Raw genomic sequence first — 72,089 nt, 5'->3', positions numbered from 1 at the left:
TCTAATAATCAGCTTTTGCTTTTTCGACATCTGCGCTTAGCTTGTTGCTTACTATTCTAAACTTTCCTAGCACGGTCTATGCCTCATGACTTCATTAGCTTATATACTTCATTACAGGCTTTAATTGGCGTTTATAAATCCCATGATATTTCAGGACTATTTGGACTTTCTACAGATCTTAAAATCTTCGCGTGGAAATGACAGGTCCAATAAATTTAACAAAAAGGTACAGAAAGTGTGTATGATTTATTTTAGTAATTTTAATTCACTACCGCATTGAAATTTTATCTTCAAAACCAGGGATGGAAATTCTCAAAAGAATTGTCATTAATCTTCCTACGCGTTGTAACTATATAAGAGGCTAACTTTGTATATCCTGGACATTCAATGACGCAAAATATTGGTAGGTGGTCACTTAAATTGCACGGTAAGAGGCCCGCAGCATCGCTATGATATTTGTGAATGCTGAGATCAATTAGCGTTTCAGTTTCCGACGTTACTTAAGTTGGGAAGTGACTTATAATGTTGCATTCATATGACTCAAGAATATTAAGAAATTCGAGGTTGCCTCTAACTGGCGATTTCATGTCAATAATAAAGTAGCCTAATAAAACAATATAAAGATTAAGCGAATTTACATGCTCCAGATGATCCTCAACAAACCTAAGCAACTTTGTCAGTGTCCGGGCTGTGGGTCACTGACTAAGTTATGAATTTACAAAGTAAGGACCAACCACCACCAGGGAACATTTGACAAGAGAATCATAATCAAAATTGGCGTTCAAGAATTCATACAAAACTTAGTAATTTAGGTTATCACGAAAATAAAGGGATACGGCCCAATTCCTTATAACCGAACGTTCTGAGATATAAAAAAATTTATCAAGGCTTATTTCATCAAAATTTGCTTTACTATGGTAAAAAAATGTTGTGTTGCTTTACTTGAAAGAGACACTGAAGTCAGTAAGCTGAAATTTAAAATAGAATGACCGCTAATATCCGGTAGGTAGGTTATGGAAGAGGCAAGGTTAAAGCCAGAAGAGAGAATGAGTTCAGTAGAGTTGCCGTAGAAGCTGTGATCAAAGTGACCAAAGTTGCTTCAGCAAAAAATTAAAAAAAATTAAAAATTCGATCAAATACTGCAGAAGTCGGAGGTGATTGAATAATTACGAGTAGCATTCGGAAATTCACGAGAACAGTCAATAAGGTACAGGTTAAAATCGCCGAGTATAAACGTGGGTGCAGGATGAAACCTAGTTGTAGTTGTGCATAACCCATCATGCATGTCCGAGCAAAAATAAATGGTGGCATTAGGTGTACGATAACAGGCGCATAGATCAATATTTATACGTGTAGAGTTGAAATGCACACAAACCAGTTCAAGTGAGCTGGCATTATCTACATGAGAAAGTTAATGTTTTTCATTTACTGCGTTTAGAATACCACCCCAATGCCTATCAACTCGGTCACACAGATAAAACTTATAACTCTTAACACAGTAAAAAAAATACATTGTTGCGAGCAACACATATTGTACTGTACATTATATCCTAAATTGTGCGAAATATTTAAAGTCCGGTTAAATAAAAACTTTTTCGTGTTTGTTGGTTGGTAGTTTTCACAATCTCGCGTTGTCGATAGCTGCTATTTTTGATCGGAAGAATTGTCTAGATCGTGTTGTTTCATGCTGGTCAGCAAGAAAATCTGAGGCTGATATGCGAGTCGTTTTCGCACTCGATGTCCCAGCTGGTGACGACCGAGGTAGCCCCGCCCAAGCGAACTATGTACATTAAACTTCTCCTTAATGGATCAGACACTCACTACTTGCGGTTGTAGAATCACTACCACAGGCAAATAAGCAACTGTGAAGTTTTTTTGGAGCCACGGTCGCGAGGATTTCGAAATGCAGAAGAGCCTTCACGATCCTTTTTTTTTAAAGTGTTACTTCCAATAGAAACAATACAAAACACAAGATGGCGAATTAATAGTTGCGTTGTTTTGTTAGCACAGAGTGCTATATTGGGCGAAAACCAACCAATAATAAAATTTAACGAGAGTAAGACATGGGTGAGTAGACAGCTTATGCAAACAAGGCACCGGGCGTTGAATCTACAAAAAAAAGTTTTTTAGGCAATTTTGTTTCTGTAAAGTCGGAAAAAGATGAAATAAAAATACTTATAATATTAATATTACCGATAAGTCTTTACTCTTACGTACACATTTTTACAGTTCATGATCTGGTGCACAAAATGCGAACTAAAACACACCACTATATCGAATATTAAAATACATATCGCAATAAATATCTTAACAATAGGTAAGAGAAACAGAAAAGCCATACAAAAGACGCCGTACAATTGGAGACATCCACCTTTGCACATTAAACATAAACTGGTAAGAAAATATTAAATTGTCAAGGTGGGCCTATTTAAATGCTAATTGAATGAGCTTAAAAACGACAAATATATACAGTGTGTTTTGTTTTACATCGAACATATTTTTGTTAAAGTAGTCGAGAGCTAGACGACTGCCGTCTTCAGCATGTATTTATCATGGTGTAATACGCCTCGAAATAATGTATTCGGTTGAAAGTTACACCACGTCCTGTCCAGTTCTTCCTTCGTTTTCGTCGATGTTCTTTTTGCGTATTACATCATGATGCAAAATCAACAAGTCCAACTAGCCATCCGTATTTATTTATGAGGCCCGGCGGACATTAAATGAGCGGATAATTTGAAGTTAAGTTGACTAATTAACTTAAATATGCTAATTAACTTTATAATGATTGATCTTCGGGGTCATGTTGCTATTCAAGTATTCACGGCGATTTATATTAAAGGCCCGAAAAATTTAACAAAAATTACTTAAAGGGAATTACTTTAAGTTAAAGGTACTTAAAAGTAATTACTTCGAGTTTTCTTCTAACTTGTTTTATACATAGCGCACTGGAAAGGGCACCTCAAGCCTGGCCGAAAATGATGAGTGGAAGAGGGACGTTGTCGTTCAAATTATGTAGTCGCTATCTCGGCAACGTGTCCTAATGCCCGAGTACCCCTAAAACGACAAATAGAAAAAAAAAAAACGAGAGCGACAAGCCTCAAACACATGCAGCATTCTCGCAATGAAACCTTTGGCAGGCGTTTAGTCGTTCGGTGCTCGTGAAGTAAGCACAAGTGATTGCAAGCTTGCCAAAGATACCCTCGCGTGGATGATGCCCGTGTTTGATCATAGCCTCCTTAATTCTACAGAACCTGTCAAATCACGAAATACTCTGGTTTGAGGCTTGTCGCTGTCGTTTGTTTCTGTTTGTCGCTCTAGTGGGACTCGAGCATTGATGGGTGGGCCGACGACAAAAATGACGACGCGATTGAAGTGACTACGTCATTGCTCTAAGCGTCCTTGTCGGCTGGGCTTACGGCGCTGTCTTAGAAAATTTTAAAGCGGGCGAAATAACGGGAACATTAATATATGATCACAATAACATATCTCAGAAACCATTACGAATTTCTCGAATTCTTTGAACTGGTATGGAGTCCAACCGTAAGTAATTAATGCCAATACTGCAGTTGCAACGTTACCCCAATAACCAATATTACAAAAAGTTAATAAATAGATTTTGGTTAATTAGTTAACTTGTCCTGACGATTATCCCCTCATTTAAATTCCGCCAACAACGATAGATATATAATAGATATATACTGAAAATAGCACTTGACTAGCTCTCATTCCTTTTTTAAAAGATTCAGTTCGAGTTAAAATTTCGCATCCTGTATGGCTATAAAAAGTTATGTGGCGCCTGAAATTTAGGTTGCGGCTCGGCGAGCACCTGCGCACAAGGACGAAGTTTCAATGTCAAGTAGACAATTCCTTCAACAAAACGCACCGAACAATAAAGATAGGAAGACACAATAAGTTGGTGGTGACTCCTTCAAAGCTGTCTTCAGCTTGTTATTGACAGGTTTACAAAGATGCCCTTCGCATGTGTTTCTTTATTGACCTTGAGCTATTTCGAGCATGGGTTATAGAGCATCCTGTGCACGGAATAACTGCTCAGTTTCAGATATAGATTGGTTTTCGCAGCACCAAACAACACCAGCAATAACAGTTTCAGCGGGAGCTTCTCCCAGACTAAAGTGGCAACAAAAGGGTCTGTAAAGAATAAACAAACAACAATCTAGTAGATACATTGGCTATTTTTGTCAAGTAAATTTAGTGCCTAACATGCCGAATCTACTTTAATTTTTATTTTGAATAATCTCAAATTTGTGTAATATCTACGGCGACATATGTACACAATTTGTCTCGAGCCGTTTATTTCGTGCAATATTAGTAGTTCTTTTCTTTTTCCAAAATTCTAAGCCGCGACGCTTTGCTGTTATACTCAACAAAAACGAAGTAAACAAAAGAAAGAAAAAGAACAAGCGATGAACTTTGGTTGTTTAATTGGAGTTATAACAAATAGGTGGTCCATACACATTCTCTGACACCTCCACTCAGTTACGATCAGCACCAAGCGAACAAAGAAGTGTGATATTGCATGTGGACGTAGTCTGCCGCAATGAACATTGATGAATCTAACAAACCTATCATCCAAAAAGAGTGCGTAACTTAACCAACTAGAATAATAATAATCGTGCTTTGCGTATGTTTTTTAGTATTTGTATGACAGCCGCAATTCATTCTCACTGGGCGCCTGGTGCCTCAGCTGTTGATGAGAAATTTAGCCAGTGCAGTACAACAGGGTAACTTAAGGTTTTTAAACGTGCATCACGCAGTAGTGATGCACGACCGCACGACCGCACGCCGGCACGATGCTCATCCCGATCGGAACAGACAGGGGTTGAGATTGAACCCAAGATCGGCGGTTCTGCAGCGCGAGCTTTTTCTTCACGCGTTCCAAGCTGCGATCCGTTTTAACCAACAAAGTAGAGGGGCTTAGAGCTATAAATTGTCAGCGAAAAGTGATTCCCAGCCGGCCGTCGCCATATTGCACATTTTTGACCACAAGATACGCGACCTTATGATTTTACGCCTAGATGTTAGGAAAGTACCGCGCACAGATAATTGTGTATTGATATTTAATAACAGTACTGACGAGATAAATTATGTTTCATTTGTTTTAAGTCCAAAATGTGCTTTTACGACAAAAACATGGGCAATGGCTCCGATAGGTGCGGTCGGCCGCAATGCTGTATTTTGGGTTTTTATCGGAGTTTGGCACTGATCTCTAGGACTGACAGTATTAAACATAGTTTATCATGTTTTTTTACAGCTATCGCAATACAAATATCGGCTCAGTTTTGCGTAAAAGCCTCAGGATTTAGTACAGTCACGGGTCTAGTGGTTAAAATTCCACAATTCATGTAGGCAGCAAGGGGGGGGGGGGGGGGGACGGTCACTTTTGCCTTGTGAACGGGATACCACTTATCACACTGGTTAAAATAATCGGCCACCCACCCAACCCCCATAATCAAATCTAAATAGAACGGTTCCAATAAAAAAGGTACATGGTGGCAATTTTGTTTTCTAAGCGCCAGACGACTGTTTTTTAAAGCGCAGCTCTTAGGCGCCCGTTTCGGCTCAAGCCGGATACGGTGCGCCTAAGAGCTGGACAGCTACTGGTCGCAAAGGGATCCGTAGTGAAGTCCGTATTCCGTCGGGCATCACCTCTAGTTCAGATTCCCGAGCCGACGAAGCACCTTGTAGGGTCCGAAGTACAGTTTTAACAGCTTCTCGCTGAGACCGCGGCGGAAAATCATTATCCACACACATACCCTTTCTTCGGGTTCGAAGTGGACGTCGCGGTAACGAAGCCTGTACCGGCCAGCGTCGATACGTTGTTGGTCCTGAAGTCCGAGTCCGGTGAGCTGCCGAGCCTTCATTGTTCGTTGGGCGTCACCGGTTCCGTCGTCTGTTGGGTCGTGTGGTTCCAATGTGCCGTGCATCGTTGTTACATTCCTGACTTGCACCAGATAGGATAAACCCATTCCGGTGGTTTTTTGAGCTGCAGTGTTGAGCAAACGCGATGTACGGCAACACTTCGACCCATGTCGTGTGTTCAACCTCGACGTACATAGCGATCATTAGGCGATGGTCTTGTTCAGGCGCTCCGTCAATTCGTTGGTCTGTGGATGCCGTGGTTCAACGATGTTCGGTGTGACTCAGACGAAGTATTTCCTAAGTCACCTGCACTATGATGGATGACTTCCAATCTGTAATGATTACTTAGGAGACGCTGTCTGCTTTTGTGTGCTATCTATACTCGGCCGATTGAGTCACGGCAGTACACTTTCCAAAGACGTTGCCATGCCGACAATTATCACGTTCATTCAGGCTTAGGAATAGCCAGAATTGAAAGACTATCTAAAAAATGCGGCGAGGTCATTGCTCATGCTTTGCGATTAAAGTGAGATAATGCAAAGCAAAAGCATCCTGCACAATTCGCTGCTGGCTTACGCGCACGATATTGCAGCTCAACAACATATTAGGTTTAAAGCGGGCGGCGCTCACTCACCGGGGCACCGCTATGTCTCCTTGCATCCATACCGACCCAGTCATGTAATTTCAAAAATCTCTCTCCTAGGTACTGCGGCTAACTTTAGCCGGGGTTAGCGCTTCGAGTAAACGGGTCCTGCTCTCTAAGTTTCGTAGGTATTATCAGCAGCCATGACGAGTTGTCGTCTCTGAAGCTCTTCTGGCAAAGTACACCTTGCCGAATGGCGAAGGTCGGCAAGGCTCTGGAGAAGACGCGGAGTATAGCGCCCTCTTGTCCTTCGAAGTGCTCAATTACCGCGCGGAGCTCAGGATCATCTCGTTAAAGTCGTGCTATGTAGTCGGTGTTCGCTGCGCCTAAGAAGCGCTCGTCATCATCGTCCTTGCTGCTGCCGGAAAAATGTCGACAGGGGGTAAGGACAGTCAGCCGGCGTCGCTGTTCTTGCGGCCTCACTTGCAGACCGCAGTCATGTTGAAATCTTGTTGTCGGAGACTCCATCGCGCGAGGCTTCCTGTAGGGTTCTCAAATTCGCGAGCCAGCAGAGCGAGTGGTCTGCTGTGACTACGCGGAACGGGCTCCCGTACCAGTACGGGCGAACTTCATGATTGCCCAGACGACCGCAATAAATTATTTGTATGTCGTAGAGTAAATTCTCTGCGCCTTGGACAGTATCTGACTTGTTTAGATTATGACTGGCTGTGTGCCTTCTTTCGCTTGAACCAGGTTTGTAAGCGGTGCGGAAATCTTTGCGAACTCCCGAACGAAGCGCCGATAGTAGGCACATAGTCCAATTAACCTTCTCACGGCCTTCTTGTCTGTCGGTGGTGAAAACGCTGCGACGGCGCGAGTCCTCTCTGGGTCTGGACGAACGCCTTCATTACTAACCGCGTAACCTAGGAAATTCAGTTTGTCATAGGCGAACCGACCCTTTCACGGCTTGAGGTTGAGTCCGGCGGTCTGTATGGCTTCCAGAACAGCTTGGAATCGTCGCAAGTACTCGTGGAAGCCGCTTGAAAACACTACGACGTCGTCAAGGTATACGAGACAGGTTTGCCATTTCAGTCCTGCCAGTGCGGTGTCCATGACATGATGGAAAGATCTTGGTGACGTGCATAGCCCTAGGGGACTCACCTTGAACATGTAGAGTTCATCCGCGTGACGAAAGCTGTCTTCTCTCAGTCTTTTTTTGTCGACTTCGTTCTGCCAGTAGCCGCTCTTCAGGTTCAACAATTAAAAGTACCGAGAGTGGCACAGCCGGTCTAGCGTGTCGTATATGCGGAAGGGTGGATAAACATCTTTCTTCGCCACCGCGATCAGGTGCCTGTACTCCACACAGAACTTAAGCGTTCCGTTTCGTACTACTTGAGAGGACCATGGACTGCTTGAAGGCTCGATTATGTCTTCGTTCAGAATTTTTTTGCCTTTGCTCCTGAATTTACTCTCCTTCTTTTATGGAGACTTTGTACGGTGATCGATGCACGGGAAGCATGTCGTCCTCGGTAACAATTCGGTGCTCCGCAACTGCGGCCTGACGCATTAATGACGACGTCACAAAGCAGTCACTGTACTCGGCAAGGAGATTAATTAGCTGCCGTCGTTTCGGGCCCAGAAGCCTAGGGTCAAATTCCAGCTGCGCTGGCGACGTAGTGTCTTTCTGAGGTGGTGAGGATCCTTTAGTCATCACGGTGGTGTCTTCGGAGTTCTGAAGTTCTTTGATGTGGCCCATAGCGGCACCTTTCGGGAGGTGTTGCGTTTCTTGTCGGAAGTTTGTCACGAGGACCACAGTGCGTCCATCATGAAGTTCAGTTACCCCCGTTGCGACGCCAGTTCCTATTCTCAGGAGCAATTGAATGTGGCCTTCCAGAACAACTTAGCCGCAAGTAACTGCATCGTTCACGACGGGTAGGACCACGTTTGATCCCGGCGGCTGGTTAAAGGGATCAACAACGACTTGGGGGCGACTGACATAGTTTTGGGGTTTCTCTCAAGACGAAACAGATGTTTGTAGCGCCAATCTGTTTTCTCTAAGATCGATGACGGTGCCGCATTCACACAGAAAGTCCATGCCGAGAATGACGACTTTGGTACAGTCTTGTAGAACGAAACATTTCACGAGACACGTCTCGCCGTGAATCTCGACTCGGGCCAGCGCACCTTCCGACGTTCATAATGAGGTGTCGTCCGGCGGTTCAAATTTAATGTCCCCCAAGTCCCTCGTAACATTTCTAAGGCAGCGAGAGAGCCTCCCACTCAACACTGGGTAGTCTGCTCCGGTACCCACGAGGGCCGATGCGTCGTGACCGTCGGCAACAACTTTTAGATTGTTGGACATCCATTGCAGGACCGTCGTTTCGATGTGTGGCGTCAGGAGAGTGGGAGCGCTCCGGCGATTTTGGAGGCTCTTTACTTCAGTCGCCTTCTGCAGCGCCACCTCCAGGCGTTGCCGCACTTAATTTTTTCTACAACGCAGTGGGGACAAGCTTTCTTGGAGGGACAGACGAAGGGGAGATGCCGGACGTAGTGTGGATGGTGAGCGGGATCCTCGTGAAGAACTTTGCACAAAAGATGGTGGACGGTGCAGGTACTCTTCGTTGTCCCTTGGTCGTTCACCATACCTCGAGCTCGGGGCGCCTGCCGCGAAACCTCGAAGACCAATTTCACGGAATTTGCATCTTCGATTTTTGTGCCCAGCTTTATCTTAGTGGAAGTACACAGGTCGCCGATCAGCCGTTTGCGAGTCGAGAGTATTCTTTGGCCCAACTGGTTCATAGCACACGTACATTCGATCTTCCTGGCGTCTGGGGTAGTTCGGAGTTAGGGCTTCTCGTCGAAGCGGCGCTTGGTATAAAGGGGCAGCAGGCGGCAACCCTAGGGCTACTGTGGCGTATCGCATCGATGGCTCTTCGGGTGGGGCCACGAGGACGGGAACCTCTGGCTGGACGGTTCGCTGGGTTTCCTCTCTCTACTTCGGCGATGGAAAGTTAGATCAAACGTGTGGCAGCGGGCAGCAGCTTCTTCAGCTCTTCTTAGACGACTTCACGGATGATTTCGTGGTAGCCGGGGATGCTAGAGCCGATGTCGTACACCGATAACAAAGAAGCAGCGACGCCCCAGCGCCCACGATTGTGCCTGGCTCTTGTAAGGAGGGCACGTTCCATGTTCGACGCCTCCGTGATGAACCCGCCGACTGTTGTCCGCGTATTGCGGATGAGACCACCAAATATCTCGCTATTCACACACCTGATGAGGTGGTGCAGCTTCTTTTCGGAAGCCTCAGGGTCGGCATGGGCGCTCGGGCGGAGGACATCTTCCACAAAGCTGGTGATGCTTTCATTTGGCATTCGGTCGTTGTTCAAAGAAGATCTTCGGCCCTCTCGCGTCGGTGTTGGCTGGCAAACGTCTTCTTTAGTTCTTGCTTACACACCTCCCACGAAGTTAAAGAAGCCTCGTGGTTCTCCAAACGATGCCTCGCAGTTCCTTTCAGCGAGAACTAAAATTTTTTTCTTTATTAGGTTTTCGCACAAAGGCACTAGTTTAAAAACAAAGATACCAAGGAAGAGACTAATATATGAATGTGGAGAGGCAGGTCCGCCAGCTGGATGAGGGACGGGCTGAATAAAAAAAAACAAATTAACTCGCGAGTTTAGTACTGGTTGTTTCGTATTCGTGGAAACCCAACTTTCAGGGAAATTCGCAGGCTAAAAATGCCTCCACACTGACGTAAATATTACTCGAGAAACATTACGATTGTGCGACTCAAGCCCCGTAGGAAATTTGTTTAATTATGGGCCCTGCTAAAGTACCTACAAGCTTCATTTAACAGAACTGGCTTAGGAAATCAGCTTTTTTTTACGTGGGCATTTGCTTACGGGGTCCACAAGATACAATATTAGTGACAGGCCCGCAAAATTAAGCCTGAAATTTGAGAAGGAATGGCAAAGTTCAGGCGAGCTGGTGCGTATCAATCATTATGTTCAAACCCTGAGATTGGGAAGCAAACTTGAAGATAAATCATAAGATTTGCCGTCCGTAAAATTGGCTAGATAAAATTAAAGAGCGCAGGAGAAGTACCTCAAAATGTTTGGCTAAAGTCTAACGCAAGGTGCCACAGCGGGGACATGTAATAAAACCTGTTTTGCTGTCCTTTTTTTTTAACTTCCCCGTCTCAGGGTTTACGAGTATGTTTGTTTCGTGTCTTTAATACGCTACAAATTAGAGAGTCTTCTTCCTTTCACTTTAAAATGAAATAAACAAGCACAATAATAAACAAGTCACACAATAAAGGTAGCTGATATTTAGTTTATGATGGTGTGAACTCGAAAATGTCGAGGCAATTGAGGTCCTTTTCTTGTTGGCCCGCGGTGTTATGCGGGTCAATGGTCGCTGAGGTCTTCCCTTGCGCCTAGTCGGAGGAGTGCAACGAAGGCCTCGTGGTGGTTCAATGCGAACCGCTAATTTACACTATATCTACCCGTATATTTATGTTAGGAACAATGTACACATCGGGAATTTATATACAAAGTAGGGGACTTCTGGTTGATCTGTAACGGGGCCAAGATACCAGTCGAAAATTGCCTTCTCTCCCGGGCACGGGCTTTTGAGGGTACGGACCTCCTTGCCCTCGGGCTGTAGTCTCCCAATTAGTTTAAAACTTTCCGAAGGCGCGTGGTTTTTAAAGACGAAAAGTTTTCATTGACATTTCAAGTCCGCAATGGACACCGGCTGACATCTGTGATAAAGGCTGGATCATCCTTACAGTCGAGTTTACGCAGAATAGAGCTTTGCACACTTTCGAAAGCGTGTGCCAACGCAAAGGAAAGCACCAACTTTTTTCTTGCCGTAAACAATATCTTAATACTGTAATTGCTGCGTTTAACAGTAAGACATCTTTTCTTGTAAAATGGCACGGACAATGGGAAATTACACACCTTCTTAGTAAAGCACCTCCTTTGGTCTTTTTCTGTGGCCAACTTTGTTGGTGCATGGTAACTTTTTATTTGGGCCTTGGTGCACACAATTGTGACGTGATACTGTTTATTTAAGGGACGACATTTTGACTGCCGTCATATCGGAATTGACAAGGGTGTGATCCGTAATCGCAACCTTATGAAAGATAATAAAATATAACTCTGGAAGGTAGAACGGTAATCCAATGTAGAATAGGAGATGGTCCTGCTTTAAACAGAAGAAAGTTCGTATATATATGCAAGCACATTAGGAGATAAAACCGAACTTTAAGCCCGGCATAATTGGCGTTTCCTTGTCTATCTCTCCACGAACCCACCTTACAAGAGATTGCGTAGCAAAGACGAAAACGAACACGTGGAGACTCTTCCCACTCACCCAGGACATCAACGGCGATGCTGTCGGCGTATAATTCGAACCGACCCTTTACCGGGAACTTTCGGACTTCGAACCACAAGATGGTGACGTCATACACGTGACTGCTGTCAATACCTTTTATACGAGAACATGTGCTCGTTTCATTAATACATCCGGTAAATGTTTCCAATACAATTGATGAACCACCTCGTGCTTTGGTTTTTTTCATCGAGTCTTGTACTACACCCATGCATGCCCCGACACATATATCCACGTACAGCGTAAAAAGTTGCTTGGGATTCGTTTTTTTTTTTTGCGTTCTTATGTAGGGTAATACTGCAATCTCATTGCTGCAGAGCGATAATGAGATGAACGAATCCTTCGAGCCTTGCACTTTTATGCTCTCTGGGACTTTGTTCTCATGGATGCGACCATAGCGCTTCGAATTTAGATTTGACCACTAGAGAAGAATTTGGTAAGGGTGACGGGTCCCCTCGCGATTCAATGCGCTTCGGACGCGTCGATGAATACGTGACTATACATGGCTTTCACATTACGTTATCGCTCCAACCTGGTGGCCATGTATACTTGTTCCCACCAAGAAAACAACCAAGACGGGGCAAAATGAATGCTGCAGAACGTACACGCTCAGAATCAAGGTCAGCCTGGTGTCCGCTGCCAAGTGTAGAAGCACCAATCTCATTAAGCTCAAAGGGGTCGTACATTTGTTCAGATCTCCATTTCTTTTCTGCCTGAAAGAGCGCTAGTCAGAGTATATTGTCGACCTTGTCCTTCCGGAGTTCTTCGCACGTCACGAAGAAAATATTGGACTCGTCTCAAGGGTCGTAGCCGGATAAGAGGTGATAGAAGTAATCAACAAAGCCAAACTTGGAGCGAAGGATTGCGTCTAAAAAGTCGCCGCGCGTCCCATTCTCAAATGCCAAGCAAATGCCTGTCCCACCAGATGATAACACGACACGGAAACATCACAGGGTTTGCGGGCGAGATGAACATATTTGGCTTCCTGGCTAAGACAAAAACTGCTCATTTGGAGATCCGTCACTGCTCTTCCTGCAAGAAATCGCGCCTTCTCGAACAACTCAACGAACGTCTTCAGTGGCTGTTCTTTGTTGACAATAAGCTCTATCATGTGTTGCACCTAATGCGAGCCGGATCTCGGAAAGGTAACCTGCTTGTACGACTGGATCGATTGTTTAGAGTGGAGTCACTAGTATAAAGGTTTGAATCAGAATACAATTTCACAGTTTTACGGCAATGCAAAGTTTAAGCGCGAAGCTACCTCGTGAACAACATAAGCTGAGACACCTGAGCCGGACGTTTTATGCTTCTGCGGCATCCAAAAGCTCTATTATCTCTCAATCTGTCCAATAGTCCGAAGTATGGCAGTATCTCCTCTTTGCATTTTATTTTTAGTTCAGACCATTATTGCAAACAAAAATGGCAGGTGCGTAGAAGAAGCATGAAGGACTGTTGCATCTAATACTATCAGCAATAGTACACCTTAAAGTGAGTTTGAATACTTATGGAGTAGTCATATTCATGGAGCGTGGCAATACAGACCTTCACGGCTTGGGCTATTTCCTTCAGGCAGCAATCATGCCCAACTTTCTTGGACATGAACGCCTTGGTGCATGCAGTAAAATTAAAATGTCATCTAAATGACAACAAGCATTGCAATGTTGCCCTGGAATATTTAGAAGGAAAGTCATAGAATGTCAATCAGCAGAAATTGAACGTTTGGACGCGCTTAGTTTTATTCCACGGCGCTCCGATTTTTTTTTTTTTTTTTTGCGTTGCATTTAGCAGGTCCCATTCACAAACTGATCACTTTTCTTCTTTTTCACAAATGATCGTAATGTTCCGCAGGACTGTAATGGCTTTGGTATCAAAAAATGCAAATCAATTAGAATGTTGATTTTTTTTTTTTACTTTTTAAACCACGGATTGTCCCAGAAGTTGGTTATGTTTGAGACATAATGCGTATTTCCACGCCTAGCGTCACTATCACACGACCTCTGCGGACATATTAAGGTTACTGTCAATACGCAGTTAGAACTGCGGTATTTCTAGCCGCGACTTTTTGATATCTGTCCGTACGACGGCTAAAGTTTTGACTTTATAAAGTGAATGCGCAATAAACAAGCGACGCACTTCAACCAGCTCTATTTTCGCCTTGTTGTGGCCGCCAGCGCTATTGTTCTGCGATCGCTTTCAGAGCGATCGCCGCACAGCGAAATTCGTTTTTTGTTTGCAGCATTGGCTCTTCGTAGAGTTCGGCCTTGAGGCATTGTTGTACGAAAAGGTTAACACTTGTAGTGCATGCTCAAGTCTCGGATTCACCAAGGCAGCAAAGACGGCTGTCTCCCCTGTCTCAATGGATTTTCAAAACAATCGGAGGGGGAAGCCACCCTTTCCAGTTAATATAATACCACAAAGTTTCGCATGTCCAGGCGTTCTAACTACGCAAAAGCTGCCGCGCCAAGGCCATTGAATTCACGCAAAGAAAAATGCATTCTCTAGTGAACTATTTGCAGAGATGGTACTTGAGAGCAGGCTGTTTTCGAATGTGGGGTTTACTGTCAGCAAGGGCACTCTCCTTCATGCAACGGGCAAATTGAAAGCGTAACATTTCATGGAATCCCAAGACTTGCTAAAGGGAAACGGTGGCCGCGTGTGTTAGCGTACACCAGCTCAGAGAAGGTGGAGCGAAAGCTCGCGCTGCAGATCCAAGAAATCCTGGGTTCAATCTCCACCCCTGCCCATTTCAATCTGGCGTGCGGTCGTGTACCGGCGTGAGGTCGTGCCAGCGTGCAGTCATGCATCACTATTGCGCGGTGAACGTTAAAGACCCCAGGCTAGGGGTTGTATTACACTGGCTAAATTTATCATCTGCAGCTGCAATACCAGACGTCGATTGAGGCCGACTAGTGTCCGGCTGTACAAGTTATATTTGAGGCTGACCTTCGTGCGGCTGTACAAGTATACACACAACAAATTATTATTATTTTAATTTTGTGAAAGAGCTGCTGGGTCAAGGAAACCTCATCAGAGTGCTTTTTGGCAACTTCTATTCTAAGACAAGGGACGAAACCACTTGGAACTTCACTTAGAAGTTAATGCTGCTGTCATCTCAAACTGGTTCTTGTGGCCACTTTTGAAATTAAAAAAAAAATGAACTCACAATGTTTTTTTTTTTTTTTGCGAGTGGTGAAAACCATTACCAAACAGTGCGCCGGTTTCTGTAGCGGATGCAATACTAATTATAAATCTGCCCTATAATTTTACCTGTTCTTAGATTGACAAAAAAATTGTTTATGCTAAGAAGTTCATATTAATAAAGCCTAATTACGTAGTTTTTGTCAAACCATGCCAATAACAACAAGCGTTTTACAATAAGCGAGATGGAGGTTTCCGACGTAGAAACCGATCGCGAACATTTGATTGCAAATGATGCAGTTACTTCCTTTTTACAATAAGCCCCGCAAGACAGGAACAAAAAGTAAGAGACACAACAACAGAGATAGTATTGTGTATGTCTCTTACCTTCTCTCCGTGTTTTGCTGCGCTTTTTGTCAAAACGAACTATGTACCAACCAGGCAATCTGTCACTTCCGATCCTGTTATTATACTGATGTGTTGCTATTTATTGCCACTAAAAATAAAGAAAAGTGTAGGCCTATATACAGTGTGTATTTTATCAACGTCAAAATTATCAGTGGAGAAAAAGAAGCGAAAGTTGGGAAATGAAAGAAAAGAAGGTTGGATTTTGAAAGCTTAATTAAAATTATACATTTAAACATTAGGCAATGATTAAGTACAACTCAATTTTCAGGTTAAATGGATGATTAGATCGACCAATGGCTTCGAATGCTGCACGCTCATCAGCAAATAAGTCAGCGTTAAACATTCAGTAATTGATTATTTTTATGTATCAAATATCTCGGGAACTCTAGTATTATACGCTATTTGTTATTTACCTTACTGCTTTTCTAATCTGTTAGATACTAGTTCCTCAAGAAGAACGTGCTATATAATTTATCAGTGCGTTGAAGAAAGCACTTGAAGTTTAAGATATACACATATATATATATATATATTATTTTATATTTTTTTTTTAAATTTTGTAAGTACGCGTTGGAAAAGGCATGTTTCGATATCACGGAAACTTATTCATTTGGTTATTTTTATAATAATGTTTTATGCGTAATACTTTTCTGCTATTGTATCTGGGAGCTTGGGACTAGTCAAACTGTTTTACAGCTTTTTTACCATTGTTTCCACCAAATAATGTATTGTTTTCAAGGTGTTAGTATTAGAACGCCCGTTTTGACGAAATCCCAGGGGTCAGTTCTAGTGCCCTTGCTTTTTCTTATTTATATTAACGACTTACCTAGCTGCATTCCTTCATCTATAAAACTTTTTGTTGACGACTGTGTTGTTTATCGCAAAATTCTGGAACCTGCTGATCATCATGCTCTTCAGTCTGACCTCGATAACATTTCATTTTGGTGTGACACCTGGCTAATGAAACTTAACCCTGCTAAATGTAAGCCAATGAGAATTGCACGTCATTCAAATTACATCCTACCATGTGACTACTTACTTAACCGTGTTCGCCTAACGCAAGTTTCGTCCTACAAATATCTTGGCATTATCATTTCTGCTAACCTTTCATGGCAAGATCACGTCAACTACATCACTAGTAATGCTAATCGCGCACTTGGTTATCTACGGCGTAATTTTTCTTTAGCCCCAACTAACTTGAAACTCATACTTTATAAAACTTTAGTGAGGTCAAAGCTTGAATATGCATCATCAATCTGGGACTCTCATATTAACTCCATTATTCTTCAAATAGAAGCCATTCAAAACCGTTCCGCGCGTTTCATCTTCTCAAATTACTTTCGAACTGCGAGTGTCACTTCCATGAAATCTAGTCTTAACTTACCCGATCTTTCATTGCGTCGTAAACTATCTCGTCTTTGTCTCTTTCACAAGGTTTATCATTTCAATTCTCTACTCAGTGCCTCTCTCTTTCTGCCACCATCGTACATTTCTTCCCGCAGCGACCACCAGTTCAAGGTTGGCGTCCCAAGCAGCCGCACCAATTTGCACTTCCACTCGTTCATTCCCAAAACCTGCACAGACTGGAACCACCTCCCCGCCTCCATCGCTTCAATCACCGACAGCGACCGTTTCAAAAGCGCCATTTGCAACCATTTTTTGTAATCTCCCTGCTGTGTTTATGTTCATGTTGTATTTTATTTATTTATTTATTTTTTGCTTCACCACTTTTTTCTGTAATGCTTCGGCCTTGAGAGTAAATAAATGAAATGAAATGAAATGACTTTCGTTTCTTAGTTGTCGCGTGCGAGGCTCCCATTTGTCCGAAGCACTGACGTCAGCACTCGTCAACCTCTCTTTCTCTTCCGTGGCCTGACAAACTGACAGACACCGCCGGGTTTTTGTCAAACCAAGCCCTTTATTTTTCAGCAAAGTCACGCGCACATCTGGGGCGGAGTCAGAGAACGAGGAGGCGCCGCGCAACACCTACTAGATAACAAAGCCTTAGGGCTGAATGATATGGCTCAATCAGAAAATATCAACGCTGGACACAGATTGGAAACGAGTGCTGAGTCAGCGCTCCGTTTCGGGTCAAATCTGAACCGAACGTTGGCGCAATAGTCATGTCCAATGTGCGTCCGGTGTTGGTGTTGCCTTCTCATATAACGCCGTCTCTTTCAGCACTACGGCTTTGTCTTCTAGGAGGTATTGCGCCGCGGCGCGGTAGAATGCGGGCGTGCTCAGTTGCCACTCTGATGTCAACGGTCTTTCTTCGCTCTGGGTTTCCGCAGTAGCGGTGCGTGGGCTGTGAGGTGGTTTTGTGTTTATGTAGTTATCACGATTGATGCTGTTCACGCCACGAGTGATATGGATGCGGTTCTGTCCACAAGTGGTAGGGATCTGGTTCATTCCACGAGTGATGTAAAAACCGTATTCAAGGGCGTTGACAAACACTCAGAGGCAGAGTACAATAAATAGGTAAAAGATGTGGACCTTTTTTGAGTAATGACCGCCGTCTCGGGAGTTGTTTGCGAACTACAAATAAAGAGCAGCCCAACATCACTCCGCCCGTCAATACACATTGGCATCGTGCCGTTGTATCGGCTTTCAGTGCTTTTTAAACATCATATTAGCGATACTAAAAAAAAAAAAAAAAACGAAGCGTCAAAGGAGACAAACTAGGCGCAAGGAAAGATGCTGACAATGTTGCTGTCGCCATTTTCGCAGGACACCGTGTCCGCGTCCCACGACAGTGGCGACAGCGGGATGTGCAGAAGCTTACCGAAGAAAAGGTTTATTACAGGAAAATAAATTGGTGGATTCTAGGGGAGTCTGTTAGCATAACCCTTGGGAAGCGCCACGAATGTCCCCCTTTAGGAAACGCTAACACTGATCCCGTAACGAGGCCAAAAGAAGGTAGCAAAAAATATGATAAGCAAAAAAGAAAGCCAAAAGAAAAAAAATGAAAGGGCGAGCATTATCTCTTCCCAAAGGGTTGTGTGTGTGTTGTTTCCAAGGATCATGCTAACACAATCTCTAAGATTCCATCAATGCATTTTTCTGTAATTGTAATAAACGATATTATGTATCATATTATGTGTCAAAAGAAATGCCCTTTGATTTCGTATTTCCCAGAAAAGTGTGGTGACAAAGACCTTGTTATTTTAACTTGTTTTCGGATTTAAAAAATAAAAAAAAGTTTTGTGCTCACTTGCCATTTCGTGCTTTAGCAGGTGCACATGATTCTTACGTTACTAAAGGTAACATTATAGAAAACGTTACTTTGCCAGTAAACGTTCTTTCTTCACAATATAATTCCTCGGCTATAGGACACCCTTAGCATAAACGTGCTGACCCTATATTTTGTTGTTTAGTGTATTCTCATATTCAACAGAATGCCATAAATGTAGCACTTCAGTAGACTGAGCTTGCATTGCATTCTCTCAGCTACCAATTTATTTTAAAATCTCTAATATAATTGCACTCTTCATTTGAGCGGAATAACGGTTAAGAGTTGAGCTTGTTGGTACCACATTCGCCTGTCTTGCGGGAAATGCTAAATCGGCCAAACAGGCCGATGTATCAACAACAGAGCCAGTGAGCATGCAGCGTCTCCAAAGGGAACAGCGGCAAGACATCTGGCAGCTCATTGGAGGACATGCCAGTGCAGTGTAGCTTTGAACAGTACCACCATTCTTGCAAGAAACAACAATCGTCATGCACGCGAAATGCTCGAGGCGCTCGCCATCGAGGAGCACGTAAAGGATTGTGTCAGCACGCCATCAATCACCATACACAAAAAAGAAAGAAAATACCTACGGAATGTCACGCCCCAAACAACAACAGCACGAGCTTTTGGCGGGTTAGTTCAAAAGCAATAATTTCCTAGGAATACTGTGCAAATGATTTGTATATTTTTTGTATAAGTGTAAATATCGGGAGTAATCTTTATTAGTGGAATAGGGCAATTTCTTTAATAGGTTTATCGTGCTCCACTTGAGACTCAAAAGGAAGGAGCAAAACTGCAAGGAAGAAGTTTACACTAAAACATCGTTGGTAGTCAGCTGTTTGTCATATCCTGTCCTTTCTGTCTTTGTGTTCCAGTTATTTCTAAAGTTCAAGCTGATATATTTACAAGTCACTTGAGCGCTTTTCTAATCATAGTTGCCCGTGTGCGTATAAGTTTTTGAAGGTGGAGAGTTCTTGCCTCATTCTTGGGTTGCTATCGCATAAGCATACTATAAACTTCGCCCGCCTCCGCGGAACAAATTGGAGTGTCTAATATGCCAATTTTATCAATAAGGTTTCCTTTTAGTGGCGAAATGTTTTTCTTCCAGAAAAAAATATAATAAGAAAAAATTAATATACACATGCGGACTTACCTAGGCATTTTAGTTCGACTGACAAAATGTACAGTACCATGTCAAAAGCTACCCTCTAAGTATACCCATGAAACGCTAGGCTTTTATGCCGAAGATGATGTGAAAAACGTGCTAGTGATGGTCAGGATATCTCAAAAGAGAAAATAAGAGAACGTGTTGACCCCTTGCTTGTTTATTGTTTCCACATACCCTGTGTTTTACAAAATGCGCTAAAAAACGTTCCGGCGGTATTCTTACCATATAAAAATTCTAGAATTGTCAAAGGTGGATAATGTGCACGTTGCGCTTAGGTTCCTGGATCTTTTTGAAGGCGGCGAAGCATACGCCGCTTTCAGAAACCAGATGTCTGACATATCGCACACCTTGACTACAGGAGACGCGACAAAAGCTGCAACGGCGTCAGAATGAGTCAGTCTCCCTCTTTCTTCTCAGCTAGCCAATTGGAATGAGTCTCGTCTGAAACAATTATATTAAAATCATATATTTTTTTATTTCACTACTTTTCTAACTTGTGATTGGTTTCAGCATGTCAGCAAATGTTTTCATTAAAGTATAAATACTGGAACACACTGTCGTCCCTACACATATTAAGATATTGTTTCAGGCTGAATCTCAGAATGTACGTACAGTCGCTCCTTGCTATTTTCTGCCTTTTAATGGGTAGCTACTCTCAAGAGACTGGCAAACAACCAGAGGAAGATGTGGCAAACTTCGAAGATCAAGATTTAACAAAGGTTTGTTATTCGCTATTAAGTCTTCAGATAAATATATTCCAGGTCGCTTTATCACCAATTGTAGTAATATTTCGCGTTTACAAGCCACGCTTCTTTTTAAGCTCTGAATAATTTAATCACTACCGCTTGAAAAAAACTTTGCTACACCCGTACACATAGTGTCTTTAGCCAGACGGAACGCTGCAAGCTAATTCAGCTTTTATATTCGAGTAGATATTAAAAAAACAATGAAATCTGAAAATGAGAATATTTATTAAACAATACGCGCGGTACAACAGGGACAAAGAAAAAAGAACACGACATGAAAACCTATATTGAACTGAATGTTATTCCAAAAATACCATTTATATGCACTGTCAGGTAAAGACAAAGCTGATGCGTGTAAAAGAAATACACTTACCAGTACGTAGAATACGTAGAATATGCCACTTCGGACGTTTATGAAATCCTGACTAACTAAGGGAAATAAGACCTGGTTCAAATGGGAAGATCCGCTAACGATACGGCACGCGAGCACGAGCAGTCTGTAAAACAAATCCCATAGGACAACTTGGCTATTCATTGTGATTGATACCCATGCACCCTGATTCCAGAAAAAGAAGCGAAACTTTTCGGGACGTTAAGAAGCAAATTATTGCTAGAAGTAGATGCATCATAAAATCTCCATCTTTCGACTGCGGCGGATATCAAATGTATAAGCGTGCCGTCAGATCACCTATCCGATAAGGTATTTTAATTTCTGCGTGAGCTACTTGATGGTTCTATAAATAGTCGAATTTTATTTTAAATTAAACATTTTGTTGCAAAATAGCGTTTCGTGTTGTGTCTCTATATTTTTGTCCTTGCTTTACGGCGCATATAGTTTTATTTATTTATTGTGCTTCATTTCAGTGCCACAGAAACAACTATACCCATTTTTAGTGGTTTATTACGTCATCATAATAAGAATTAACATGCCATGAACGAATGTTCAGATGTCAAAATGAGAGGAAGACCTCAATGCATTTTCTAAATGGCTGTTCGCATCCAAAAACATAAACATCAAATTTATCGAAGTTGGATTCCAATTTTTTAAACACCAGTTGTAAACGTGTGATGGGATCAGTGTCGGGTAAAACGGAAGGATGATTCAATGATCGTACCAGTCAGCCTTAAAAAAACACAAAGAAATTAAGGGCTTATTTTAAACAATTCTTTATTCCCACGAAAATAAAAAAAAACAGCCGTTTAATATTTATGTTGTTAGAAGCAATGGACCCTTTTCACATAAAAACAACACCAAGTGGTTACAGCTCCAACTACGGTCAGTGGATAGAATGAGAGGTGCGATACCTTTCCTGCCTTCTCTGCGTCTGATCCGAGTTGCGAATGAGGACGGAGAGGCAGTGGAACCATTATTCCGGACGCCAACCCAAGTTAGAGCTTTGACCGCTGCGGGAGGAAGGCCTGCGCATGTACACAACACATCTTGAAAAAGAATAATTTAGAAGGAGGTAGCCCGCTCCAGGCCCCGCCCAGGAACGTAGCTACCTCACTCCATTTTTAGGCTCTCATTGGTTAGAGAGATCATTGACCTGCGGAATGCTCGTTGTAAAATTGTTTTTAATGCCGTAGTTCTCGTTGATTCGACATTTTTTTTTGGTAAAAAAGTTATATAGATAGAGTAATTATTGTTTTCCAAAATATCATAAATTATTTGTTTCGTTTTGTTTTCCAACGATAACAAACATGGCTGCCACCGTTTGCGGTGAGCGTTTGACACCCTGCGTAGCTCGTTAATCTTGCCGCCTGTTTTTAGGAGTGCAAGTATAGTTTCGCGTTCACCGAGGGGTTTAGCGGAAGATAACCTCAACCGACGTAATTTTCAGCAAACAGCTTTCGCAAGCACATGCGTTCGGAAGCGATGTGCGGGTGTCTGTTTTCGTAGCGCGACAGGCGTAAGCCTAGCGTCCCACGTCAACTATTTTCTGGATCGGACTTCATTTGTTCGCTTGCGAGTTTTGGTGCTCAATAAATGCGTCGCTTCCCGTAAAACCGACTCCGTTACTTTGAGAACCGTGAAGCTGTCGTGATTGCGACCATGGTTTCGGTACTGAGAGGCAGCCTACACTCTACACACCGAAGCATTTGCGAGCTGTTTGGCTGGAAGAAATCGGGTGTTGTTCTGGCGTCAGGTTTGTCAAGGTATGTTTCCGTTTTTTCGCTTCGGAATGTACTTAGCTCAAAGAGTTTGAGCAGTTCACCTGGCTTGACATACCAATGATTTTTAAGTCGCGCTTCAATTGTTCGTCATGACGCCCACCCACCTTCCTCCCGGACGCTATGAAAGAAAACGACAAGAACACGAAAAGCTGAAAGAACTGCATATATTTTTTTTAATTCATTAGGTCGTTTTTTACCACACATTGACAGACGCTGACAGACGCTTGTATTAGATGTCGGTTTTGCATGATGAAGGAATAGAAGGCCGTTCCATGGTCGCGTCTAGAGCAGGAGTGTGGGGATTGTAGCAGACGTATTAGACGGGGCTGAAATAGCAGACAGACGCAAGCGACGGCGGATTCGGACGCAGCGCTTTTATGGTCACGTCATACTACACCGTAGCAGGCACGTAACCAGGGGGGGGGGGGGCCTCCTGCCCCCCCCCCGAAATCGTCCCTTTCGCTGGGACCTCCTCTCCCCCTCCCCCTAATACAGCATTTTGTCAGGCCCCCCCCCCCCCCCCCCCCCCCCCCCCGAAACAAAATCCTGGCTACGTGCCGCACTACTACGGTGCCTGGAGCGCGTCTCTGACTGGCGTGTTTAGCGTCTTATGCTGCCTATACCTAAGAGGTTGCCCCGAAGTGGCAAATAAATAACGTCACAGGAGCTGGGGTGTCAAGCTAGAGAGCCTGTATTAAAGAGGGGTTCTAACTCCTCGATCAGGGTAGCGTGGTTCATGGGCCACGTTTGCATAACCAGCTGCGAGGTGTTGAAAGCGATGATCGTTCGCAAACGACTCCGCCTTTCGGCTTGCTTTTCTCTTTGCCACACGAAAACGCAGCGCATGCGTAATTTGTCGAGTCTCCGCAGCAGGCGTCCACCATTAAAATTGCAGACGCTCCCCATAGTTTGAGATGAATCCTCTCTGAAACGTAAGGTCTCTATTTTAGCGCAAAAGACTTTTTGCGCTATTTTTATTATGAAGGTGCAGTACCAACTTGCCCAGCAGACCAAGCTTTTACTAGGCTCTCTATTTCATGCTGTCAGATGTCGCTATCCTGGCGATTGGTCATAGCAATGCTGGCTAAAAGCACGAGCAAACGCGTGTGCCGCTGTCGCCACGGGTCCCCATTTCTGGCTGTCGAAGCTTCCGTGGACAGTCAGACTGAAGAGCGACCCGGGGAAGAACAGGCGTCTGCCGCCTCCACCACCGCTGCTGGGACACCGCCATAATCGCGACCGGCGTATAGGCTTCCTGCGCTGAAGCTTTGAACAAACTGTAGCGCCCTCAATTTGGGTAGTACAAGCTCACCTGATTGAGCCTCGCACTACTGATGGCACGTTGGTTGAGCCTTTTTTTTAATTTTGTCTTGCGCTGAAGAACGAAAAAATACCTTTGGACGCCAGAAATCGGCCAGACTCAATGCCGCAAGAAAATTAAAAGTGCCAAATTCATGACACCGCCGCTAGGGTTCGCGTCTCTTATGTCTGGGCGGTGACGTCAAAACCCCTGTGTCGCGACGCTTTCATTTTTCTTTTTCTTTGTCATGTCTACTTTGGAACGCGTGAAACGGCATCTATTGGCTAACGCTCTTACCGCTCATTCACACTGGAAGCGAATCCGCGTTCGCAAAGCGGTTGCGAACGCAGTTGTATAAAGATCCAGTACAATCGCACGCGCACTCGATGACATCAAGTGCGCGTGCAATTTTACTGGATCTTTATACAACCGCATTCGCAACCGCTTTGCGAACTCGGATTCGCTTCCAGTGTGAATGAGCGTTTAGCGTCTTAGCTTTGACGGCGTTCGATTTTTTTTTTTGTTTCTTTGTATTTTCATCGTGATCTCGAGCTCCGCATCAGAGCAGGCACACTTTTGCATGCGTGAGAGTTTGAGACGCTAAAGTTTGTACTACCCAAAACAAGGCCTAACAAGTCCCTTTTCGCAGCACCCCTGGGCAACGCAAGAGACCCATGAATCCAGCAGGTGCAAATTGAGGAACAACTTTTATGGACGCGATAAACACACCCGTCAGAGATGCGTTCCAGGCACAATACTTACGGGTGGTTGATAGAACTGTAGCTCTCAAGTTTTGAACAACGACCTTGGCGAGCAACATCGGATATTTTAGGTCGCCTTTCCAGGGTGCATAGCGTTGCGTCCTTTTAAACGCTCTGTTAGTGCGCGTGAACCTTGAGCAGACATCGAGGGAAGTTATCAGAGGCTAGTTTACCCCCGTGAAAGGTACTTGATGGGACGCTGGGGGGCCACTTTTCACCAGCATTTAAATGGTCTCGTTTCGCGGACGCAAGCGGAGGCGCTACTTTTGTGGTCGCGTCTCGTGAGCGCTACACGTACCGCACGACTAGCAGATGGTGTGGCCGGTTGACTAGAACTATTGAGGAGTCTCAGCGAATATAGAGGGCGCTCCGATAGATCCAACATGGCGGACAAGAGGGGGATAGATTTGCGACGCCCGTAGACCGGTAGCGTATAAATAAAACAGCGTGTCGTTCTCTGTTTGTTGCCGTGTGCGAGACGATCATCGTTTCAACCAAGACCTACCGTGATGCTACAGATGAAGTGTTCAAGCCAGTCGAAGGCAAGAAATCTTGCCATATTAAAGATATGTGTGCAAGTGTTCGACGTGAGCTCTCACGCTGGTGCAGCTATCATCAAGTTGAACCGAATGTATGCGGGTCCAAAGAAAGGTACATATCAACAATGTTAGCGCGTTGAAGCTATGACGCACCCACGAAAAAAAGCACGAAGACGCAACGCACCAGCTTGGCGGATTATGCACTGGGCACGGAAAGCGGGCCCTGCGGATTATACACCAAATGCAAACTATCTAAACAAAACAAAAACTTTTTTAGGCTCAAATTGGCTTCTGCGGACTATACGCCTGGACACTGGTGCATGTTATTATGCATTGTATATTCACTGCTGTTTGTTGTGGCATGAGACTGCCTTCCTGTAATGATGCAGAGGAGTCCACTGAACCTTGAAATAAAGATATTTAAGCATCTAGATGCAATGTCCCTTGAAGCCAGATGGTCAGGGAAAAGGTGTGCCATTACCTAATTTCCAACAGCACATGCATGGTCACGATCAAAACTCACAGAGTCAATGGGCAGTTTTCCACCACAATATTTATTGCCGTGTAGTCACCAATTTGGTCCATTAAAAATCTTGAGGCTGTAGCCTATAGCACATCCACTCTGGATCTGCAAAGCTTATGTTGTAGACATGCATCATCACATGAGCATGTTTCTCATCAATCTTGAACGTAAAACGCTAGTTATGCAACGAAATTCCCATATCACATTTTTAGCAAATTGAATGGTCCCACCTGTCACACTGTTAGCTTTGGAAGTAAACCAATTCACAATACAACCAGTGGCATACATCATGCCAAGCATTAGTGCCGCATGTGGCACAAAAATGTCGTAACTAGGGAAGCAAACTTAATCCATCGTGTTGATTAAAGCACTTAAGTACGGGAGAAATTATCAATCAAAGAAAGTCACTCGAAAGGGAAGTTTTCTCGCTGAACGAATATGACTTTTTATTTGGGCGTTCCGCAATGTAAGGCCGAAGACATTCACTCCGGGATCGGTACAGAAGCATTTGCTTAGCAGTCGGTCGTGCGTGCTAAAAACAACAACAAAAAAAGCGGATTAGAAACGCGATGGATTCGCCTTTGCACGGAGTACTTACACTCAAAATCGTGTCAACGTAAAGTGACTATGGCCCACCCTTGCTAGCAGCAATCTTAAAATTTATCCGTGTAGTCGTCGCACCCGTGCACCAACCGAAAGCGTTGCTGCAAGCCCCTCCGCCGTCAACTTTGAGTCGCTGTTGAGTCTGAAGAACTGCTCTATGCGGTCCATGTCCAGCCACTGAGCACATACACAAGCACGGGAAATAGTACTCGGTTCCAAGTACAAGCGAAGAACTCGGGACGGAAAGCCCTGAATGCCAAACGACCTGCGACGGCGACTGACTGCGTAGTACATAGGTTGCGCTCCTTCGACGCCTGCATCGCTGCGTCGGGTGGTCGTAGCTAGTCGTAGCAGATCGTGTCACCTCTGTTGCTCGTACCGGAACACTAGAGCCGCGTAATATTCTTGCTGCCGAAGTTTATAAGCCTACGTTCGCGGTCAACGCATTTACGCAAAGCCAACGCCCAGCGAACCAATCCCCCTCGTTCTCATTCGGCGACCGGCCGCAAGGGTGGTGACACCGTCGCTGAAACTCCTCAATAGTGCCTGGAGCGCGTCTCCGACTGGTGTCTTTACCTCGTCCAAAAAAGTGGTCCTTCGATTTCCCCCTGATGACGTCATAAATATATCATGCTGTCGCTGGTCGCGACTCTGGCGGTGTCCCGTAAGATGTGGTGGATGTGGCAGACCCCTGTTCCTGTTCTGCTGCAGGCCATTCTCCTTTGTGACAGTCCACGGAAGCTACGGCAGCGAGAAGTTGGGACGCCTGGGACGCCGTTACGACAGCGACACTCACGTTCGAGTATGCTTTTCGCCAGCATTTCTACAACTTACCGCCAGGGTCATGACAGGCTACAGCATGACATCCTGGCTTTTGTCACGTCATTTGTTGGCACTTCGGGACCACTTTATGTGTGGGAGGCATAGGACACTAAACGCTCCAGAGAGACGCGTTCCAGGAACCATACGCACTGGACTTCGCGGCTTAGAGACATCAGGCTTGCGAAGATTTTTTGCTGAACAGCCTAGCCAGTCCAGCTATAGTGTGTGGGTCACTGCGGTGGGAATAACAGGAAACGAAATACCGGCTCAAGCCAGCCAAACCAGGAAATCCCGAGTGAAGTCGGATTTAGAGGTCGCAGTCGGTGGGAACGCCCCATAGATTGCCCGGACGTTGCTTTCAGAAGCTTGTTACCTCCATAATGCGGAACCGCCATTCTGTGGGTGGGGCCTAGAGCGGGTGGTGCACTCCAAATTAAGGAAAAGAAGAATACATGTCCCATTTAAGCCTTTTACATATTTTTGTTTTGCTTTTAATTTTTTATAAACACGTAAATATACACAGTTATGTACTGCTGTGCAATCAATACCATCATTAACAGTTTTATGCAAAATCATGAAACTATCGTGACGCACTATCCCCGCCATTTCGTCGGAGCCAAAGTTTCTAAAACAGCCAGTTTGGAAACTCACCCTTAACACCTAGACCACTACCGTCCACTAAGACCGAACTAAACACGATAACAACGCCACCCTTTAACGACGAGTTGAAACATTAAAGTTGCTTTATATGACTACTGCTAGAGTCACTGAATGTTCCCAGAGTACCGAAATTCCAGGCTCCAGGTGCCAAGGTGGCGGCTCAATCTTTTTCTTTACTGCGATCACCACAAACTTTTAGAAAGAATGTTTTGGCGTAAATACAAAGGAAAAAGTCTCTTTTTGTAGGAAAGTTTATTGCATATTTGTACAAAATGACAGGAGCGTGATGTCTGCATGAAGTTTTAGTTTACAACGTTTCGCAGCACAATTATTATTGTTTTATACAACCATGTCTCACCGCTGATTTCAGGTAACGTTTCCCGACCTGGGCGCGTCCCCTCTTCGGTAGTATTTCTCGGCGCGTCCGCTCGGGAGACGGGGGTGGCGTCCCTGATACTCCTTCCACCGTAGATGTTTCAGCACCAAAATGAACGATTAAAGCCAAAAAAGAACAGTCACAGTGGGCGCTATCGAATGCGATACTCCCGAGCAAACAAAAGCAGCCCTGCTGTTCCCCGAGCGGCCGCTGCGGGAGAAATGTCGGCGTCGTGATTACCTTAGCTTAAAGCCCCCTTATCTTGGGAAAAGTGCCACTATTCATTTTTGTGGAAATGCTTAAAACAGGTGCCGTGTGCCACCTCTGGGAAGAATATGGCGTCTGAAATCTAGCCTAGTGCTGCGATGTGCCGCCATGATCTTCCCAAGAGCTGTACGTTGCTAGTGCATCGACACAGCTTGCGCTATTTTTGAAACATGAAGGGGCTTTACATTAGCTCGGTTCTCGAGTACGGATCGGTGCCACTTTCTCGGAGCAGGCTCAATGTAGTTTCCCAGCTTAGCTGTTCTAATAACGTTGGGCGCAGCCTTCACCTCGTCATCGTCTACCCCAGCGAAGCACGGCCGCGCGCTACAGTGCGTGTCCTACAAGAAACACAGCCACCACAGTGTCATCGTTTATTGCCACTGACGCATGTTCCGTCTCCGGTGGTACATAAAAATATAAAAGCAGACTGTGTAGCTCTAAGAGAACGACTTGCAACCCAGGCACGCGATGCGCTAGAACGGTCGTCGATTGCCGCTTCCAAGGCAGTAAACCGCCGTTATTTTCTATATTGGGATTTGCTTTCCACCACGACGCTGTATCCCACATCTGATGAAACCGAGAACGGACATAACGCATCGCCATGGCCAACCAGCAGGACCTTCAACAACAGATGAGTCCAGTAGCAGCTACGGACCCAGCAGGAGTTGATTCAAAGGCAACACCTGCAGCTTCAACAAAAGCAGCACCAACTCGATGGTCCCGTGCAGCAGCATCCTGCCAACACCAACACAACACCGGCACCGCAGCAGACGGCGGAACCCCTGCAGCCGCCATCTCGGACGCTGCTTCACTCGGAATTTCGAAGCCGCAACGCCAACGAGATACGGGATATCCTCGACAACCCACCAGCGGCCAACCTTTGTCAACGTCTCAAAACTTAACTCACACACCACCTGTCTCTATCGGAAGACTAGAATGAGCGTCAACTTATTCAGTCCGCAAAACTCGCTGAGCGCAGACCATCACAATTTCTCGGCCACATGTGCGCTCTCGCAGGCAATATGCAAGTCCACGAATTCTTTCTGCGAACACTATGGCTCCAATGACTACCACCACACGTCCAGGCTATTCTGTGGGACAAGCGGTCTAGTGCAGGCTACGTCTAGACCAACTTGCTGAAATTGCTGACTGTGTCATTGAGGCTTCTGTACCACCGCTGTCGCGCACCGTCCAGGCCGTCGGCGCACCGCTGGACACCACAGAGCTCGAGCACCGAATGGACGATCACCCGGCAGCTCAGCTCCATTCAACGACGCCTGGATCAAAGCCCTCCAACGCGCCCCCGTTACCGCTCACAGACCCGTGACCGTAAGACCGGCTCGTCGCAGCCGCCTGGTAACACTGAGATATGCTACTACTATCGACGCTTCGGTGACAGAGCCTGATAATGCCGACACACTTTGCTCCGCCGGACATCAGGGAAACGCCAACGACTGCGTGTGGACGCGGCTTTAAGCTGCCAACCCGGAAGGTCCCGCATCTTCGTCACCGATCAAATCACAAGGCAACGGTTCCTTGTCGACTGCGGCTCCGGCATTTCCTGCTATCCACGTGCCCATTTTCAAGGTTCCCATCTACCTACGTCTTTCGAGCTCAGCACAGCGAACCGGTCCCCCATCAAGACCTACGGCTCGCTCCATCTGCACGTCTAACTAGACCACTTACACCGTGACCTCCACCAGAATTTCGTCAGACCGAGGTCATCGAGCCAATCATCGGCTCAGACTTTTTGCGACACTACCACCTCCTTCCGGACTGCCGCCACGACCAACTCAATGGCGCGACAACGGGACTTTCTTCGCCAGGCCAGCCCACGACCAACAACCAGATCAGCATTAAAGTACTCGGTGTGGAAAACCTTTCGCCGCACCACGCCATACTCGCCGAATTTCCCAAATTGACGCGTCCCAACGGGCTGCCACGGTGTGTGGGACAAACCACTGTAAACTGCATCCGGACCACTCCGAGACCTCCGATTTGCCGCCGCGCCCGTCGCCTTGCTTTCTGATCTCATGCGCATCGCCAAAGCAGAGTTCGAGGCCATGCTCCACGAAGGAATTGCCCGCCGATCCGACAGCCCATGATCCTCGCCGCTTCATTTTGTCCCGAAGAATACCGAAGGCTGGCGACACTGTGGGGATCACATCGCCCTCAACGCTCGCACTATCCCCGGCAGGTACCCCATCCATTAAATACGCGATTTCGCCCAACGCGTCCATGGCTGCCATGTCTTCTCCGTGCTAGATTTTGTGAAGGCCTACACACAGATACCAGCGAACCCAGACGACATCCCTAAAACTGCGAACATTACACACTTTGGTTTGTTAGAGTTTCCCTTCTTGAGCTTTGGCTTGAGGAACGCAGGACAGATATTTCAACGTTTCATCGTCGAAGGCGTCCGCGGTCTCGACTTCTGCTTCGTCTATCTTGACGATATGTTAATCTTCTCCCGAAATACCGAAGACCGCCTTAGGCACCTTCGCCTACTCTTCAAACGACTTGATGGCTTTTGAAGAGCAAGCAATATCCAAAAGTACTTGTTAATATCCAAAAGAGCACTCTCGGCGCCCCTCTCGTCACCTTGCTCAGTCACCGAATTTCATCGAAGAGAACTCGACCCTTGCCTCACCACATCTTAGACCTGCAAAATTATCCTCAACCCTCCTCCGCTAAAGATCTCCGTCGTTCGCTCGGCATGCTAAACTTCTACGGCGTTTCTTGTCTCACACAGCTGACTACCAAGCTCATCTTCATGATGCCTTGGCTAAACTACCAGGCAACCACCCCGTCACCTGGACGCCAGCTGCAGCGCAAACTTTGAAGCAATGCAAAGCTGCCGCTGTCCGATGCTACACTTCTTTTTGATAAAGTACCAGACGCTCCCTTGGGGCTCTCCCGGGCACCCCCAGCTTTGCCATCGGCGCCTTCCTCATGCAACACGTCGAAAACACCTGGCGTCCCTTGGCATTTTTCACAAAGAAACTCTCCATTCGGAAGACGTCCTCTCCCACCGCCAGCCCCCCCGAAACAACTACGATCTCCACCCAGACGAACTGGCCAGCTTACTACAGAGACCTTCTCGCCATAAACAAAGCAGTTCACTTTCACCGCATCCTCGAGGCGCAGTATTGCACCATTTATACAAACCACAAACCCTTAACCTACGGTTTCTCTCAACGCCGTGTAAAACTTTCACCGGTACAGCAGAAACAGATTTCGTTCATTGCCCAGTTTACCACCGACATCCCGCATATCAACGGGAAAAATAACATGGTCGCCGACACGCTTTTCCGTGTATCGGCCATCAAATTTTCGCCAATAAGAGCTGATGTTCTCGCGGAGGCTCAAACAGCCAACACCGAAATACAGCAGCTCCTTAAGAGCGGGTATTCGCTGCAGCTGCAACAACTCCCCATTCCTGCGTCGAGAACCACTATCTACCGCGTCATGTCAACAGGACAACCCGCACACTATGTGCCCCCGTACTATCGCCGTAGCCTTTTCTACCAGCTGCACCACCTCAGCCATGCCGGAATCTGCGCTTCTTCACGCCTTGTGGCTTACCACTACGTCTATACCTTCATGCAGCGTCACTGCCGCCAATTGTGCACGCTCCTGCGTTCGATGCCAAAGCGCGAAATTCGCCAGGCACGTCACTTCACCGCTAGGAGTATTTTTTCAGCCCTCGTGTCATTTTCAACACCTCCATCTTGACATCATAGGCCCGTATCCCCTAGCCGGACCTTACCGCTACTGCCTCACCGCCATCGATCGATATACTCGCTGGCCTGAGGCATGGCCCCTCGAGAGAATCACAGCGGAACACGTCGACTCGGGCTTGTTCACCGGTAGGATCTCTCGCTTCGGCTCTCCTCGCCGCGCAAAAACCGATGCGGTTGTGATGTCGCCTCCAGAAGCTTCTTACCTCCATGGTGCGAGATCACCATTCTGTGTGTGTCGCCTAGAGCGGGTGGTTAACTTCACCTAAATTTCGCCTAGCATTGTAACTATTGCGCAAACTTTTTTTCAGGGAAATTTAAAAAAAAAATACATGGCCCTTACTTTTTTGCATATCATTGTTTTTATTAAACTCGTAGGTATACACAGTTCAGTAGCTCTGTTCAATCAACAACACCATTAACAATTGTATGCAAAAACATTAAACCATACACGATCCGTCCATATACAAAGATTTTGAGCTAATCCGTTTACACATTCCTTTCTAGTCATAAAACGAATTGAATTGCAAGTAACGATTATAGAAGAAACATATATAATTGTTTTTTTAACTCCCTTAGTAATGCAATAGTTAGTCTCTCCAATGCTGTTCCGTACAACTGTTGAAAACTCAATACGGCTTCGCACAAAAGAGCTAAATAGCATTAAAGATTTGGACATTTAAAATTGCCCGATATACGTGTTATGACACAAAAACACTCAGAGACGAGTTGACAGTATTTGTAACCTGATGGTGGAAATGAATTGTATTGTTTAAATAGTAAAATATACCAAAATCCGTTTCCACCGCAACGCGGCTAATAATGGTATGTGTCGATGTCTATAACATAGTGGAATCGAAAAACATCACATATCCTACAGTTCAAAGAATGGTGTACAGACTAGCGGATATCTCAATTTTAAGAATATTTATTTCGTTAACGCTAATGAACGCATTGTGTAAAAACCTGCCTACATGGTGAAAAACATGTAGGGAGGTTTTTTCCTACATGGTTTCTTGCCGCATTTTTTGCACATTCGCAGCGAACTAAGTTTACGTTTTAATGCTTAACTGTGTGATAAAATTTTACAAAAACAAAGTTCATTCAGGAACGAAAGTGTCTTCCTTAGATAGGTTTTAAAGGACCAGTTCTCGTACTTATTTTCTAGTCTACTCGTATTTGGTTAAACTTTAGTTTGAAAAAAAAAAGTAACAAAGAAAAGTTCAAAGGGGAAAAAAAAGAACATGGGCGTTATGAATACGTGGAACCAGCGTTACACTAATTCATTATTAGATCTCTACAGGTTACTACCGGGTATATTTAGCTGTTGCGTTGCCATTAACCACCATGAAAGTGCGTGAAAAGGGAGTTCGAAATGTGGATAATAGCCTACTGAGGGTGGGAGTTACTTTGTTTCAAAATGGTGGCTCTAACTGCTCGGTTACTCGATCGGACGCTTTCGTTTTTAACATTCATAATTTTACCAAAAGATAATGTTTAAAATACTACAAGATATATCACACACACATTTTTTTAGAACACAGGTTTAGTGGCCTGACGTTTTGTTTCCGCATAGAAGCGCAAGGGAAGCATTTTAGTTGTAGGTCGTTACTTCGCAAGAATATATCTACGGTGATCCCCGTGGCGCTAGATTAATTATTACTCAAAGCCTAAGTAAAAAAAAAAGTATGCATGGGCATGTATGTTAAAGGGTAACAGCTATGAGGCTCCGATGCCATTCCCTGAAGACTAATAAAACAAACAAAGTCCCGTAAATAATAAGTAGCTGTTGTTTGAAATCTGATTTCTAAATCAGAATATTTCTGTTTCTTAAGTTATCACCAGCGGCGATTACGGTAGCTAATACGATGTCCAAAGCGGAGCATGCATTAAACTGCGTTTGTATTTTCGTTGTTTCAGATTCAAAAGTAAGTTTTGATTGATCTGAACCCCGATTAATGTTACTGTGCCCTAAAAACCTCGATCAATGTTAGTAATAGTAATAGTAATATTTATATTGGCTCAGGAGAGCCGTGGTGCCGCAGAAAGGCAAGTAGCCCATACGATAAAGGTGTGCGGCGCCGCATATGATGATGATGTGGTAAGATATAGTGTAGATAGGCAAGATAGCTGCTGACGACGTTTAAATGGAGATTGTGAGCGTGGGTGAGGGGATGATGTTAGATATTCTGCTACCTAGCAGTCACAAAGCTATAGCGCTGCTTTATTTTTACTTTTTTATATAGAGAAAATTAAAACATAAAATGTGAAGCAAATTCAGAATGGACTGGAAGTAATGTTTTTTACGGAGCGTGTCTCACGCGAACACCGAGCCGGTGTTCGCGTAAGGCATGTCATGGGGATTTCTCATTTTGTGTTGCTGCTTTTTTTGAAATCATACTTAGTAATTAAAATAACATTGTATGTAACTGGGGATGTGAATAATAGTTGAGATCTCAATAAGTTACGTTTCCGCAGCAAGTAACCGCCTTCGTAATAAGGTTTTTGCTTTCAGAGCCCTTGCTCACATACCTGAGTTATTTAGTGTCGTTTGTTGTTGATATATTATAGATGCTTGACGTCACTGGAAAACACTGGGTCAAGAGAAGGACACACGAAGTGACGTCACCATATGGAGATCCAAAATGTGAATACGCTCGAATTTTTGGTAGTGCTGATGGCGCGGGAGAAAAAACATACACTTTAGTACTTGGAGCCAGATTTGGAAAAACGTAAGTACCTTCCACTCAATTTATACCTAATTAATTTTTTTAGTCACAGGGCTTTCGATAGAGTTCATAACATAGGGAAAGGCCTGTAAAGGAATAATTACAAATAATCATATTCCTTCTAATTGGATACTTTTTAAAGTAAATATGTAATCATTGGGTTGCTCTTATTAGGTAATAATCACCACAGTAATTATATTACTTTTGAAAGAAATATTATTATTTGTAACCGTTAACATTTCTTCCTCAACCCCTAAGTAGTTTTATTTACGACTACTCAAACGCCACAATCAGAAGTACAAATGCTAAAATATTTCCACTGTATCATCTCTTAAACCTTCCGAACCACAAATAATAGCATGATTGTCATCGAGCTCTACAAACGAAAGTAGCACTCTTTTTCTTGAAATTTTATATAAAACTTTGCTGGATTTTGAGTTGGGACTATCAGCTTCAAGTTCTCTCTAATAAAACAGGCCTCTCAGTGCGATGTGCGACAGTTTATCTAGTGTCTGCGTTTTTATCAGCCGTTTAAATAATTAATCAATCTCTTTAAAAAGCATAAATCCGGCTTAAAACACCTTACCATTTCAACTTGCATGGTAACCAGAACCAGATAATGTAAATGCGGAGGTGCGACAAAAAGCAAAAAAAAAAAAGTTGATATATATTTTACATTTACGTAACTGGTTGGCGTACCGGAGGAATCAAAAGGATGACTCGTCCGGTGATTCTAATCTGTGAGTGGACATGGCAAGAAGCACAATTTCAAACCGGTCCAAGAATCGTAAATACGTTCTGTGTGACATTTAGAACAGTCTTTGTAAAAACCTTTATTCTTATTTTTAGTATTGTCGAAATATTTTTGTGAGGTGGTGAAGTTCATTGAGATGGTTCCAATATTACTAGGGGTGTGCGAATATTAACATTTTTAAATACGATTCGAATATCAAATAGCGGAAGGCAGGTGCATTTACTCACAGCATTTCTATTTTCACATGTAGAAACTGCAGTTAGTTTTTCTTTTTTCTTTTTGAATTTTTTATTTTTATTTTTGAACTCCAGTTAATTTTTGTGTGTGACAGCTTGTAACCTTAACGAGAATAAAAACGCAAAAACAAAAATTCTAGTTGTAGGAAAGATTACAAGTTTTCATACACAAAACGCAACTGTAGCACATGGTCAGGTAGGAGGCGCTCTCTTTGAGCGGAAACTACACCTCCAGCCACACACACACACAAAAAAAGAACTCTTTCACTTGGGATTGAAGTGGCAGGTATTGGCAGGTATTTTATGCGAAGCTTCGTCAGACTCGTATATCTGAAGCACCCGACAGTTCGCCACCACTTACACGGATCACTCTCTCTCTGTCTTTAGCAGTGCCTCCTCCGCATACGCTACAACTTCCCATTCTGAAGCTGAAACCACTTCGCATTCCATTGCACTTTTGGCGAAATGGTGAAATCCTTGCCAAACATCTGTTGACGGCGTTGAGCCTTGCTCTTGTGACTGTGTTGCCGTTTCCGGCTGGATTTCTTCAGTAGCATCACATGAGGCTAGCTCTTGCAGCACGAGAGCTTTTAGTCATAATAATTTTTCCTTTTCGGCTTTAAAAATAGTGCACTTGAAGCGTGGGTTCCAGGACATAGCAAGGCATGCTTCCTTGTACTCATCATAAAGGGTGAACCTTGCCTTGATGGATCTTATCAGTTGTGCAGGAAATTCCGATGCCCCAGCACAGTAGCCTAGACAGTGGAGCATACCAAAAATCACAAGAACATGGGAAGACAAAGACGGATACATCTCAGCACTGCGAATAACAGTGGCATCAAGCAATTGCTTGAATGCTTGTACATTTTCAGAAGCAAATTTCCATTCTGATGAACACTGTTCATCGATATCACAGTCCGAGGTAGCGAGCTCCACAGTGACTGCTTCATTGAGTTCCAGAAGGCGAGACAACATCAGATACTGGCTATTCCGCCTCGTCTCCACGTCTTGCTCCAGACGGAGTGTGTCCTTTCCCATCTTTTTTTGGCACTTCTCAAGATTTTCTGAGCTGATAAACTGTGCTTGTAATGTCCCACAATATGCCACACTCTTGCACAGGCAATCAATGGCCGGCAAACGGGATCCCGCGTCATTAATCGCCAGTTGAAGCGTATGCGCGAAGCACGCTCTTTCAGTCCACGGACGTCTCCTTGCCGCAGATCGGATGTTGCGCCCGTTATCCGTTACGATGAACTTCGCGCATTTATCGGGTATCTCCCAGTCACGGCACATTTCGCCCATAATAGTTGCGATGCTCACAGCATTCTGACTGGCAGCCATGTGTTGAGTGTTTAATGTGAACCACTTCATCATAAAGTTTGGAGTGAGAAGATGGCGGGTAAAGCTCCCGTAACTTTCGTTAGCTCGCGATGTCCACATGTCGCTTGTGAAGGCAACGGCGGTAGTGCCGCCTTCAACGGTACTGTTGAGCTCTGCTTTCACCTTCTTTTGGGTGTCGCCATACATCCGTGGCACAAGCACGCGCGAGAGTATAGAGCGGGATGGTAGGCGATAGTTGGGAACGGCTTCTGTCAGAAGTTTTTTGAAGCCGCTGTCTTCCACAATGCTGTAAGGCTGTAAATCAAGCGCCACCATTGCGGCCACCTTGTTATTTAGCCCTCGCATCCTTTTTTTCCGGCAGGGGCTCCGTGCGACACACGAAGTCCGTCAACGTCGGTTGATCTTCTCCTGGCGTGCCAGGGGTAATTCCACAATACTCATTGAACAACGCAGGATGTACTCTGAGATGGTTGACAAGGAGCGTTGTCGTACCTGTGGGCGTTTTAATCGTTGACTCGCACGCCCTACATTGCACCATCGATGACATCACCCTCGCAAAATATTTCCAAATAGCACTCCTTTCTCTTCGTTTCGGTGCCGTTTCCTGTTAGTTCCGCCGCTTCGCAGACAGTTACCCGCAATCACCTCCATTCGCCATAACACGGCTGGGCGAACGCGAACTGAGCACAGTTCACAAAGTCAGGTATCACAAGGGAACAGAAACTCGCACACTACCGCTACCGACACCGACGCCACAAGTTTAGGCTGAAGCCGCCAAGGAGCGATGTCGCTGTCAATGGGCCTTGCTTGCCGAAACTGAAACCGAAAGTAAAACTTACGCTTGCGAATACGTTTTGAATATTTGAATAATTTCGAATATTATTGTTACGACGAATATTCGAAAAATACCTAAGACTTCGTTTACAAATCGAATACGAATGTTAAATGTAGAATATTTGATTCTTATTCGAAATTTGGAATATTCGTCCAGCCCTAAATATTACTGTAAAAAGAAGTACTTGTTTTATGTGCAAAAACATCAATTGGTGAACGTGTTAGTATTAGCAGTACAGCTTAGAAATAGATCACTAGTTCTTCGTTCATCAGGAAAGGATGGAAATGTTCCCGGTTTAATAGCAGAAACATCTCCCAGCACGGAGGCTATAATGGCCAGGAGGTGTGCGTGCGTATTCTCCATGCATGGAGCCATAGAGTTATTATAATGTACTCTAGAGGTTCAACTGGCGCTAGTGTGCTGCTGCAAATTGAAGCAGACAGCAACCAGTCGAAAATTGACTTCCGGTAATGCATTTCTATGGGAAAAAGCGAGTGCATTTTCTTGCTGCACTCGACTACAAGAGCAAATATCACAAATATTTCGTACGTACTAGGCGCATTGGAACATTTCTCAGTCACGCAGACGAAATAATTGGCCAGTTACGGCGTTTTTATTTGAAATTCGTGGCCTGAAAAACGGTGCTAAAACCGTTTCGTTCATGTATTTGTGTGCACTGCCGGACACTATTAGCGCGAACACGGCGTCGGCGCTTTCCGCCATGGGGGATATACGTGTCAAACGAACGAAGCTCATGTGGAAAACCAAGAGAGACGGCAAGAACTACGCAGTAACGCTGGATAATTAACTCTTTGCGCATGCAGGCGATCAGAATAAATTGAAAGCCACGTAATATAGTCTGATTTGCAATAAATAAGTAGTGCTTTATTTTTTCTGCCCGTGAATATGTGCGAAGATGCATGTTCTGGGTTCAAATCATCAACAACACGCTCCAAATCTTTAAAATAGGGAAAGGTCAGAGAACAGGTGCCCGATAAAAACTGCCTGACATAGTAAATAATAAAAAGAAACACCTTTCGTAGCCCACGTGCTGTTTTTTTGACATTCGAATGTTCTTTAACCGATCGTAAAGATGCACGACAGAGTCATATTCATAGTGTGACAGGACGGGCAGATTAGCAATATATAACCAGCACCCGAATGCTAGCGAACCTCGAACACACTCTACATTCCTTTCGATTGTTAGTTGGCTCAGAATCGTCGCTCGTTTTTACATACCTGCCATGGAACAGAGGTTTGGACCTGAAATATAGCGAAGCGTAACATCGTTCAATGGTAAAGAAAAATGCTGCAATTAAAGCAATTACACTTTTACAATATTAATAAAGGTACATACTATCCGGTACAACCGAAATAATAAAACTTATTTATGTTATTTTCCGGCGAAAAGACAAAGTTCGCGCGCGTTTTCCCATAGGAATACACAGGAGCACCGCAAAAGTTGACTGGTTGCTGTCTGCTTCTATTTGCCTCCCGGAAGTAGCGTAGACACTAGCGCCAGTTGTACCTCTAGCGTACATTATAATAACTCTATGCATGGAGCTAAGTGCAACGGAAGTAGGCGTGGCCACAAAATGCCTTCTTATTGTCTCGGCTACTGAGACGATCCATTTCCTGTGATATTTTCTTTTACAAAGTTCCCCCATCTTTTACCACAGTCTCCAGTTTTCTTCGTTAGGATATGGAATCTCAGTTAACGGACGCCGCCATAAAAGTATGGGCCAAACATCCGGGTTGCCATGGCACTGCCGTGGCAACGAAGTTGTTTGCCCCAAAAGTTTATGGCGGCGTCCATTGAATCGGTGCAGAACAGGTGAGATATGGAGCCCAACACTTTCCTGACCAGTAGGAAGCCGGCGTGTAGCGAACGCTCTTGACACCACGCCGGGAGCGTCGCGTAGAGAGAGTCGTGATAACTCGGTGTAGGAAAGCGAGCGTGTCAGTCGTCGTACGCACGAACGCTGATAATTGCACCGCGGTTTGAGGAAGCCGTAACAAGCCCTCCTTCGAGAAGATGTTGGTTTCCCTCTGCCGTGATGAAAATGCCGGTTCCCATCGAAGCTTCTTTTGGTGCGCCGATCGTATCCAGCCAGCCGCGACAGCGAGCAGACGAGGCAGACCGCACGCACGGAGCAGACTTAGCCTAAGCCTATGGAAATGGACCGAGTGACGAGCAGACGATTGGGGCTTGGTTGGATTTACGTTGAATGAGAGCACGTCGGTGCGCAAGGCAGTCAGGGATTAGGATCTTTTGCCGCTATCGCTGGGCTTGGCGTCATGCCGGGTCCTGCCCAATTTAAATGTCCTTGTCTCCCAGAAACCTCGCATCCCGCGGCGTAGACTTTCCATTTTCCCGCGAGGGGGGAGGGGGGGGGGGGGGGGGGGGGGGTCGCGCGTTATCTTCTTCCCAGGACTGGAGATTGAAGTGTTCCAATAAGAAAACTTATGGGAAAACTAAAATATAAACCAGGACATTGACCTAATACATCAACACATTGAAGAGTTTCGCCCTCACACAGTATGGGCACTATCAGAAAGGGACAACGCAGTACATTTTATGAAAGCGCTACTACATAAATTATACCTTAAAAAAGAAAACACGAAAGCAATCAACAGAGAACATCAAACGATACCTATATTTTACTTCTCCCAAAAAATTATCAGCATATATGTCCATATCGGAGTCATCAGTTTCGTTATACAGATGCTGGATTCGTGACATCGGCGAGGCATGGGATGGTTATTCGGATAAACTGGCAAAATAAATATACGTACTACCCCGAATGGGGGCATGGAATTTAACCGATGACACTAATCAAATGCTATCCCACCAATTTTGGAGTGAACCTGTGCCTTCAGTGATGCCTTAAGAGATCGATGGAATCTTTCAACCATGCCGTTGGCAATAGCGTGGCACACTCAAAAAAAAATTTGTCGCTTCATACGTTTACTGCTGGGAATACATTTTAGCGCTTAAAAGACAAGGATTCAAAGATGAGAATCAGACACGTCAGACATCAGACCGTTGTTTTCCGAGTGCAAGATTCCCGCGAGGCACAGGGAAAAAACTATCAGAGAGATAGTCGAGGCAGAATAAATTAAGAAGGGTGGGGTAGCATGTGTCAGAGTAGCCTTAATTGATCTACTTGATAAGAAATGTGCCTTTCTCAATGACGCGGCCTGGCATCGGGTCGGCTACTGATGGGGCGATATCAGAAACACGGATGGTATATAAGTGACGTTTCATGTAATAAGATCAGTTGTTAGCGGCGCACTGTGGTGTCTGATTCTCGTCTTTGTGTCCTTGTCTTTTGAGCGCTAAAATGTATTCCAAGTTCTAAACCCAACTAGCCCAACAATCTACTCTACGCTTACTACGGTTACTATACTGCATAACTTGCCGTAGAACTACAGCCGCAGCTGAAGAAACGTCTACAGCCTCCTGCCGCATGATGATTTCGGGTGTGGAAAAAGCGAATGTCCGCGGTTCGGAGACCGGTAGAGACAAATGAACAGCCCTCCGCGCCGCCATCTTTGAGGCGCACGTGCGGAACTGCGTGCAATTCTTTCTAGCGCTTTGACGACTCGCACTAGAGCGTCGCGTGAACTGCCCGTGCCGCAGAGCACACGAGGTCGGCTTATGGGTTAAAAAAATAAACATTGGAACTATTTTTAAGTAAGCCCTGAAAATAGAATACAAATAATGGAACAAATCATGAGTGTCGATGTTGGATTCCATCGTGCGCGAAAGATTTTGTTTAGTCTCCAAAGGTTAGTGGTAAAATTATTCATTAAATTTGGTACTGAGACCATGATTGTGTTGGAAGCTATAACCCTTCCAAGAGCCATAGAACGCCCGTGGGAAGGTCTAGTAGTGAGCTCATCCGGAGAGGCAGTCGTCTGCTTATTGTGCAAGAGTTGTACTGACGTCACAACGACGCCGAGCTCTGATTGGCTTTTATTCAAAGCATAGTAGGTAGACCTGAATGCTAAATGCCTTGAGGTGTACCCACTATCTTCTTCAATCAGCCAATAAGAGCTCGGCGTTCTGACATCATCGCAACCCATGTCCTAGAAGCAGAACAGCTTGCGCTCCGCATACAGCGGCCTGAAAGTGATACAGTATAGAGATTAACAACTGCTACGGCGTGGGTAGTGTTTCATTAAGTTGAAGTGTCATTTCACCGTAAAAAGGCTAGTTGTTTTTTTTATAATTAGAAAAGGATAGTTAAATTGCTATAACCGGGTAATTAGAAAACGACTCTGTTATTGATTTTATACTTCACCTTGTTCTTGAAACAGGTGGGTAACCAGAAACCAAACTTTGGTTTTAACGAATTCCGGCGGTCATCCTAAACCAAACGTGATGAAGTTTGTACGGAACAGAGGTAAAGTTTAACCTATGTGTATATTTATTCCATTCAGGTTTGAGCTATTGCAAGAGCCTACGTTCATTAAGTTAAGCTTTCACAGGAAACGTGGAGATCTGCTACAGATATCTAGAGCAAGCGGATATAGCAATCATCACTAACATTTCAGAAGAAACTGTCGCGCTAATAAAATATTCAATCGAATAATAATAAGGGTAACTAGGTTCCCACCAGATTCTAGATATTATAGTCAAATACAGCTATAGCCATTCGAAAAACAAGGCGTAAGACACACGGACAAGAAGGAGAGACACAGGACGAGGCGTTCTTTCTTGTCCATGTGTCTTTAGCGCTGTTTTGCAAATGGATTCTTACCAACTCGCCCAACTTTCTATTCTTGACAGCTATAGCCACTGACGGCTTAGGAAACGAAGGGCGTGTCGAGTCTGGAGCATTTCGTTATTGTCCTGCATCCAATGGAGCGCGACATTAGCCAATACAAACTCCAAAGAACAAATCACGATGCAAGAAGACGGACCATATTGAGTGGGGGCCTGTTTTTTTAAGTTGTCAGTGATTAAAGTGTGTCAACACAAAGCGCTACACGGTCCCAGCCTTCGAACGTTGCAACTAACGCGATCCCTTCGCCATCAACAGTGTTGTTAGAACCGTGGCTGCGAGCGAATAGGCATGATCTCTTAATCTGTCATTCAAACATCTTCCCGTTTGACCCACATAGCACCTGCTACCTAAGAAAGGAATATTATACGCAACGCATGAAACATAAGTGACGAAAGGTTTTCTATGCACCTTGGTGCACTCCATCTTCGCATGCGAAAATTCTTCAGTTGCGGGTACAACATTGTCCTCTCGCGTATGTTCTGCTTCGTTGTCGGTGTTTTCCGAGATGTTTTAGGGCGCAGCTTTAGGCGCCCGTTTCCGGCTTGAGCGGCGTCGTCGTCGGCGTAACCGCGCGGTGCATTATGGGAAATGTCCGATAATGCCCTGCGCGAGCCCCCCCCCCCCCCCCAAGTCACGTACCCCTTCCCCCCCCCCCGACCTCACGTGACCCCCCTCTAGGTCACGTGACCCCCGTGGGGGGAGGAGGAGAAAGAAGGGGTATATCCTCCCCTCAGTACCCTTCCCTCCTCCTCCTCAAAAGCTGCACTCCAATTCTGCGTTACAGGGAGTTGTAAACGGCTTTCATTTTTCTTGTCATTCAGGAAATTACATTTATATATATATATAATGTTATTTTAAGTTAAAGACAGTCAAAGGATAAAAGACACCCAACACATAAACAAGCAAAAATCCCATTTCACCGACGCACTTTCTGCGTTTGATATCAAGAGGCGCGAAAACAAACACTCAAAGAAATCTGATGAACGCCATAATGCTGCTATGTCGGCACTGCTTCGTGGTTGCCGTCGGATCCTATGTGGGTAGATCTTGAGAAAGGGTATGAGATCTAAGCGTGCAGAGACGTCAGAGGGCCGAGCTCTGACTTGAATAATAATTAAAATATACCATTTATTTTCTGTGCCCACACACAACCTCGCAATCTACTGTGTGGTGCACAAAACAAAAGTGGAATTCACAAATATAAAATGAAAGAAACTTACAAATCTCCGAAATGCAATATTTAAGCGCAGCTCTTGAGGTATTTTGATTTTGCGACATACCGTGCTAAAAAAATTGAGAAATATATATATATATTTAGAAGAAGAAAATAACCCGTAGTGAAAACAGCAACAACGGACGATTTAATCTTCGACGTTTCGGCCGGAGTCCGGCCTTTGTCTTCCTGGCGAAGGCCGGACTCAGGCCGAAACGTCGACGATTAAATCGTCCGTTGTTACTGTTTTCACTAAGGGTTCTTTTCTTCCTCTATACCCACGCCTTCAGCCCCCCGCCACCATGCCCGCTCTCTCTCTCTCTCTTTATATATATATATATATATATATTTCATGAAACACCTCAACTTTCGTTTTACGTCCAACCGGCCCGTTGAACCTTCTCACCGCGGATATATATATATATATAAATAAACACTAAATCAACAGAATGCAGAATTGCAGAACAATAGAAGGCACGTGAAGCATTTTACGACTTTCTGAAAACCCGTAAAGTGCTTCGCGTGCCTTCTATCGTTCTGCAATTTGTTGATTTACTGTTTTTTGACGATGCTGAGCATTTTTCTAATTGAAACCATGCCCTTAAACACAATATTAAAAAAAAATTAATTACGCAAAAATAATTAAGATGTTAAATATCCCGGACTTTAATAATTTTCCTAAATGGGCCCCTGTCCGAGGACCAAAACGGCACAAGCCTTTTTTTGTTGCGATACGTAGTTTTTGCGGGAGCGATTTGGCCTGAGTTATCTAAAAGACCCTGTATATAAATCCCGGGAGTTTGATTTTGTTCTTACAGAGTTGTTTTAAGAAAAGCCGTGAAAGCTGCACTTATGCGGTTCGTGCGAGGGAGTTATACGTCCGGGGGACACTATGTGGGTGCTAATTTTTGCGATAAGTCGGCTAATTAATTAAAATTCACTAATTAAAATATTAATTAGTGAATATAGACATATAGTTACAATTAAAAACTTGCTGAGCGTTCTCCAAAACCCCTAAATCAGTAATTTTTAGAAAGGCTTTGAGCGCGTGAGAAGCGCAGTCGTGCGCTGAAGTTACCACTCGTGGAGCATGTACAAGGCTGGGGCTAGATAAGAGACAGAAAAATTGCGCGGGCGCTCTACCGCAACCGCTAGCGTTGTACCTGCTCGACGAGTGGTAACTTTAGTGCACCACTACGCTTCTCACGCCCTGAAAGTCTTTCTGAAAAAGACTGATTTAGGGGTTTTGGACGACGCTCAGCAAGTTTCTAATTGGCATATTCTGTCTATTTTTGCAATTTAAAAAGTTAATTTGTGAATTTTAAATAATTAGCCAACTTATCGCAAAGATCAGCCACCCCCATAATGTCCCCCTGGGCGTATAATTCACTCGCACAAACCGCATAAGTGTAGCTTTCATGGCTTTTCCTAAAACAAATCTGCAAGAATAAAAAAAAAAACAAGAAAAAAAACATCTTTGTATATACAAATATAGATCAATCCCTTCACATAGTGGTTCTGCACCCTCCACCTCTTCCGTGTCCTCTTCATCTTTCGTACCCTTCTCCTACGTATCCTCCCCTCCTCCTCTCCCGTACGCTCCCCTCCTGCTCCTCTCTACCCTCATCTCCTCCGTATCCTCCCCTCCTCCTCTCTCGTACCCTCCTCTCCTGCTCCTCTGTACCCTCATCTCCTCCTTACCCCTTCCTCCTCTGTACCCTCCTCTACTCCTCCTGCGTATCCTCTCTAGACAGAAAGTTTAATCTTGAAGTGGTATGCTCATAGGCTACTTAATAGATACACCAATTTTCGCGATTTTTAAAGCTCTAGTAATTGCAATATTCAATCAACAAATGTCGATCATTTTCATCTGGCGACCAGGCAACACTATCAGAGTTAGTAACACGGTGACTATAAATCACGTGATCATGATGTGCGGTTAAACACGGTCATTCTAGGCGCCTCCATGATTGCCCAAGCTCGCCACGCTACGATCGTACACTACGCTACCCGGCTACCTTGATGCTACTCTCCCTTTCGCCCTGTGCCTTTCGGCCTTTCATCGCATGTACGTGGGAGATCGTCGCGGACAACAGCGAATTCGTCCGCGACGATTTCGTCGTCGTCGCTGTAGCTGATCGCCAGCGAGTCAAAGTAAAAATGACGCTACCAACATCTCTCGATAGCGATCACTCTCATTGTTGCTGCAATCAGTGTGAATGTCTTCGTCGAAAAGAGCTGTGATGTACCATGTGCGTTTCGTCCTGACATGCCTCGAGAGGCTTCCAACCTCAGTACTCCGGAGACCCAGTCTGCCCACCCCTGCGCCATCGAGCAAGATGTCGGGTTACCTTTCTTCCCTGGTCATGTAACGGCTTGGAGGTGCAGGTCCAGACTCGCTGGAAGACTGGACGAACTCATACTAGAGAAACCGGGGGTTTCCGGGAGTATGGTGAAGGGGACTTTGTAAAATGGAGGGGGAGGAGAGGAAGGAAGGGCGACCAAGTGGAGCCCACAGGTCAGCATTTTTCGGTTGAACTCACTCACTCACAGAAAGCTAAAATAGAAAGTTAAAACTCACTCACACTCACCCTCACGGCTGCATTCACCTTCAAGTCCTGACTCACGGATCCTTGAGCTCATGAACTCACCGAACTCACGCCCCTCAGGGAACTCACGAACTCACCGAACTTATGAACTTACAAACTCACGCCTCTCATCGAACTCATGAACTCACTCACTTACCGACCTCCTCACTCAGAAGTAGTTCTAGCCCTAACCGTAGTTGCGGCGCTGGCGTTCGTGTTGCGCGGCTTTTATTCGCGGCTCCAGCGACCTACAGGGGACGACACTATGCAAGGCAGGGTTGGGCAGAAATACTGAAAAATGTATTTGGAAATACAAATACTGGGATACATTAATATAGTAGCTAAAATACTGATACTGAAATATGTCTGTAAAAATGTATCGCGATACCTATCGGCAATACATTTTAAATACAGTCAAAATGTATTTGGAAATACAAAAACAGGAATGCATTTTAGCGAGGCAGAAATACAAATACAGAAATACTGATACTGCAATCATTTTTCAAATTTGTTTGAGATGCTAACTGAGATGAAGCTTGAAGTTTGCAGTGGAAGCTTTTGATCCCGAAATTACTTTCCCGTAGGCTTGGCACTTTGCCTTGAAGGTAGTGGTTTCGGACGACGAGAAGTCTTCAATGGGCTCAAAAAAACCTTCCATCAAGGACGGACCCCGGTCTCTTCCTGTCTGTCTGACGGGGGATGCGAAAAGGCTTCGACCTCTAAATAATTTCTATGTCACCCTAAACCCCATCAAAACGTCACCATGCCCCTGCCAACATTGATCACATAACGTCACGGTGTAATGAACTGGTATTCTTTATCTGTAGGTGTGGCCTTGAATATGTAAATTTACCACGCTGCTGTATATGAAAGGACAAAACATACTTTCGTTGCAAGTTACCTCGTTGAAGACCGTGCAGGCAGTGCCATTTTATATTTTTGAAAATAGTGGACCACCTGAAGCATTCTGGAACACATGTCTTGTCTTCTGTTACGGGTAAAAAGCCACACGGTGGCATCCCCATTGTGAAGGTCCTCCTGCCGACCCTCCGCCACCGACGCATGAATTGCAGTCCTCAAGTTTCGCGTAGCATCATCCAAACATAGACCTCGTGGATTGGGACCTGATATTGCCGATAGAGGTGCGAGCTCTCCGAGAAACAGCGCGCTTGAGACGTGTCGCAGGTGTACGAAGTCTGGGTCGGAACAGCGAGGCCACGTCTGGTCTCCGTCCTGGGTTTTGGATCACCAGAGCAGCAGATCATGTTCACGTGTTGAGCCGTGCAATATTACGGGCGCAGCCGGAGATGCATTCGTATAAGTGTTGAACTTCACTGCGTGAGTCATCCTACTTTTCTAAGTTGACAACCGGCAGGCTCGTGCTGCAATGGACTGTGACTCAGCTTTGCCGGCTGCGTGTACTGTGTACGCCGAGGCAAGAGAGACGCCTAGCAGCGGGCGTTGGATACGGCATGTGACAGAAGATGCTCTGACTCCACTCCTGGCACGCCACCTGGTTCGAGTCCCCGACTACGCAACACTTCTCAGAAGAGAGAAGAACACGCATAGAAAAATAGTTTGGAGAATCGGAAGGAACCTTGGTCAGCATAGTCACAATGCCCCAGTATCTAGCTGACCCTCGCGCCCTCCAGAAGTAAAAAAACAAAAACAAAAACAAAAAAAAAACGTTCGGATTTTTTATTTTTTGAGGGGTGGGGGGGTATTTCTCAAGAAATGTAACGAAATACATTTCATCTTGATTGTATCGCAATACAAAGTAACATCTCAATAGCATTTCGTGACAGGAATACAGATACTGGTGACAAAAATGTATCGCGATACAGAAATACAGATACAAAATGTATTTCTGAAATACTATCGAGATACATTTGTATCGCGATACTGCCCAACCCTGAAACTAGGCAAATCTGGCCGTCCAATACAGGTCGTGCCCTGCCATGTGCTAGCTCAGCGCACAACGCTCGGGCATGAGCATGAGCAAGCATTAGAGTCAAAATGCCTTCCCCGCTTTTAGAGCGCAGCTCTTAGGTGCCCGTGTCTGGGTTGAACGAGGTCGCTGTCGGCGTCGCCATGGGCGTCGGCGTAACCAAGTGCGTTGCATTATGGGAGTTGTCCCCGCTAAATTTAGCGGGGAAATTTTTCCGTTAAATTTATCGAAGAAAGATTTCCGCTAAACCTAGCGGAAAATTTTCCCGCTAAAGGGGCACACAAAAGAAATCTAAGTCACGTGCAACAGCTAATATCTATTATGGGGGAATAGGAAATAGGTAACAGTTAAATATCAGCCATTGAACGCCTAAACGCTTTAACACTTTAGTTGAAAATGTCAATGCAGGTTGTACTGAACGTGTTATAAAAATGTTGGATGCGGTTCATCGGAATGGAAAGGTTAATTACTTTAATTGAAAAAGTGGGATTTACCGTCAAAACAACTCCCGGTAGATATATATTAGGAGCTGATGTGAGAGTTGAACAATCAATTCGACCATGAACGCATTTATACAAAAAACATTAGATGGCGCTCAAGTCATATCGAGCTTGAAGCCCCTCTATCCTGATAAAAGTGGCGCCATTCATTGTAGTGGAACTGCTGGAGACACGTGCCACGAGCCTCTTCTGGTAAAAACATGTCGTCTGAAATGTAGCTCAGTGCTGCGCTGTACCACCATGATCTTCCCAAAGGCTGCAAGTGCCTCTTGCATCGACGCACCTTGCGCTACTTTTAAAAAATATGGTGCCTTTACTCGGGCTTAGTATAGTACAACCAAATCGTCGTAAGAGGCTGTTATACTCATAATAAACACATCGGCCAATGTAGTAATCATAAATAATATAAAAGAAACGTCTCTGCACGTTTTCGATTTTTGCTTGTCTTGCACTACAAATACAATTTAAAAAAAAAAAAAGCAGAACTAAGTTCAAGCTTGCGATGTACTGATGAAAAATACAAAATGAGTGCAGGAGGACTTGGTGCCTGCTTGTCGGTCTAGAATACTTCTACCTGACTATGCGAAGAGGTTAACCTCAGTGCGTGTAAGCGTGCGTACATGCTCGAGTTCCTGCATTTGGCTGCTCTACTCTGTTTCACTTTGCCATCGAGGGCAGCTGACGTATGTACCCCCACCAATCCCGCGCTCTGATTGTACCACATTCAGCGCGTCCCTGCGTCTCTTCCGAAGGTCACATGACGCTCCCACAACACGGCATTGGCTTTCAATGACTTTTGTCCTCTGCGGTGTATCATAAAGTGCAAAAGGTCAAAGCAGTGCTATTTAAAGAAGAAGAAACCAGACATAAAAGTCAAAACAAAAATTACAGAAATATCTTTTGGTGAATTCTCAGGGAATGCGCTAGCACGACCCTTGGAAACGCCACACACGTCAGCCTTCAGGAAACGCTAACCTGACCCCTTCACCTTTCTCTTTTGGCTTTCTTTGTTTTTCCCTCTATTTTTGCTGCGTTTTTTTTAGCCTCGTTACGGGGTCAGTGTTAGGGTTTCCCGAAACGGGACGTGTGTGGCGTTTCCCAAGGGTCATGCCAACGGGTTCCCTACGAATCCATCAATGGATCTTGCTGTAATCTATTTCTCCTCTTTTTTCTACTCTGCCTGTCAGTTTAGGTCGACGCCCTTGGATACGGTCATTCATATCACTCGTAGAAATTTAGATCACTCGTGAAAGGAATCTCACTTATATCACTTGTGAAGTGAACCGCATTCATTGTTTTAACTACGCACTCACATCAGAGCCCACGCAAATCTACTACGGAAACCCAGAGCGGAGAACAAGCGGCGACGGCAGAGCGGAAACTGAGCACGCCAACAAAGCCATAGTGCTGAATGAGAAGTCGTCATCAGCCAAGGCCAACGCCGGGCAGAGATAAAACACAACGATTGTGTCAACGTTCGGCTCAAACTTGACTCGAAGCCGAGCGCTGGCGCAGCATTCGTTTCAATCTGTGTCCAGCGCTGCCCTTTTGTGATTAAGTTCCCTCATTCAGGACTGCGGCTTTGTTATCTAGGAGGTGTTGCGCGGTGCCTCCTCCTCGCATGGCTCCGCGCAAGCTGTGCACGTGACTTTGCCGAAAACGAAAGGGTTCGTTCTGACGAAAACCCGGTGGTGTCTGTCAATTTCTGTGCGCCAGGGAAAGAGGAAGAGGTTGACGCGTTCGGACGTCAGAGCATCGGACCAATGGGTGCGTCCCACGCGTCGCCCTCTCCCCCTTCTTCTCCCTCTCTCGCCGGCACTGACAGACATAAGACACCGCCGGCTAGTCGTGAAAATGAGCGTTCTGATGCTAACGCATTAAAAAGATTGCCGGCTATCAGCGTGTGTCTCTTCTGCGGCGGCAAAAACCGGAGGTGCAAAGCCGCGAGAGGTTCAAGTCGCGACACTAGGCTGAGGTGCCGGTCGCCGGGGCGCCACTCGTCCGGCACTCTGGAAAATATTGTTTTGTGTGTGTGTTTAGAGTGCGGCATGCTGCCCGTTCCTTTCTCTCTTTTTTTTCTGTTAGAATCAGCTTTTGATTGCTTTTTTTTCTGTCTTTCTAGTTTTGAACTTTGTCACCAGATGCTCGAAAGAATAATTTGCGAGTACAATGCATGCTATATTGCCACGCGGGTCGCTGAGCGAGAGCGTACGTGGCCGAATGGTTACCGTGCTTATTTGTTGCGCAGACGTTCTGGTTTCGATTCCAGAGAGCGGAATGCTCTTTTATTTATTCTTTCTGCTTGGAGTACTCGAAAACTTCGAGAACTTTTTCGTCTGATCGAGTTACGAATATTCTACGCGTTGAACTTTCTAGGCCGAATGTTCCAGAAACCCACGCGGCTACAAAAAGTGCTTCGCGAGGCAAGCCGGAGTCAGTCTCGCCCCTGCGTACGATCTTGCCGCTACGCCGCCATCGACGCTCGCGACGCGGCATTGTTATCTTCTGTTTCCTTTTTGCTTAAGATGCAAGTTCACCGCGTTAAACGCTGTTTGTTTCAGTTTTCGTCGCCTCATCGATTGTCATTCGTAACAATATAGTGCCAGCGTGTCACTCTGCGTTCTGACTGATATTAGCTTACACGGGAGCACTACTTCAGAGCGCCTGCATCACCAAGCTATTTGTATAGAATAATGTTAGTGTTTAAAAAATTTAGGATAAGGAAATTAAATTGTTAAGCAGATATTTGTTTGCTGTTCTTGTTTTCTCAGCACCGCGGCTTTAAATAACTAGCTGTTTCTAAATTTTAATGCAGATGACACTTTGTTGGACACGCTTTTTTTTTTCTTCTTAATGAAAGGGAGCTTTGAACTTTTTGTTTTTGTTTTTGTTTTGTTTAGTCGGGAAACGCACAGGTGATAATGTTTTAGGTAGAGTAAAGAACAGGTTTGAACCTGTTCTCGCTTGGTGAAGCTGGTAACTGAACCAATATTTCGAATGCGTCACTAAACTGGAGCCGAACCGCAACAAAACGAAAAGTTACTGAATCCTAACCTGAATCGAACCGGATTAAGAACCGGTTGGACAGCCTGCATATAAAATGTAGCTTAAAAGTCACATGCGTATGTAGTGTTTTAATAGGCACAGAACTGAAGAATCAATGTTCTAATATTGTTCTAAAACATAAGTTTGGCGAGTGCCGTGTTTGGAAAAACATGTAAATGCAATCACGATTTCCGTACAACGTGACTTTAGTAAATATTTATAGCTCCTCCGAAGAGGCCGGGACTTTGTTAACTGGGTTTTTATTTGTATTTATAACACGAAACTCGGAAAGGGGGCATTGAGTGTTTCAAAACACAAGGAAACTCAAGATGCGGCTTGCTTGAGATAAGAAGGATACACCGTGTGGTTCAAAAGATTGTTTCGCTCAATCGTGATTACATTTCACGGAATAAAACACAAGATACCTCCATAGATGTTCTCGCTGCATGTTTTTTTCTAATAAGTATTCAAGCATTTAAAATAACTAAAACAATTACGCTTTAATTGCCATGACATAACCTTTATTTTATATCGTAATCCAGCGAATTGGTAATAAGTATCACATCATGGAAATCATTCCTTATACAGCATACTCGCGAACCCTTTCCCTTTTATTGAGAACTTGAAATATGAAACCAGGGGGGGGGGTAATACCTAGAGAAGCAGTTTAGCGGACAGAACTAATGTTTCTGAGCATAAAGTACTAATTAGGGATACACAAGAACTTAACAACAAAAATATAAAAATGTACACATGTACAAATATCTCGGCATATGAAATTTGAAGACTTTCTTTAACACTAGGTCTCGCGAATTTCCAACAAAGCGGCTGTACTTACAACAAGACTGTTGTGCGATTTTATCAGAAATAATAGAACATAATTTAAACGTAAAGGTTATACTTTTTTTCAGTTGATGGTCTACAAGAACACAAGCTTCTCTACTCTAACTACGAGGACTGTTCAATTATAAGAATAACGAAAAAAGGTGGAGGTAAGCTCATGCTTCTTGCTGGCTTGTAACGCGTTATAAACTCGATATTAAGTCTAGAATGTATTGAGTTGTTCAATTTGTTTACAATATGCAGTCAACGATTTCGCTATAGTCAAAGTTAGTGTATGCGCAACGACGTATAATACCAAGTACAGCGAAAATGCGAGACACATCAAAATAAAGAGAATAAATACGCGCAATGCGTATATATCGGGCTCGGTTATAAACATTAAACATATATCTGAATGTAAAATGATGCGTGCAACGATGTCCTTTTAGCTTGCCTAAGACATTCAACTTCCAGGTGGAAAATTTCAGCAAGGGCTTCGTCATAAACAAGACCAAGCTCCCCGTCTACGTTTTTCTTAGGGCACACTGTGATCTCTTACGACGAGGGAGTAGAGCGGCACGCTCGCGCCATTTTTGATATGACACTTGAACTGTATTTCACTAGAGGAATGGCTTTGCAGTATTTCCGAGATCAAATGTACTTCCTAATCGAAAGTTTCAGCAGGGGCTTCGTCATAAACAGCATCACGCTGCCCGACTTCGTTCGTGCTTAGGGCACACTGTGTCCCAATTTTGCCTAATTATCATCAATTCCGTGCTTCACTTTGTCTTAAAAACAATACACAAGGGTCACAAAATTTGTGAGAAATGGCTCTTAACCCTGTAAAGTAATAGTCGAGCCAATAAGAAAAGAGTAACGCGTGGAAGACTAATTATTTATTAATTCTGGTTAAAGTCTAAATGACTCCCACTATTAGTTTAAAAAAGCTATACACGTGTCATAAGGGAGAGGACACCAACTTAATGCGGGTAAAAATAAATAAAGATCTACACTTCAGAGGGACACAAAAGTAATTCCACTTAAAAGCAAGAGTACATGCAGCCCAGCGCTCACTATCTTGTACAAAAATACAGTCTCGCTTTAATCTTCTTTCGTACAAGGGTACAAGATCAAGCAAACTAAGTAGGTCTTCATAATCAAATTGAATGCACCTCTAAACCCGTCTGGCACAAACAATACGCACGAGTCGACGCGACACCTTTTCTAAAATACACGATAGCGTCGTTCCAGTGGTGTTTCATGCGACTGAGCAAAACTCTAGTTTGGACAAAACAAGGGTGCGAAATTATGCTACCGGAAGTACAGCAATTCCCGTCAATCGGGAAATAACGCCCCCTAGCACATGATACGTCACGACAGGTCATGACAGATCACGAAGTGTACCAACCTCGTGATAGCTGAACCTAACATGGTATACGGGCATTCAATTCAGCTTCTCTGTCTGGTAGGGGAAACAACATTGATCTCATTGGAGTTAAGTACCAAATTATTTTTCAAGCACCAATATAGAACTTCCTTAATATCGTCTTGCGTCATCTGGCAGTCAGCAGTTTCATGAACTTCGCGATAAAGTTTACATCATCTGCAATTTGCAGCACAAAAATGTTGAATAACAGTGGTCTAAAATAGGACACCCCAGGCACTCCAGTTTCTAAAACGTACAAGGTGGAAAAACACCTATCATAAAGCACTGTTTTGGTCTTCCACCAAGAAAACTTGACAATCAATTGCAAAACAGGCTAGTCATGCCCAATGCTGAGAGTTTGGCAAGTAACAACGTATGATCTGCAAGATCAAGAGCTTTAGTGCAATCGAAATAAGTAGTGTCAACTTACAGCAACTAGGCAGGCGAGCTGGTTAAGGATAGACACGGTAACCCTGGAGCGGGGGAAAAAAAAGGACATTCAGAAACGAAACTCCGAATGCAGCTAAAGAATTATTTGCCAGACCGGATCCTTAAATAGGCCCACAAGCTCTTAAGCAGGATCCAAACCAACACCTTTTTGTGCTCGCACAGGTCGTGCGCTTCTCGGGAATTGCGTATTTCGTGACGCCGCGCTAATTCCTTGCACCTTCCGGGCGCGCATTAGAAAGTTGGATGATTTCAACTTTTCCTGAACACGCACGAAAACGCGCTGCGTTTTCGTGCGCGTAAACCCCCGGCCTATCGGTGGAGGGCACCAGTTCTGGCTCCGCGTTTCTTCGCCGTCTGGCGCAGATGCCCTCCGCTCGCCCAAAAGCGCACCGTCCTAACCAACGCTCATGCTTGTGACTCAGAAAGCGCAACGGAAACAGCAAAAACTTCACAAAATACGCAACTTCCGGGAAGTGCATGACCTACGCGCGCACAAAAACGTGTTGGTTTGGATCGCTTTAGGAGACACACGCTGACTGAGGTCACACGACCGACAAGAGGACACTAGTTTTTAGGACACAACAAAGCCCCGGAAGACTCAAAGCACTCGCTAAAGGCAGGCAACCAACACTAAGACACCAACAAGATGAGCACTTCAACTACACCCCCTGCCCCCGGCCGGCAGCCGACCTGAGGACACTTAGTCCAAAGTACCTAAAAAAATCGAAGTGCTAAGAAACATCTTAATTGTGTCGGCAGGTGCAACGGACATATTGGTGAAAAAATCCCCTATTCCAGTAAATCATCGACGACTCTTTACAAGACGTTTACAGGCGTCTCTTTGCTTACATAGAATCTCAGTGTCTTGCACAACACTACATTCAACGCACTTGGACATGTGTTTGGCCAACTCGGAAGCCTCTTTCCGATGTTTAACAGCTCTGTTGTGTTCACACAGTCGGTCGTTTATGAACCTAGCAGACTGGCCTACATAGCAAGAGCCACACTTTACCGGAAATTTGTAAACTACACCAAGATCACAACTCCCTGAAGGTTCCCTATGATCCTTACTACAGCCACTTACTCCCCTCCGCTAAAAAGAAAGTTAATCTGTTCAGAGAAAAATTGTGTTTAAAAAGTAAAGTAATACCAAGTTTCCTTTGAAGGCCTTCAGGTTTGAGACAGGTCATGGAAATACGGAAGAGAGACAACCTTTCTCTTATCAACTGCGTCAGCTCTTCTGACATCACTGCGCTTTAGCAACCGAAGGATAATAGAAGATACAAAATAACTGCCATAACCAGCCAAGGACAGCCTACGTAGCTGCTTTCCCAACCCACGATATGAAAATTGCAAGTGTCTCAGGCTACTCCACAGACGGCGCCAGCGCCAGCGCGATCACGCCGAGGTTAACTGTTTTTTTCTCTTTTATGAGAAAATAGATGTACATTTGCGAAAAGTTCATTTTGTGGCGACAGCAAATAGTGGGTTAACGAAACAGATCTGGGGACGTTTCGGCCGTCACGTAGTATCTCAGCCAGAACACCCCCCCCCCCCCCCCCCCACCCTCCCTTTCCCCGCCATCCAGGATCCGGACATTTTTGTGTAGGACGTTTCGGTGTAGGGCGTTTCGGTGTAGGGCGTTTCGGACTTTTAAGCGCGCGGACTATTGGTTCAGACAGTTTGGTGCACGAACGTTTTGGTGCGCGTACTTTTCGGTGTAGGACATTTCAGCGCACATTCCTAGGGAAATTCCGTCAGTCTTGAAAAAAGAGCCGATTTGTACCTAGAACTCTTGAGAAGTATGCTTTGTCGGATACAGTATTTCAGTTAGAGTTAATACTCTCTGAACCGATGGATTTTCTTCGGACTCTAGAAGTTAATGCTAGATGTGTGCGAATAGTGAAATTTCAGCTCGAATTGAGTTAGAATCAACCAGTACCTAATATTGATCAAAAAGCCAAATGACAAATCAATAAAAAATACCAAAACTTTTTTTTTCATAAAAATATTCGCATTCATGGGAAAGAGGCGTGCATGTTTGTTCTGCTACAGATTACGCAGAACAAAAATGCTTGCACGAATGAAACGGTTTAATGACCACACTTAAACGGCAACCTTAAAGGAAAGCTGAAGATGTGAACCAAAAAAAAAAAAACGAGTTATATGTGAATTCTAGCGTATTTTTGTACTGTGAATTTGAATATCACAAGCATTTGATCCGAACACATCAAGAAATGCGAAAAAGCCCGAAAAAAAACCGGTGGCCGTGACATCAGACTTAGAGGTTTCAACTGCCTTGCGCTTGCTGCTTGTAACGGAATGCTTGCAGCGTTTTTGACTCCTTGGTTCAGACTTGTGGAAGGTACGGAGATGTTGATTTCTCTGCATAATACGTCACGATATTTCCTCTCACCGAACGCGCTTGGAAGGAAAAGCTTCGGGGCTATTTTGAATGTGCTGTTCTGGCTACTTGGCACATAAATCGGACATCTCTTCTTGATATTCGTAATCCTAGATGCCAGATAAAGACGGTTTAGGTATTTCTTCTAAAATACAGAACCGCTTCAGCTTCCCTTTAAGACACAGCTGAACTGTTTAAATTGGGTGACATCTTGCGTCACTTACCGTGACACCACGCTCAATGCCGCGGGGAGCAACGGGTAAACGGAAGGGGCCGATTCAGTTATTGGTGGTATTTGTATTTTAATATTAATTTGCTATATTGTAGGCGTAAGAACTTATAATGGGAATGGAATACCGAGAGGTGCATTGCAAGTAACGCAAAATTATTGAATTCAAAATGGCGACACGCGTAGTTTACGGGTTTTCGTCAAGCCCATTCAAGAAACTGAGAGCATCACTGCTTTGTTCGAGGGACACAAAAAAACAAGACACTTTCTGCCGAAATGGTTCGTTAGTCACAGCTTTTGAATTCAGGCTTGATTTAGATACAAAACAGGTCATTCAGGACTGTTTTACTGTTTGAACAGCGTTCCTCAATAAACCAAGATTTTTGCCTGCGGTACTGATATTCCATGTGTCTCAATATTCGAAAACCCAAATTCAAGGAATATGTAAATTGAATCGGATTATTCGGACAATCATTAATCGGTTTTATAATTCGATATTCAACTAATCGCCCACCCCTAGTTTATCCATAGCTTTTGCCACACGACAATATTCGAAATGCATGGATATACTATAGTCAAAATTTATTCATAAAAAACTAGTAAAAAGTTTTGTATCCTACATAAAATCCACATTTTTTTTTTAGTTCTACAGGGTGAAACAAGGAGACGCCAGGCTCTTTAAATCGACCGGAAAATTCGATTTCTTAACCTATCGCGCTACGACTTTGTGCAGCGTTGCCCACAGATGGTGTTTTTTTTTTTTTTTTGTAAAGTTTGCGAAGAGCGAACTTACCTGAGGAAAAGGTAAAGAAAGAAAAAGGCTTAGCTATTATGGAAACGCAGCGACGCCACCGGTCTGCAAACAACACGGCGCCCTTTCGCACGGGAGACAAGAGATGGCGCAACAAACGCCACCAACGAACGAGTATACGGCGCCGAGAGCAGGCCTTTTTAGCAGACGATCTTTTCGACTCAAAAGCGGCGCGCGTTCCGCAAACGGCGACAGTTGCAGAAACAAAAACAGGCGCGGTAACAACAAGCAACTGCAGTTCCTTGTCTGCTAAAAACGCCGGTTCTCGGCGTCGTCTGCTCGTTCGTTGGCAGCAGTTGGCGTCGCGACCGCTTGCGCCATCTCTTGTCTGTCGTGCAAAACGGCGCCGTGTTGTTTGAAGACCGGTGGCGTCGCTGCGTTTCCATAGGAGCTAAGCCTTTTTCTTTCTTTACTTTTTCCTCGGGTAAGTTCGCTGTTCGCAAATTTTACAAAAAAAAGATGCACCATCTGTGGGCAACGCTGCACAAAGTCGTAGACCGACAGGTTAAGAAACCGAATTTTCCGGTCGATTTAAAGAGCCTGGCGTCTTCTTGTTTCACCCTGCATATGTACGATGCATCGAATGTACCACTAACGGTGGCACTCAGACAACGGGCTAATTAAGGGCATCGCGAAAGTTAAACTTAACAAATGAATAAATTGTGGGAACTCGCATATGCATTTAGTAATATAAATAATGTAATTGACAATGTTTTAGCTCCAATGCTAATTGAGGTGAATATTCTTTGTACAAAACAGCGGCATGTTCTACTTAATAAAAGAAATATACTACAGAAGTTATTTGCGTTTATTGGGCGTTTTTAGACTTTGATTCGTGTTTTTACATACTAAAGCTATACGTACCATCATGATGTTCTTATTTGTTAAATGGGCACTGACACGTCAAAATGAGCCTTTTTTTATTTGAAACGAGTGATGATTTTTGGGCATTACCCTCCAAATTCGAGACATAAAAATTCAGTATCTGTAAAAAAAAATAATAATAATTAAAATTCCGAATTTGGAATTGCCGCGCGATTCGTGCGAGTGCAGTGACGTCAAATATTGAGCCCCCACGCGAGTCGAGTTTCTCCGACGCCTCCGATCCGAACCGCCGCCACCCGAATAGTCGTGTTCGCCGGCGTCCAGCGAACAACCGTCTGCTGGCAGACGTAGCCTCACTTTCGAGTTTGAAGTTCTTTTAGAACCCTTTTAGTGATCTTAAATTATTTTAAACAGTGCGAGGTTGAAGAGAACGCGCAGTAGACTTTTGTGAGCGACGTGAGGGGCCACGTCGTGCCGTTGCTGCGTGAAAGGCTGCCTCGGCGGAATAGAAACTGAAATCACGGTGCACAGACACCAACCCAGTTGTTTTGGCCATTTGACAATTTTCTTTTTGAAGTCTTAGAGGTCGTCAAGTACCTAAAAAAAAACAACTTCGTCCGATCCCTCAACTCAGCGATCATCCTCGGCTACATGCGTCGAGCGCCGCCATGTTTTCCGAGGGAGGATGAAAAGTCAGGGGGCGACATCACTGCGGACTCCGATTTTCGGTATTTCAAAAAAAAAAAAGGGCCGTAGTGCGTTCGCAAGTGCGTTAAAAAAACGTGTTTTATGAATGCCGTTATTACATGTCATAGAAATGTCGCTTAAAAAGGTTCTAAATTTTATACTATTTGACATTACAATTTAATAGGTGCGAGGAGCTGAGGAGCGAGAGAGATAAACACAAAAATTAAATGGCGTGCGCGCGCGTGGGGAAATTTTTTGTCCCGTTGCGGTATCAGCTTGCACTGGTTCAGACATAAAAAAAAAACTTTAGGGGTGGTAGTGCTTTTTTAAGAGACGAACGCAAACATTTCCATCAAAATTTGAAGACATTTCACAGGAACACTTTTCTTTTTAAAGATTTGTGCTATCGGTATTTAGTCGGTAGGCTTCCTTACACAATACGCACCCCTATAAAAGATAAAAACCAACATTGCAAAAAAAATGAGCTGCTAACCTTCAAATATTATTTTCAGGACTCTTCTGTGACCTGCTACTGTTAGAAAGTGCTGCAAGCTCGGATCCGCCAACTCCTTGCAAAGAAAAGTTTGAAAAATATTGCGCAGGAAATAAGATTGAAGTTTACACTCCTGATTGTACAACCTAACAAAAATAAGCTGCCTAAAGTTGCACGTGAGGATTAATAAAAAATCCATGCGTTGCGATATCCTTGAAATAAAATGGTATGCTGAAAATATTGATTCTTTTTCCAAGACTTTGACTCTCTGTCATCAAACACACTACATAAACATGAATACAATTAAACTGACATATATTTGTTCCATTTCGCCCATTATTGAATTTGGGGAAGGACCACGGTTCAAGATATTTGTATATAGGTGAGAAGGATACACAACACGGCGAAAGCTGCGATGCGATCGACCAGAGAAGGTCCTATCGGTGCGCGCTTGAGTAGCCACAGCCGACAGCGTCTCCGCCGTCCAACCAGCGCAACTAAAACAAAAAGTGTTTCGTTCGCATGGGGCTTGTGCGCACGTTCTTTCTCCTGTGTTTTGTTGGGAGCGTCTGCTGGTACCTTGGTGGACGCTGGCTTGGACAAAGCGCGAGAGATCTCCCGCTTCAACGCCTTTATAAAGATGTTATTGCTGCCGTTGAGGCACGAAACTAGGGCCAATGAGGAAGCAGTGTCTAAGAAACGCGCGTACAGCAAGTGTCAACTTCTAAATGACATGGCGGAGTCAGAAACGACTTTAAAAACGAACATGTTTCTAATAGAAAAGCCTGGGAAACCGGGCCCGCGACCAGCTACCATTCACCTTAATGCCACTTGTAAAGGTGGTCGCAATTATCGCGCGCAGCCGAGACGGCGTTTTGTTTTAGTTTATCGGTATTTTGTGGTAATGCGTGGCCATCCGTTTAGCTTGAGTGCTTGCACGTGCCTTAACCTGTTCCTTCTACCACGAGCGGAGCTTTATATCTCCCATGGCGGGTCATTGCCCGTGGGTCTTTCCTCTCAGCCGGGGCCTTGGGCATCGAGAGACAAATCTGCGCGGGCACTTGGGGCCCCGAAGTTCTGCTGTCAACGGCTGGCGCGCCAATTCGTTAACTGGGACGAGTCTTGAGCTCGAACGACTTCGTTGAAAATCTCGGGTCAGGTTGCAGTGGTTGCGACACTGACTAGACAGTCACACTTTGCAACGGCACACTTAAATGTCAACACCTATGTTCGTGTTAAGAGGGTGTTTTTCCGAGCTCACACCCTTCCTAAACCATTATTAGATGAGTTTTGAACATTGAAGGCTGTACGGAAAGGCCTACACCCTTCGTACATTTGTTTTACACCCTGCGGTACCGAAATCGTGTGTAAAGGGTGTTGCGGTGGTACACCCATGATTTTGAAGTCGTCAAAATCAGAAAACCACATCATTTCAGTCAAACGCTCTGACAGCAGTAGTCAAGAGGCTGTTCGGTCAATTGGGCGGATTTTGTGAAATTCGCGTAAACATAATGGGCAGCTGACATCTAACCCGAGCCAACGCTCAAGTTGTTCTCAAGCCAGATGAATGCGTAAGTTGAGTACACCCCGCAGGGGCACCTGTGAAAGCAGGTGTTTGGAGAGTGGCGTCTCCACGGATCCCGAGCTCCGCAGGGGGCGCCCGCACCTTAGGTGCTAGGTGCTTGGTGAGTAGCGTCACCACGGACCCCAGCCACGTGGGCCACCCTACGCGCACGCAGGAGGCACCTACTTTATAGTAGGTGCTTGGTGAGTGGCGTCACTATGAACCCCGTGCCATGTGGGTTCGCCCACCCACGCCTGGCTGTGCGTGGCTTAACCCGAGTTCGGGGAAAAGGGGACCTTGGTGGGTTGAGCTGAGCCCGGGGTGTGTTTGGACCCTTCGGGAGCCCCCGGGTGAGGCAATACACCGCTTCGGCCACCGCGTCTCGTAGACGGGTGTCCTGGCTTGGCCCGACCAGGATGATTCAGTCAGTCGCCTCTTCTAACATATTCTTCCTTCTTTCACTTTTCCTCCCACCTCTTTCTCTTTTCTTCTAAACTTTCTTCTTTCCTTTTTCACCTTCTTAGGCGGCAAGGGCCAACCTTGAATGGAAACAGGTTCTGTCCCTGCAACCACACTAGGGTATATTGCCCGGGCAGCACTGGTAGAGTAATTGTGTCAGCCAAGCCTTTCTTGCTATGGCGCATTACCTACCCCCTGGTTGGGCTCCGTGGTCGGCGGTGCACCCGGGCACTGAACTTCCTTTCCCATCTATATGGGTTCCAAGCACAGAAAACCTCCGATCAATCCCTGAAAAGGGTCCGCACCGAAGCTCTGTCCAATTTACTTAGTATAAATGACTCAAGTGACCTTTTTACAAAATTCTTCGTCTTGCTCTCTGACGAAAACTCCAAATCACTCTCTAAGCTTTCTCCATTCACTGTTGCTAAGGTGCTTCAAGGCATCTTGGGAGCTAAATTTGAATCAAGGAAGATCTTTTTAGGCGATCTCCTCGTACATGTGAATGAAAAACACCAAGCTACGGCCTTACTCAACCTTGAAACCATCCAATATATCAAGGTCACCGTGTCCACCCATCGTCCACCCCTAAGCACGTTGTATTGACTTTCGAAAGGAACATTTTGACATCTTCTGTTAAGGCCGGTTACATCAACTGTAAGGTGACGCCCTACGTCCCAAATCCTCTTCGCTGCTTTCGTTGCCTGCGGTACGGACATGGTTCGCGCACTTGCAGCGGTCGCGAGACATGCGCCAGTTGTAGCGGCACCGAGCACACTGCTGACGACTACAACGCAGATTACAAATGTGCAAATTGCAATGACAACCACCCTGCCCCTTCCAGAACATGTGACCAATTTAAAAAGGAAATATAAATTCTCGCACTTAAGGTGAAAGAAAACATATCCTATCATGATGCAAGGCGTCGCCTCTCCGGTTTTCAGAGAGGCTCTTATGCCAAGGCGGTGTCCAGCAGAGGACCTGCACCGCCTAAGGTATCAGTGGCGACCCAGGTGTCCCTTTGGAACCCTGGAAAACCGCTCCAGTCCTCGACGTCCAGGTTGAAGCTCTCTCTTCCTGGGCACTCCCTCACGGCTGCGACAGCAGCTAGGGCACCCAGTCATGACAAAGGGTGGGGTGCAACAGAGGCGATGGATGTAAATCCATCACCCACTCCTCGCAGGTCGTCCTCCCAAGAGGAGCGAGCCCCCCGCTCCTCCTCTCAGAAGAGGACTACCTCACCAAGGAAACAGCACATTCCACGTGCAGCTCCTACAGCGTCTGCAGAACCTGACCAGAGAGACAGAGGGGTGGTTCGGCCTAGCACGTCGACCACTCGCCCTAAAATGTTAGGCAAAGTCCGGGGTCTGCCCCCAAAAAACACCGACTATTCGAGGTCTTCTGACAGGCTTTCTGACAAGAAGACGTCGAATACAGAAGCAACGGCAGACGGTGAAGAAGTTTCTGCCCCTGACACTGACTTCGAGGAGATGGAGGTTCAGACCCCGAAGTAAAAAGCTAAAAAGCCAGTCACTCCACCCTGATAAAACCCTATAGGAGCAACGCTTTTCATTCTCCTGCACAACCACAACAACAATTTATGCGTGACTCCCTAATGCAGTTAAGATAGCCAAGAGCCATTATTAGCTAGGCTAATCTTATGAGCATCACAAAGTGGAATTTTCCAGGACTATTCTGTAACTACGATGATGTCTACAATTTGTTTAAGAAACCCAACCCCATAGCTCTTTGCCTTCAGGAGACGTACCTGAATGAAAGCCACTCAAACTTACTAAAGCGCTTCCCACTATTCCGGGAGGATAGGCCATATGGATCCCACTCCCACGCTTCTGGTGGCGTTGTCATAATAGTCCCAAGATCAACTCCTTGTGTGGAGGTGTGCCTGGACACTAAACTGAAAGCAGTTGCTGCAAAACTTTTAACTGATCGTGCAATAACTATCCGTTGATTATATATACCCCTGCTGAAAAAAACCGTATACTTTTAGTACGGGTCCTACCCGTTTGGGTCATATGGTGTTATGGACATACAGGTCCCGTATTCAGTCGGGTCGGGTCGACCCGACTGAACCATGCTGTTTGTGGTTGGGTTGACCCGACCGTAGACACGGGTCGACCCGACCGTAGACACGGGTCGACCCGACCGTAGACACGGGTCGACCCGACCGTAGACGCGGGTCGACCCGACCGTAGACACGGGTCGACCCGACCGTAGACATGGGTTGACCTGACCGTAGACACTGGTCGACCTGACTGTAGACATGGGTTGACCCGACTGTAGACACGGGTCAACCCGACCTACGACACGGGTCGACCTGACTGTAGACACAGGTCAACCCGACTATAGACACAGGTCGACCTACGTAAACCAGCAGATACGGGTGCCATGCAATTCCTGTTCACAAAAGGTTAGCATCCCGAGACAGTACCACCTAGATAGGCAAGGCCCCCAGATCACTTTCATACCATCCTCACAGCGAGATTGGGTATGAGTGCTGTGACAGTGTTTGGGTTACGCAGCCCTAAACATATGGCCCCAACTTGTCTCCGAGCATCGAGCTAAGGACGAACACAACGCCGTTTCTCCCGCAGCGGCCACTCGAGAAACTGCGCGTGACTTCTATTTTTGGCTTAGACAGGGGTCACCCCCGACCCCCCGGCGGACGCGCCGCGTCGAACTACTGAAGTTCAAATGCACCTAGGTCGGGACGCGCTACCTGAAAGGCCGGCTGAGGCATGGTTTTATAAAAACAATATTAATTGTTCCGCAAAACCTTGCGAACTAAAGATGATAAAAACATCACGCGCCCATCATTTGGTACTAAACTCCAATAAATTTCATACAAAAAGAGTCTTTTTCGTTTGTTTTTACGCAAAAACAGGCTTTCAAAAACCTCAGAGTGACCACAGTACAGACAAATGATAATGGGTGGCGCTGTTGTCGCATTTAGCTTGGTCTCGGTGGACGCCAGCGGCCCAGGTTTCGACTGCGAGTTTCCCAACTGAGTGTTTTAGTAACGTTGCTCTGAGGCAAACAAAACAGAGACCTGTGATGTCGTAGTGCTGCTGCAGTCAAGATTGTCGTGACTATACTCACTCAAAGTTTCTTGAAATCAGTACCGTCTTTTCTGTGTCCAGATTGGTCATGAAAGTCGCATTGCAAAGATTAATTCTATTACGAATATGTGCTTTAGATGCTCTACGACAGGGGTGGCCAATCTTCGGCTCGCCGCATGCGGCTCTTCATTGGCCAAGTGATCTCGTAATCTGAGGACTCCCAAATTAAAATAGTTGGGACGAAACACTAAGCTTGTTGATGAAAACATTACAATAAGAAACAGGCGGCAAACATGACATGAAATACAATGTTGATCAGCTTTTCTAAGTAAGATCTGTTCAGAAGGGAACAAATTAGATGAAAACATCATCTCGATTTTAAAATTCGCTACTTTGCTGCCTTCCCACCTGCTAGGTTGAGGCAGCATCAATTTTGTGTGGCAACTTGTGTGAAATTCCCCTCTACTTAACAGAAAATGAAGGTAGACATTGATCAGATAGGAAACCAAAGCTCCCTGAAACATAGTTCCTGTATGTTTTCTAAACAATCAGTTATTGCAAAGGCCAAGAGAACAATATTCCCTCCTGTCACCCCCCCCCCCCCCCCCCCCCCTTCCCAGTGCTGCTCTCGAAAAATTGACAATTTTGATTGCGGCTCTTGGACAGTGTAAGTTTGGCGACACCTGCTCTACAACCTTAAAACAACCTCGTGCGTAACGACATGACTGGAAAGCTGGCAGCAAACCTGAGTATCTTATTCTTGAGCAGCATTAAAAATAAAGGAGATTTGATGCTACAAATATCTTGTGGGGGCAGATTGAACAATAGATGGGTGAGTAAAAATTTCGACAATAGATACCTTTTCTGTGTCTCTTTATAAAGATCGGTGAAATTCCCTTTTTTGTACTTCTGATATATATCTTTTTGTTTTATACAGACTACAATTGCAGACATCCTTAATGCGTGCTCCACTTTTATGTAGATATTTTTATTTCATTGTCCCTAATTTGCTTTAAATTTGTAGAAACCAGGTGTATTAAAACATTTCCGTTTTTCGCGAGTCGCCGGCCTTTTCGCTTCAGTTCTTCGCCGCGGTATCACGAACTGATAAACGGCCACAGCTTTCCCGCTTATCAGTAGAGTTACCGGGTGACCGCCATGACTATCCGGTTCACCGGCTTAGCGCACCGGGCGACCGCTTTGCTTTCCTGGAGTTCCGGTAATGCCCGGTATGACCGGAGCCACAGTCCAATACACCAGTTAGGGCAACCGCTATGAAGCTACCGGGCTCCAGACTAAGTAAACCGGTCCCGGTAAAAGACTCCGGGCCGTCGCTATGGCGTCACCGGGACTCTGGACAACGTACACCGGTCCCGGTAAAGCTACTCCGGGCCGCCGCTATGACCGGAGCCACAGTCCGGTACACCAGTTAAGGCAACCGCTATGAGGCTACCGGGGCTCCGGGCTAAGTAAACCGGTCCCGGTAAAGCGCTCCGGGCCGCCGCTATGGCGTCACCGGGACTCCGGAGAACGGACACCGGTCCCGGTAAAGCTACTCCGGGCCGCCGCTATAATGCTATCGGGCCTCCGGTCTAAATATACCGGACCGGTATGATCCGGTATAACTTCATATGGGTTTTTTCAGTAGGGACCTCCTGATTGTTCATTGAAATATGAAGAACTTAAAGGCCTTGTTAGACAACTTCCACATCCATTTCTTATCCTTGGTGACCTAAATGCCCACAATCCCTTATAAAGAAGTAAAAGGAGTAATAATAGAACGCGAGGAGTAATAATAGAACGATTCCTGCTCTCGTCAGATTTATGCTTGATGACTAAAATGAACCCACTCACTGCAGCTTTTCGTCAAACACTTTTACATGTATTCATCTTGCGATAGCTGATCCCAGCTTATTCCCTCATTTGACATGTTGGGTTATACAGAACCCATATGGAAGCGATCACTTTCCAGTTGTCCTTGAGCGTTGCATCCTACCTCTGGCACTGTCAGTAAAACCACGGTGGAAGTTCGACAAAGCTAATCGGGAAGGTTTTACCCAGTCCTCACTTCTAGCTTGCACATCACTTGACCACCTCTCAATCCATGAGCTAAACGAACTACTCACACAACATATCCTCGCCGCGGCCATACAGAACATACCTATAACATCCACGCGCTTCCCCAGGCGCCCGATACCCTATTGGAATCAGAACTGCCGTGAAGCAAAGATGAACCAAAACCGAGCGTGGGGTAAACTTAGACGTTATTCTACTCCAAGTAATGTAATTGAATTTAAGAAGATGAAAGCCCAAGCTAGATTTATCCACAGGTGATCCAAGTGTCAAAGTTTTCAGAAGTATGCCTCCTCAATTAGCAGTACCACACCCAAAACACCCAAGGAAATGTGGAACAGAATCTATAAAGTGAATGGCACCTATCATGCTTTCTCTGTTCCCTTCTTGACCAGAAATGGGTACTGCCCGGCCAATTTGGAGGAGCAGGCCAATATTTTGGGGGAGCACTTTCAATTTGTCTCCAACTCTCAACATTATCCAGCTGTATTCCAACGAAATAAGCTCCAAGCAGAAAGACAAATTGTAAAGACATCTAGAGGTGAGAGGGAACAATACAATTCCCTTGTCACAATGCATGAACTCCAGCTGGTATTGAAACATACTAAACTTTCAGCTGCTGGCCCTGAAGGCATCCATTATGAGATGCTGAAGCATCTTCACATTTCTACACTAGAATTAATTTTATACCTTTTTAACCAAATCTGGAAGGAAGGATGTTTTCCACTTAAATGGAAGGTAGCCAACATAATTCATTTATTAAAACCTGGAAAGGACCCCTCTAAGGTAGCCAGTCATAGACCTATAGCCTTAACCAGTTGCCTGGGAAAAACCCTGGAACGAATGATCAATCGAAGGCTAGCATATGTCCTTGAAGGCAAAAACTTACTTGCAAAGTATCAATGTGGTGGCCGTTCCTCAAGGTCTACTCTTGACCATCTTGTTAGTCTTGAAACGGCTGTACGTGAGGCATTTGTAAATACCGTATTTTCCGGACCGTAGTCCGCACCCGGTGTATAGTCCGCAGGGGGAAATTTGGGGTCAAAAATAAAAGATTTTGCTTAGATAGCCCGCACCCGGTGCATAGCCCGCACCCGGTGCATAGTCCGCACCTGGTGCTTAGTCGACACGAAAATCTTCTCATAGACGGCACACGTTTACAAATGTATGCTTTTTAGCTCACAATAGAGCCTATAATGTGCATAATTCATCATTAACATACTTTCGTGCACAAAATTCGTCACGTCTCGTCATAATAAACGATCTTGAAAAACATATTTCCTGTATAGTCCGCACGCGTAGATAGTCCGCACAGCCAGCAATTTCGACTTTTAAACATGTATAGTCCGCGGACTATAGCCCGGAAAATACGGTAGACAGTTTTTCTTGTCACTGCTTTTGATTTAGAAAAAGCATATGACACAACATGGAGATATGGCATTATAAATGACCTATATAACTTAGGCATTCCTGGTCGAATGCTGGGTGCTATTTAGGACTATTTAGAAAGACGCACATTTCATGTCAAGTTGGGAACTACTCCTTTCAGAGAATTCGTGCAAGAAAATGGCGTACCCCAAGGTGGTGTCCTCGGTGCTATTCTTTTTCTAATAAAAATGAATTCCATTTCGCATGTAATCCCCCTTCAGTTCAATATTCCTTGTATGTCGATGACCTTCAAAATTTTGTGTCATCTTGCAATTTTTCTATTTGTGAACGCAGAGTTCAGTTAACAATTAACAATATGCTAAAGTGGGCAAATAATAACGTGTTTACGTTTTCCACTGAGAAAACATCTTGAGTCCTCTTCTCTCGAAGACGTGGACCTGCCCCAGAGCCCACCCCGACCATGTATGACGTCTCTATTCAGAACAAAGCGATGCAGAAATTTCTTGGCCTTACCTTTGATAGCAAATTGTCCTTCAGCTTTCATATAATCGATTTAAAGAGAAAATGCCATAAAGCAATGAACGTCCTGAAGGTCCTATCTCATAAGTCATGACGTTCTGACCGCGTATGTCTATTGAGAATCTACCGCTGACTCACTTGAAGTATAGTGTATGGGCCGGCACGGGCATCAACATTAAAGATGTTAGATCCTGTTCACCATAAGGGAATACGTCTCGCCACTGGTGCTTTCCGCACATCCCCGGTGTTGAGCCTATATGCTCAACACCGAAACGCGAAACGTGCGAAGCGGCGCCGTGTTGTTTGAAGACCGGTGGCGTCGCTGTGTTTCCTAGGAGCTAAGCCTTTTTCTTTCTTTACTTTTTTCTCAGGTAAGTTCGCTCTTTGCAAATTTTACAAAAAACAAAAGCACTATCTATGGGCAACGCTGCACAAAGTCGTAGCGCGATAGGTTAAGAAACCAAAATTTCCGGTCGATATAAAGAGCCTGGCGTCTCCTTGTATCACCCTGTATAACAGCTACATCAGCTTTTACACTGATGGCACAAAAAGTAACTTCTCGGTCGGTTACTCCGCAATCGGACCTTCATATGAATGTCTGCGGAGAATTAATAGCAACGCGACAATTTTAACGGCAGAGCTATTTGGTTTGCTTCTCGCCAAAAATCATATCACTAAAAATAGACTTCCATCCTTCATCACTTACACTGACTCCCTCAGTGCTCAAAGAGCAATCGCATCGCCTGAGGCAACAAAAATCTCCTTGTTACTGATTTGCAGTTCAAGGTGAGTACTGAATTGGAGAACAATATTCAAATAGTCCTCTGCTGGGTTCCAGGCCACGTAGGAATTGCTGGAAGTGAAGAGGCTGATTGCGCTGCAAACAAATGTAGCGAAAGAAATGTGGTTAGAGAAAACATACCATACAGAGACTACCGTGCAGCTTTAAGGAAACACATCAGATATAAATGGCAACAAGAATGGAACAGTGAAGTCAACAACAAACTCTATCCTGTAAAGCCTATTTTACAGGAGTGGGTGAGTGCCCGGCACCGCAACGCTTCTTCGGGGTAATCTTGTGCCTGTTAAGAATTGGCGACACGCATCTCACGCATGGGTATTTGCTTTGCCAAGAGGATCCACCCCTGTGTGAGCACTGTACAGAACCCCTAAGTGCAGTGCACATTTTCCTTGAATGCCCTACATATGACAGGGACCCCCAATTTCATTTCTCCCAGTTTTATAGCACCCGCCTCCTTTTACGCATTGTTTTGTTGCTTGGAGACAAACCTTTCATTAACCATATTCACGTTTTTAATTTCCTAAAAGACCTCGACCTTTTACGCCGACTGTACTTTGAAGCCATCATTTTTATATTATCACTTACATAATTATACACACCGTGTCATGTTCATTGTTTTATTCGTTCATCGGCTACTTAAGCAACTTTCCTCCTTCTAAACCTTTTCCTGCAATAGTACGATGTTTGGCGTTCTGTCACGATCTTTCTCGAACGTGGACGAAGGGGGCCGAAGCACCCGCCGAGGAGAGACGACACACAGCCTGGTAGTGAGGGTGGACGATGACTGGCCGGAGCGGCGTACGCTCAACGGCGTTTATTGTCGCGATGAACAATGTTGCCCGCCGAGCCAGGCGGCCGCAGACGGGCGGACTGGAGGGGGGCGCCACTAACTTGTCACACTCCTCCCCCCCAGTTTGTTTGTTCTAAAACAAAACTAAATACAATGCGCACGGCCGACACCATCTCGGCGTCTGGTCATGCAAAGTCCCGGCCAGTCGACGATGAAGGTCACCCCGGCGAGTAGCGGCCAGGTGGCCTCCTCTGCCGTGCACTCGGCCTGGGCACTGATGTCGACGGGCTAGGTGTGGCAACGCCGGGCGCTGCCTGAATTGGTCGCGCTCCACCCGGTGGAGCTGCAGGGACCGGATTGGGGAGTGGCACCGGTCCAACTGGTGGTCCAGGAGTGGCGACGCTTGTCGCCTCCGGGGTGGATGGCGCTCCGCCGGCCGCTACTGGTGCTGTTGTTGGGCCCCCTGCAGGCTGGTTCTCTGAAGCGACGGCCGAGGGTGGAAGCCAGGTCCCGAGGCGAGGCCTGACATGGTCGGCGTGCCGGTGCCAGGTGGTCCCGTCCGGCATGCGGACGAGCAGCGATGAGGCGCTCGCTGGTGAAACCACATGTCCGGCAGACCAGGGTGGGCCAGGACGGAAGTTCCTGGCGTACACCGACGCTCCCGGCTCCGGCAAAGGCCCGGGACGGCACCCTCGGTCAGCAGCCAGCTTCTGCTTCAGCTGCTTCAGGAGCGCCGTGGACCGGAGGTCTGGATGCAAGACGTCCAGGGGGGTCTTGACCATCCGGCCCAGCAGAAGCTCGCAGGGGGCACGGCCAGTGACCTCATGTGGTGTGGTCCGGTACTGAAACAGTACCCGGGCCACCTGCGTTCGGAAATCCCCGGGCTGGCTCTTCTTGAGCTTGTCCTTGAGTGTCTGCACCACCCGCTCTGCTGCACCATTGGAAGCGGGGTGGTACGGCGGAACCAGCATCCGGCGGATC

The 72,089-nt window shown here is 45.2% G+C and overlaps 1 protein-coding gene across 1 annotated transcript; it reads left to right on the top strand.

Moving 5' to 3' along the window:
* Positions 1 to 20,399: 20,399 nt before the first annotated feature.
* Positions 20,400 to 60,588, top strand: LOC115325567. The gene is made up of 5 exons (XM_029986304.2): positions 20,400 to 20,516; positions 34,881 to 35,041; positions 42,528 to 42,613; positions 53,203 to 53,283; positions 60,458 to 60,588. Exons 1-5 carry the CDS (start codon positions 20,400 to 20,402, stop codon positions 60,586 to 60,588), a joined length of 576 nt encoding a protein of 191 aa, XP_029842164.2.
* Positions 60,589 to 72,089: the final 11,501 nt, after the last annotated feature.

This window comes from Ixodes scapularis, unplaced genomic scaffold, assembly GCF_016920785.2.
Source record: "Ixodes scapularis isolate PalLabHiFi unplaced genomic scaffold, ASM1692078v2 PGA_scaffold5__190_contigs__length_132052651, whole genome shotgun sequence".
Taxonomy (NCBI): Eukaryota; Metazoa; Arthropoda; class Arachnida; order Ixodida; family Ixodidae; genus Ixodes; species Ixodes scapularis.
This window is presented reverse-complemented; position numbering and strand designations above follow the sequence as displayed.

Coding starts and splice junctions, on each gene's coding strand:
- LOC115325567 (XM_029986304.2), top strand. CDS start 20,400: ATGTACGTACAGTCGCTCCTTGCTATTTTCTGCCTTTTAATGGGTAGC. Junction 35,042..42,527: donor GGAGCCAGATTTGGAAAAAC/GTAAGTACCTTC, acceptor TTCTTGAAACAG/GTGGGTAACCAGAAACCAAA. Junction 42,614..53,202: donor GAAGTTTGTACGGAACAGAG/GTAAAGTTTAAC, acceptor ACTTTTTTTCAG/TTGATGGTCTACAAGAACAC.